The 65,876-nt window shown below is 43.7% G+C and overlaps 1 protein-coding gene across 2 annotated transcripts; it reads right to left on the bottom strand.

Annotated features, from left to right (window-relative positions):
- Positions 1-28,192: 28,192 nt before the first annotated feature.
- Positions 28,193-51,752, bottom strand: LOC138793397 (P2Y purinoceptor 2-like). Of its 2 annotated transcripts, XM_069971961.1 has the most exons (3): positions 51,621-51,752; positions 46,388-46,484; positions 28,193-30,767 (listed from the first exon to the last, which is right to left on the bottom strand). In XM_069971961.1, exon 3 carries the CDS (start codon positions 30,742-30,744, stop codon positions 29,686-29,688), a length of 1,059 nt encoding a protein of 352 aa, XP_069828062.1. In that variant the 5' UTR covers positions 30,745-30,767; positions 46,388-46,484; positions 51,621-51,752; the 3' UTR covers positions 28,193-29,685. The 2 variants fall into 2 exon arrangements, with proteins under 2 accessions (XP_069828062.1, XP_069828061.1); XM_069971960.1 differs by lacking the exon at positions 46,388-46,484.
- Between the last annotated feature and the right edge of the window lie 14,124 nt (positions 51,753-65,876).

Genomic DNA, 65,876 nt, shown 5'->3' with positions numbered 1-65,876 from the left:
AATTTCACAATAAAATCCACAACACAGCAGAATTATTGTAGATTTAAAAAAAAAAAAGTGTGTAAAAAGTGTTAAAAGAGCGGGTTCTCTGAAAAAATATATTAAAATTAGCGTGCTCTTACTGTAAAGAACCCTTCCGTTATGTTCAGGTTCCCATATCCTCAGTTCGTGGAATAAAAAAGTTCTATTTCTATAAGTGAATATCGCGGCCGGTTCATATCCTATGGCCGGAAATTTTGTTTTTAATAGATCTTTCCGAAATTAGAAATTGATTGATTGTCGTTTGACTATCGGCCAAAAAAGAAAGAATACCCCTACGGGAAAGGAAGGGACGTGCAGCCCCCCAGGCGGTTACTATATGAGGAATTCCAGCAAATTACAGAGAATCCCACATTTATCACCCAAACTCTTTTTTTTTTATATTTTGAGTTTGTTTATTTTAACGTCTCGTTCCATTGTTTTCCTCAGACGCTTCTGGTATCAAAGAGAAATCTACAGCGGTGTGATGGATGGGGGCATCAAATCGGGAAACCACACTAAATATAGCACCTTAGAAGTCATTGTATAAAAATATTACCAGAACTACTGATTTTTATCATGTGAAGATTTGTTTTGCATCACTGGGAAAAAATATAATACAGTGGTACCTCGGTTTAAAAGTGACGTAGATTAAGAGAGTTTTGCAGCTCACAGTTTTTCAAAATTGTGACTTGGTTTAAGAGCATTGCTTTGGTTTAAGAGCTCCCTGTACTGGGTGGGAGGGGGAGTGGGGGAGGGGCATGGTCTGCATAGCGGGGTCTACAGCCCTGTACTTTGACCCAGGAAGTCTCCCTCACCTTCCAAATCATAGCAGATCCACTTCAGGCTGGGGCTTGCATCAGGGGACAGGACTGTGGAGGTAATCTCTCCATAGCTGTAACCCCTATCTCCCTGGAAAGAGTGCTGCATGTATGTGCCCTGCAGATTTCTTCATGCTCCTTGCAGTCCCTGTCGGTCCTTGTGTTTCCCATCCTCTCCATACCTGATATAATGAGCCTGCATTTACACTCAGCTATACACACTGCTGCTATATTGTGCTTGCCCTCACACTCAGCTATACACACTGCTGCTATATTGTGCCTGCATTTAGCCATTCACGCTGCTGAAGTCTCTGTCACTGTCCTCCTGCACAGCTCTGTGATTCTCACTTCCTGATTGGTCCGTGCTGAACACACACCCCTTCTCCACTGCTGTCATGTGACCACACAGACCTCTGACAGCAGCCCTGCTTCTCTATTCTAGCCTGTTGTACTACACTACTGCATTATGGGGATCTGCAGCTCCATCCTGTATCTACAAACTGCTGCTGTGTTATCAGGTTTATGCAGTTACTATATATTATACTCCACATGCTGATTGCTATACTGTACAGTAACTTATAATATCACATATTCTGCTGACCCCCCCATATTCTGTTTCTCATTGTTTGTTTCATCTGTTCTACATGTTATTCAGAATGAACAATCATTATTTTTGGGGTGTGGAACCAATTGTCTGCATTTCACTAATTTCTTATGCAAACATTTGCTTTGGTGTAAGAGTGGATTTGGATTACAAATGAATTATGCTCGTAATCCAAGGAACCACTGTATTTGTTTTGCTTTGAATTTAGTTATGTTTAACTAAATTCTGCCCTCTAATGATAATGAGATGACTCTGCTGACCCCACCCTCTAATGATAATAAGATGAATTCTGACCCCGCCCTCTAATGATAATGAGATGACTCTGCTGACCCCACCCTCTAATGATAATAAGATGAATTCTGACCCCGCCCTCTAATGATAATGAGATGACTCTGCTGACCCCGCCCTCTAATGATAATGAGATCACTCCTCCGCCCTCTAATGATAATGAGATGACTCTGCTGATCTTGTCTCATTCTACATAGCAAACCTTATAAATGTACATCGGAAATCAGCGGCTGTCAGCCTAGTACTCTATTGCAGGGAGGGATTCAGCCAGTTCTTTCTGGTTCTCCTGAACTGTTTGTTAAAATAACAGTTGCTTCAGAGAACTGCAGAATCCCCAAACCGGTTCCCTTGTATAACTGCGCCTTCACAAGAATACAGCTAATACAGCTAACAAATCAGTGTCCGGCAGGTATAACAGAGCGTCCGGCAGGTATAATAGAGCGGTTGGTAGCGGGATTATACAGTCACACCCCCTGCATTCATTCCTAGATGTCAGGCCTGAGCGGCCGAGCCTAGAAGACAGCACAGGCACCGGGCAGGTGAGTATCTAATATTACTGTACTGAGAGGGCACTGTGTATTTTAGGGAATTAAAGAGGCGCATTATATTATAATTTATTAAGCGATCAGAGAGTATAATGACTAATTGACAATGGCAGAGTGTATTATAATTATTGTGGGGGGCACAGGGTATTATTGTTTGGGGGGCACAGTTTTTTTATGACTATTGAGAGGGGCATAGTATAATACTAGAATAATAACTACTGGAAAGGGCATAGTAGTGTTGCACGATGCACCGAAATATCGATACTACTATCGATATTCGGGGCAAAAAAAACGGTTTGGTACCAGGATTTCCTGGTATCGAAACTTTATATTAAGCTGCGCAATAGCGCAGCTTAACATAAAGTATAGTGCAGAGAACATGGCCGGCGGCTAGCTGAGCGCCGGCCATGTTCTGTGTGCTGCCCGCCCGGCTCACCAGCTCTTGCTCCGTGCTGCCCGGTCCATGGTGTCGTCGTTCCCCCGACTCACCAGCTTCTGCTGCCCGGTCTGTGAACAGGAGCGGGGCGCTGCAAAGTAGGTCAGAGTGGTTCAGCGTGCCACAATCCATGTGACACGGTCGGGGGTTAACTCACTACCCACTGGCCGACCTCTCCTTTGCAACCCGCCGGGTCCGCCCGGGTAGGGCTGCATGCCGCTGTCACCATGGGGCGGTATTCATACTGGGCTGTGTTCCGATGTGACTCCCGGCCCCCGCACACAAGCCGCATCTCCTCACTACTTGCTTCTCGTCACTGTACATCGCCTGCTCTGTACGGAGCGGCTCGGCTGCTGCTGACACTTGACAGCGGCATCTACACAGTTAAATAGCGCTGTCAAAAGTGTCAGCAGCATTCGAGCCGCTCCGTACACAGCAGGCGATGTACAGTGACAAGAAGCAAGTAGTGAGGAGGCTGCGGCTTGTGTGCGGGGGCCGGGAGTCACAGTGGAGGGGGAAGGGAGGGGGAGTGACGCCGGGACCAGGCAGCATGGAGCAGAAGAGGCTGAGCCAGGATGTGAAGGTTCTGCTCCACTACAGCTATTACTATCCCCAACATACTATACTAGCGCTATGGGTCAGCACTAGTATGGTATGTTGAGGGTAGTAGTTGTATAGCTGACACATAACACTAGTATAGTATGTTGGGGGTAGTAGTTGTATAGCTGACACATAACACTAGTATAGTATGTTGGGGGTAGTAGTTGTATAGCTGTGTGTCAGCCATACAACTACTATCCCCAATATATTATACTGTGCATCTGCCATACTATTACTCCCAACATACTATACTAGTGTTATGCCATACAACAAATTCCCCTAACATACTATACTGTGTCAGCCATACAACTATTACCCCCAACATACTATACTGTGTCAGCCATACAACTACTACCCCTAACATACTATACTAGTGCTGTGTGTCAGCCATACAACAAATACCCCCAACATACTATACTGTGTCAGCCATACAACTATTACCCCCAACATACTATACTGTGTCAGCCATACAACTATTACCCCCAACATACTATACTGTGTCAGCCATACAACTACTACCCCTAACATACTATACTAGTGCTATGTGTCAGCCATACAAGAAATACCCCCAACATACTATACTGTGTCAGCCATACAACTACTACCGCTATGTGTCAGCCATACAACTATTACCCCCAACATACTATACTAGTGCTATGTGTCAGCCATACAACTATTACCCCCAACATACTATACTAGTGATATGTGTCAGCCATACAACAAATACCCCCAACATACTATACTGTGTCAGCAATACAACTACTACCCCTAACATACTATACTAGTGCTATGTGTCAGCCATACAACTACTACCCCCAACATACTATACTAGTGCTATGTGTCAGCCATACAACAAATACCCCCAACATACTATACTGTGTCAGCAATACAACTACTACCCCTAACATACTATACTGTGTGTCAGCCATACAACTACTACCCTCTACATACTATATGGTGTGTCAGCCATACAACTACTACCCCAACATACTATGCTGTGAGTCAGCCATACTACTTCTACCCCCAACTACTATAATAAAAACAAAAAAGGGGGAAATATTGGCATCATAGCCTGTGTAAATGCATGTAATGCGTGTAAGTTGTAAATGAAAAGGAACATATATTGTACCTTTGTAATAGTACTGACCTGAAGAATATAGATGACATGTGAGGTATATTACATGGTGAACATTGTATATGCAGTCGGGGGAGTGGGGGTGGGGCACTTTATGGAATTATTATGGGCGGGTTATACGCTAAGTATCGAAATGGTATCGAGTATCAAAATAAAACAGTTGGTATTGGTATCGAACTCAAAATTCTGGTATCGTGACATCCCTAGGGCATAGTGTATATTAACTATTAGAGGGGTGCAGTGTATAATAACTATTAAGAGGGGCGCAGTGTATAATAACTATTGAGGGGGGCACAGTGTATAATAACTACTGAGAGGGGCACAGTGTATAATAACTACTGAGGAGGTAACAGAGTATAATAACTATTGAGGGGAGCACAGTGTATAGTAACTACTGAGAGGGGCACAGTGTATAGTAACTACTGAGAGGGGCACAGTGTATAGTAACTACTGAGAGGGGCACAGTGTATAATAACTAATGGGAGGGGCACAGTGTATAATAACTAATGGGAGGGGCACAGTGTATAATAACTGTTGAGAGGGGCACAGTGTATAGTAACTATTGAGGGGGGCACAGTGTATAATAACTATTGAGAGGGGCACAGTGTATAATAACTACTGAGGGGGAAACTGTATAAGAACTATTGAGAGGGGCATAGTGCATAGTAACTATTGGGAGGGGCGCAGTGTATAATAACTATTGAGGGGGCACAGTGTATAATAATTACTGAGAGGGCACAGTTTATAATAACTATTGAGAGGGGCAAAGTGTATAGTAACTATTGAGGGGGGCACAGTGTATAGTAACTACTGAGAGGGGCACAGTGTATAATAACTAATGGGAGGGGCACAGTGTATAATAACTATTGAGGGGGGCACAGTGTATAATAACTATTGAGAGGGGCACAGTGTATAATAACTACTGAGGGGGAAACTGTATAAGAACTATTGAGAGGGGCACAGTGTATAGTAACTATTGAGGGGGCACAATGTATGATAACTATTGAGGGGGCACAGTGTATAATAATTACTGAGATGGGCACAGTGTATAATAACTATTGAGAGGGGCAAAGTGTATAGTAACTATTGAGGGGGGCACAGTGTATAGTAACTACTGAGAGGGGCACAGTGTATAATAACTACTGAGAGGGGCAAAGTGTATAGTAACTATTGAGGGGGGCACAGTGTATAGTAACTACTGAGAGGGGCACAGTGTATAATAACTACTGAGAGGGGCACAGTGTATAATAACTATTGAAGGGGCACAGTGATTACTAACTATTGAAGAGGGCACAGTGTATAGTAACTATTGAGGGGGGCACAGTATATAATAACTATTGAGGGGGGCACAGTGTGTATTATAATTCATTTCAGGAGGCACAGTGTGTATTATAATTCATTTAAGGAGGCACAGTGTGTATTAGATGTACAGTCTGTTTTAATGTATTATCATTTTTATTTTATATCAATATAAGGCCCTCTATACAGGATAATTCCCCTGCCACTACCTGCTCTCTGGGGAGGGGACTATATAAGTCTATGGACACTGTTCCATCCATAAACTCCCATTCCTTTTAGATGCCATATAACACAATAACCCTGCTGACCTGTTTGGACTGACACTACGAAAAGGAAGAGCATGCCTCCAGGGAAGATGTTTTTTCTATTATATCCATGAGACATTCATAATAACAGATAATAAGAGGATTATAAGGTGTGTCCTGTCTTCTTAGATCTCATTGACTGTATAACAGTACAGTCACATGAGGTTACATGGTGACTGATCATTGTTATGTATGATTATTGATCATGCCTCCTGTTATGGTGCATTGCCCCGGGCTACGCATAGAGTAATGAGGCCACGCTTGTCGCTGACTATTCAGCATGATGTGGACTATATAATCTTTACTTCGCACACATTTCACACAAGTTTCCATAAGGAATTGATTTTTTAACAGATGTTAGGCTGCAAATTGTGCGGGTAATTGTTTAAGACTAAACAGTGCAATGCATTGTGGGTAATGAGCCGTGGGTAATATATAACGGAGACCTCTATACTGGTTCATTATAGGCTCTATTTCCTAAGAAGAGGAACAATTTAGTGAATCTCGTCTTATTAGGTTGCCCATATAATGCTGCCATATAGTGCACAGATATTATGGCTACATAGAACTCACAAATAGCCGCCATATAGTTTCCAAAAATTACCAATATCCAGATCATATGCCTTATAGAGACTACAGAATGTGGCAATGCACTGTGGATATAAGATCCCCACTTAAATAATACCGCCATATAGTTTCCACATAAAATCGCAATTCAGTTCCCATAAAATACCAAATTATACAGGAAAATAATACAGGGTCATTTTAGTTTGCTTCTTAACCTTGAGAGGAGGCCCATATGCACTACAACTAGCTCTGAAAATGTTATCAGTAGTTAAAGGGATACTCCGGAGGGAAGAAGATAAAAATCAGCTGGTGTCAGAAAGATAAACAGATTTGTAATTTACTTCTATTTAAAAACCTCCAGTTTTCCAGTACTTATCAGCTGCTGTATGTCCTGCAGGAAGCCGTGTATTCTCTCCAGTCTGACACAGTGTTCTCTGCTGCCACCTCTGTCCATGTCAGAAACTGTCCAGAGCAGCAGCAAATCTCCATAGAAAACCTCTCCTGCTCTGGGCAGTTCTTGATATGGACAGAGGTGGCAGCAGAGAGAACTGTGTCAGACTGTAAAGAATACACCACTTCCTACAGGACATACAGCAGCTGATAAGTACTGGAAGACGAGATTTTGAAATTATAATTTACAAATCTATTTTTCTCTGGAGTACCCCACCATTATCCCCTCCTCCACATCGATATTAGGATATAATCTAATAAGAGGATATTTTTATGGACGTGTCAGAACGAATCTGTCAGTATTTGTCCTGGTGAATGAGAACTACAGGAGCCGCCATACTGGATTAATTGTGTTTCCAGTTGTACATTTGTAGGAAATGTTATTTCATATTCCCAATGAAGCCGCCAATACAGAGCCTGGTGTCTATAATGGGATCATAGCGGGAGACACGGCTAATGATGTAAACACAAGATCATTAAAGGGGAGGCCCTCCAAGACCTCACTAATAACTGAGAAAGCTTCTGTGTACCAACATAGTATTACTATATGTGTCACCGCTGCAGTATTATAGTATTTATATCCTCGTATATAGGAGCAGTATTATAGTAGTTATATTCTTGTATATAGGAGCAGTGTTATAGTAGTTATATCCCTGTGTATAGCAGCAGTATTATAGTAGTTATATTCTTGTATATAGGGGCAGTATTATAGTAGTTATATTCTTGTATATAGGAGCAGTGTTATAGTAGTTATATTCTTGTATATAGGAGCAGTATTATAGTAGTTATATTCTTGTATATAGGGGCAGTATTATAGTAGTTATATTCTTGTATATAGGGGGCAGTATTATAGTAGTTATATTCTTGTATATAGGAGCAGTATTATAGTAGTTATATTCTTGTATATAGGAGCAGTATTATAGTAGTTATATTCCTGTATATAGGAGCAGTATTATAGTATTTATATCCTCGTATATAGGAGCAGTATTATAGTAGTTATATTCTTGTATATAGGAGCAGTATTATAGTAGTTATATTCTTGTATATAGGGGCAGGGCCGCTTTAACCAGAGGGCACATGGTGCACGTGCACCGGGCCCACTGGTTAAAGGGGCCCCCCCGAGCAGGCCGGCCGTTGCTATGTGCGACCAATGCGGTCGCACAGGGCTCCGGCCACCAGCCTGTCAGGGGGGAGCGCCATGGATGGGTAATCTACTTACCCCTCCATGGCGCCCCCTGCAGGGCCCCCCCCGGCGATCACCGCTGCCCCCGCCCGCTGCTGCTGCGGCTCTTCAGCGCTGCAGCAGCAGCGACACTGACAGAGAGAGAGCCATTGGCTCCCTCCCTGTCAGTCACTCTTGTGGCCGCACTTCCTGCGGTCACAAGAGGCCGCACTCTCCCTCTAGCGCCCGACGTCACTGGAGCGTCGGCGCGAGGGTAAGGGGAGTGCAGCCTCTTGTGACCGCAGGAAGTGCGGCCACAGGAGGGAAGAGAAGAGGAACGCGTGGACCCAGGTGAGTAACAGTGTTTGTTTTTTTCAATGTTATATGGGAGGGGGAGCTATATACTACGGGGGGGGGGGGGCACGGGGGAGCTATATACTACGGGGGGGGGGGGGGGCACGGGGGAGCTATATACTATGGGGGGGGGGGCACGGGGGAGCTATATAATAAGGGGGGGGGGGCACGGGGGAGCTATATACTACGGGGGGGGGCACAGGGGGCTATATACTATGGGGGGGCACAGGGGGCTATATACTATGGGGGAGGACGGGGCTATATACTATAGGGGAGGACAGGGGGCTATATACTATGGGGGAGCACAGGGGGCTATATACTATGTATACTATGGGGGAGCACAGGGGGCTATATACTATGGGGGAGCACAGGGGAGCTATATACTGTGGGGGAGCACAGGGAGCTATATACTATGGGGGAGCACTGGGGAGCTATATACTATGGGGGAGCACAGGGGGCTATATACTATGGGGGAGCACAGGGGAGCTATATACTATTGGGAAGCACAGGGGGCTATACACTATGGGGGAGCACAGGGGAGCTATATACTATGGGGGAGCACAGGGGAGCTATATACTATTGGGGAGCACAGGGGAGCTATATACTATTGGGAAGCACAGGGGGCTATATACTATTGGGGAGCACAGGGGAGCTATATACTATGGGGGAGCACAGGGGGCTATATACTATTGGGGGAGCACTGGGGAGCTATATACTATGGGGGAGCACAGGGGGCTATATACTATGGGGGAGCACAGGGGAGCTATATACTATGGGGGAGCACTGGGGAGCTATATACTATGGGGGAGCACAGGGGGCTATATACTATGGGGGAGCACAGGGGAGCTATATACTATGGGGGAGCACAGGGGACCTATATACTATGGGAGAGCACAGGGGACTATATACTACTGGGGAGCACAGGGGTCTATATACTATGGGGAGCACAGGGAATCTATATACTATGGGGGAGCACAGGGGGCTATATACTATGGGGGAGCACAGGGGGGCTATATACTATGGGGGAGCACAGGGGGCTATATACTATGGGGGAGCACAGGGGAGCTATATACTATGGGGGAGCACAGGGGAGCTATATACTACTGGGGAGCACAGGGGAGCTATATACTACTGGGGAGCACAGGGGAGCTATATACTACTGGGGAGCACAGGGGGCTATATACTACTGGGGAGCACAGGGGGCTATATACTACTGGGGAGCACAGAGGGGCTATATACTATGGGGGAGCACAGGGGAATATATACTATGGGGGAGCACTGGGGAGCTATATACTATTGGGGAGCACAGGGGACTATATACTATTGGGGAGCACAGGGGAGGTATATACTATTGGTGAGCACAGGGAGCTATATCATATTGAGGAGCACAGGGGTCTATATACTATGGGGGAGAGCACAGGGGGGCTATATATTATGGAGAGCACAGGGGGGCTATATACTATTGGGGAGAGCACAGGGGGCTATATACTATTGGGGGGAGCACAGGGGGGCTATATACTATTGGGGGAGAGCACAGGGGGGCTATATACTATTGTGGGAGAGCATAGGGGTCTATATACTATTGGAGAGCACAGGGGGACTATATACTATTGGGGGAGAGCACAGGGGGGCTATATACTATTGTGGGAGAGCACAGGGGGGCTATATACTATTGTGGGAGAGCACAGGGGGGCTATATACTACTGGGGAGAGTGCACAGGGGGGCTATATACTAATGGGGGAGCGCACAGGAGGGCTGTATATAACTGGAGGAGCACATGAGGGTCTATATACTACAGGGACACCTTAAAACTATGGAGGCACAGAGGGGTGTAACTATGTAGGAGTACAGAGGGGTGTAACTACTGTATAGGGGTACAAGGGACCTAACTACTGTATGTGTTGGAGCCTAAAATATTTGTCTGGCAGATTCTGGAGAGAAGATTCACAGCCAGGAGAAGACTTCAAGGTGGCCCAGGCTGGATGGAGAGAAAAAGAAAAGGTGACAGACTCTGATTGGAGAAAACGCCCCCGGTGAGTCACTGGATGTAACTGCACTCTGTTATAGGATTGTAGTGTTAGGGGTCATGATGTGGCGGTATTATGTAATGGTATCATTGGTGATATCTTTCTGTTTTGTTTAGTGCAGTTTTTATGTAATATGTAATCACTGTATAGTGGAAATAGTGTTATAAGGTAACTACTGTATGTATTGGGGCTCTTGATACAGTGTGGGGGCAAATTCAGTACATTATACAATGTGCGAAAGGGAAGGGGGGGCCCACTCTTGAGGGCTGTGCACTGGGCCCACCAATGTATTAAAACGGCTCTGTATAGGGGCAGTATTATAGTATTTATATCCTCTTATATAGGAGCAGTATTATAGTAGTTATATTCTTGTATATAGGAGCAGTGTTATAGTAGTTATATTCTTGTATATAGGAGCAGTATTATAGTAGTTATATTCTTGTATATAGGGGCAGTATTATAGTAGTTATATTCTTGTATATAGGGGGCAGTATTATAGTAGTTATATTCTTGTATATAGGAGCAGTATTATAGTAGTTATATTCTTGTATATAGGAGCAGTATTATAGTAGTTATATTCCTGTATATAGGAGCAGTATTATAGTATTTATATCCTCGTATATAGGAGCAGTATTATAGTAGTTATATTCTTGTATATAGGAGCAGTATTATAGTAGTTATATTCTTGTATATAGGGGCAGTATTATAGTAGTTATATTCTTGTATATAGGAGCAGTATTATAGTAGTTATATTCCTGTATATAGGAGCAGTATTATAGTAGTTATATTCCTGTATATAGGGGGAAGTATTATAGTAGTTATATTCCTGTATATAGGGGGCAGTGTTATAGTAGTTATATTCCTGTATATAGGAGCAGTATTATAGTAGTTATATTCCTGTATATAGGAGCAGTATTATAGTAGTTATATTCTTGTATATAGGAGCAGTATTATAGTAGTTATATTCTTGTATATAGGGGCAGTATTATAGTAGGTATATTCCTGTATATAGGGGGAAGTATTATAGTAGTTATATTCCTGTATATAGGGGGCAGTGTTATAGTAGTTATATTCCTGTATATAAGAGCAGTATTATAGTAGTTATATTCCTGTATATAGGAGCAGTATTATAGTTGTTATATTCTTGTATATAGGAGCAGTATTATAGTAGTTATATCCCTGTATATAGGAGCAGTATTATAGTAGTTATATTCTTGTATATAGGAGCAGTATTATAGTAGTTATATTCTTGTATATAGGAGAAGTATTATAGTAGTTATATTCCTGTATATAGGGGCAGTATTATAGTAGGTATATTCTTGTATATAGGAGCAGTATTATAGTAATTATATTGCTGTATGTAGGAACAGTATTATAGTAGTTATATTCTTGTATATAGGAGCAGTATTATAGTAGTTATATTCTTGTACTGTATATAGGAGCAGTATTATAGTAATTATATTGCTGTATGTAGGAACAGTATTATAGTAGTTATATTCTTGTACATACTGTAGGTGCAGCAGCAAAGCGAGCGCAAGCAGGGAAGGGGGGTCATAGAATGACCCTGCAACAGGCGCCGCCGGCGGAGAGGACCTGCACGTGGTACATGAGGCAATATGGTTTGATCAAATTATATACCAACTTCTGATGTTGGTTTTTAATGTAGCTGATAGCTTTCGTATCAACCATGGGTGCGATGTGCAACCATTTCTGTTCTCCAGGCTTGTACATATGTTAACTACAATAACTATGTCCAATCCTTGTTGTTGTACATAGGGGGCATTATTATAATAGTAATATAGTAGTCATAACACAATAATTACTGGGTGTTCAAACACAATAACAATGTTTTCTCCAGAACCCGCACTTTGCAGTGTGGTATCACACATAGTAAGCTCAGATACAGCTGTGAAGACACTATCACACATAACAGTTTAAATATAGTGTTCAGAAGATAAAACAGTATCACGGGTCACAGCTTAGATACAGTGGCTCAGTATTTCAGTGATGTGAGGTATGAATTACACACAGTCCATGAGCTTGTATAGCATATGATGCGTTACATTCTGATGAGCAACTGTCGCCATCTAGTGGGCAGATTCCACCAATACAACCTGAATACTCCTCATCCTGTAACATCAATGGTGTCCCCTTCGGTGTGGTGGACATGAATGTGACCCCTGGCCAGAGGCAAATTCCCATAGAAATCCTCTCCTGCTCTAGACAGTTCCTGACATGGACAGAGGTGGCAGCAGAGAGCACTGTGTCAGACTGGAGAGAATACACCACTTCCTGCAGGACATACAGCAGCTGATAAGTACTGGAAGACTTTTTAGGAGATTTTTTTATAGAAGTAAATTACATATCTGTATAAATTTATGACACCAGTTTATTTGAACACATTTTATTTCCTTGCGGAGTACCCCTTAAGAAAAAAATTAATTGCTTGTGAGGTTTTGTAGATGCAAATTTTGTAAACTTTTTGTGATCACAATGTTTTTTTAGAGACGGGCCATGTGACTCAAAATGTATGTTAGTGCTTTTAGTACAAATATGTAATTTGTAGTGCCATAATAGATTGATCACTAGGTGGCGCTGTCCGCCATGACTTTCAACGAAACTGTAATTGGATTCCACTTTTTCTGCAAATTGATATTTATTTGCTTTGTTGTTGAGTACTTATTAAGTCATCTATCTGTCTCCTATCTATCTATTATCTATCTATCTATCTATCTCCTATCTATCTATCTATCTATCTATCTATCTATCTATCTATCTATCTATCTATCTCCTATCTATCTATCTATCTATCTATCTATCTCCTATCTATCTCCTATCTATCTATCTATCTCCTATCTATCTCCTATCTATCTCCTATCTATCTATCTATCTCCTATCTATCTATCTATCTATCTATCTATCTATCTATCTATCTATCTCCTATCTATCTATCTATCTATCTATCTATCTATCTATCTATCTATCTATCTATCTATCTCCTATCTATCTCCTATCTATCTATCTCCTATCTATCTATCTATCTATCTATCTCCTATCTATCTATCTATCTATCTATCTATCTACCTACTTTCTATCTATCTATCTATCTATCTATCTATCTATCTATCTATCTATATACTATCTATCCATATATCCATGTATTTAGAAAAAGCCAAAAGTCTATCAATCTCATATTCACCTAATATCTATTCCGCTTAACCTAATGTAAGGGTCCTGCTGTTTTCATTGTAAATTTCACCTGAACATCGCATGCTACAAGCCCCCCCCCCCCCCCCCCCCCCCCCCCCCCCCCCCCCCCCCCCCCCCCCCCCTTTTTCTTTCTCTGTCTTCTTATAGGGTCATAGGGTTCTTGCATGGTTTGCCATATATGATAGTAAGCATGCATTACTGTGAATTTGATCTTACTGAAGCAATATCTGCAGTCTTGTTATACTATTTTTATAATTTTACTGTGTTCCCTATTTGTCTCTAGGACTATATATTTATATATATATTTTAGTCTACTTATCTGTAACTATCCATCTGTCTGCAATGTCTCTGTGCAATGTGGGGCATGTGACTTGTATATAGGTACATAGTGCTCTATATGTGCTCTCTCTAGTGTCTCACACTCATCTATGATGCTTTATACTGGTTTATGCTCATGTAACTGTAATGTACCATGTTCGGCTGTGACAGGAAGTGTCCAGGTCTAGCCTCTCTAAGGAGGAAATGTATTCAAGTGGGGACATAGACACTCACCTGAGAGTGGGTTTTAGTGGAGTGGGAAGATAGACACTCACCTGAGAGGAGATATAGTGGAGTGGGAAGATAGACACTCACCTGAGAGGAGATATAGTGGAGTGGGGTGGAGAGATATAGTGCGTTTACACAGACAGATTTATCTGATAGATTTTGAAAGCCAAAGCCAGTCTTTCCTTTATGACCTGTTCTCTGTTTATAGTCTGTTCCTGGCTTAAATCTCTCTGTGTTAACGCACCAATAGACACTCACCTGAGAGGAGATATAGTGATGTGGGGAGAAAGGCACTCACCTCAGAGAAGGTATAGTAGAGTGAGGTGGAGAGATAGACACTCACCTAAGAGGAGGTATAGTGGAATGGGGAGATAGACACCTGAGAGGAGGTATAGTGGAATGGGGAGATAGACACCTGAGAGGAGGTATAGTGGAGTGGGGTGGGGAAATAGACACTCTCCTAAGTGGAGATATAGTGGAGTGAAGTGGAGCTGGAACTAGGCTCTCTGCTAAAAGGAGATGTAGTAGAGCTGTGCAGTGGGGAGCTATGCTCTCTCCTGAGAGGAGGTATAGGGGAGCTGTCCAGTTGAGAGGTAGGCTCTCTGCTGAGAGGAGATGTAGTAGAGCTGTGCAGTGAAGTGCTAGGCTCTCTCCTGAGAGGAGATGTAGTAGAGCTGTGCAGTGGGGGCTATGCTCTCTCCTGAGAGGAGATGTAGCAGAGCTGTGCAGTGGGGGGCTATGCTCTCTCCTGAGAGGAGATGTAGTAGAGCTGTGCAGTGGGGGCTATGCTCTCTCCTGAGAGGAGATGTAGTAGAGCTGTGCAGTGGGGAGCTATGCTCTCTCCTGAGAGGAGATGTAGTAGAGCTGTGCAGTGGGGGGCTATGCTCTCTCCTGAGAGGAGATGTAGTAGAGCTGTGCAGTGGGGGGCTATGCTCTCTCCTGAGAGGAGATGTAGTAGAGCTGTGCAGTGGGGGGCTATGCTCTCTCCTGAGAGGAGATGTAGTAGAGCTGTGCAGTGGGGGCTATGCTCTCTCCTGAGAGGAGATGTAGTAGAGCTGTGCAGTGGGGGGCTATGCTCTCTCCTGAGAGGAGATGTAGCAGAGCTGTGCAGTGGGGAGCTATGCTCTCTCCTGAGAGGAGATGTAGTAGAGCTGTGCAGTGGGGGGCTATGCTCTCTGCTGAGGGGAGATGTAGTAGAGCTGTGCAGTGGGGAGCTATGCTCTCTCCTGAGAGGAGATGTAGCAGAGCTGTGCAGTGGGGGGCTATGCTCTCTGCTGAGGGGAGGTGGAGTGGAGCTGTGGAGCTCTTTCCTTAGATGAGGTGGAGTGGGGCACTAGGCTCTCTGCTGAGCGGACTGTCAGAGTAGGATAGTTAAGCACATCTGTGCTCCTGCTAAGTGCTTAGGGTAACACTTATTCCCACTAAGATTTCCATCCAAGACGTCTCATACCTTTCTCTGTATCTGTATATACCACACATACACTACGGCAGCTGCTGCTTGCTGCAGTAGAATTATACATAATGGGGGAATTCACCTGCACATTTTATATCTTTCCCTTTATCAGGAGTCATCGGGGTCAGAGGTCATCAGATACTTGCTTGGTTAGGCCTGCATTACTGTAAGTGCGATGCTGGTGAGTCAATATTTGCACTACTGAGTTGGGTACACAGGGAAGCAAATCACCTCTCACAGTCTCAGTGATGGGGAATCCAGGCAGGTGCTAATAGTGTCACCGCGGCGTATACTCCCCATCAGGCCCGGACTGGTAATCTGGCAAGGCGGGCAAATGCCCGCTGGGCTGGCCAGATAACCAGCCCGGGGGCCGCACAATGGAAAAAAAAATAAATTAAAAAATCACCGCTGCGGCCCGCTCCTGACGTGCTCCTCCAATCCAATCAATGTGGGGCCGATGCGGCCGGCCGCATCGGCCCCTCGTTGATTGCAGGAGCACGTCAGGAGCGGGCCAGCCGGGTCGAGGTGAGCGGGCTGTGGTTGCGGGAGGGGGCTGCAGTGGCGTGTCTCCGCCGCGCCTGATCCCCCCCCCCACCAAGTGCCGAGGGCCGCAGACGTGCCGCGCGCAGGCACGTCTGCAGCCACCTCCACCAGGCCCCCAGCGGTGACGTCACTTCCCTGACGCGCCGCTGAGGACCTGGAGAAGAGAGAGGAGAGCCGCCGCCGCCGTGGACCGAAGATCCAGCCGAGGAAGAAGCTGCTGGGGATCGAGGTGAGGTCAGAATGTTTGTTTTTTTTTTAACCCCTTCATATGTGGCCATATGGGGGGGGGGGCTATTCTATATGGGAGGGGGATGCAGGGGGGCTATTCTATATAGGAGGGGGATGCAGGGGGGCTATTCTATATAGGAGGGGGATGCAGGGGGCTATTCTATATGGGAGGGGGATGCAGGGGGGCTATTCTATATGGGAGGGGGATGCAGGGGGGCTATTCTATATGGGAGGGGGATGCAGGGGGGCTATTCTATATGGGGGGGGGATGCAGGGGGGCTATTCTATATGGGAGGGGGATGCAGGGGGGCTATTCTATATGGGGGGATGCAGGGGGGGCTATTCTATATAGGAGGGGGATGCAGGGGGCTATTCTATATGGGGGGATGCAGGGGGCTATTCTATATAGGAGGGGGATGCAGGGGGCTATTCTATATAGGAGGGGGATGCAGGGGGCTATTCTATATAGGAGGGGGATGCAGGGGGGCTATTCTATATGGGAGGGCATGCAGGGGGGCTATTCTATATGGGAGGGGGATGCAGGGGGGCTATTCTATATGGGAGGGGGATGCAGGGGGGCTATTCTATATGGGAGGGGGATGCAGGGGGGCTATTCTATATGGGAGGGGGATGCAGGGGGGCTATTCTATATGGGAGGGGGATGCAGGGGGGCTATTCTATATGGGAGGGGGATGCAGGGGGGCTATTCTATATGGGAGGGGGATGCAGGGGGGCTATTCTATATGGGAGGGGGATGCAGGGGGGCTATTCTATATGGGAGGGGGATGCAGGGGGGGCTATTCTATATGGGAGGGGGATGCAGGGGGGCTATTCTATATGGGAGGGGGATGCAGGGGGGGCTATTCTATATAGGAGGGGGATGCAGGGGGCTATTCTATATGGGGGGATGCAGGGGGGGCTATTCTATATAGGAGGGGGATGCAGGGGGCTATTCTATATAGGAGGGGGATGCAGGGGGCTATTCTATATAGGAGGGGGATGCAGGGGGCTATTCTATATGGGGGGATGCAGGGGGGGGCTATTCTATATAGGAGGGGGATGCAGGGGGCTATTCTATATGGGGGGATGCAGGGGGGGGCTATTCTATATAGGAGGGGGATGCAGGGGGGGGGGCTATTCTATATAGGAGGGGGATGCAGGGGGGGGCTATTCTATATAGGAGGGGGATGCAGGGGGCTATTCTATATAGGAGGGGGATGCAGGGGGCTATTCTATATAGGAGGGGGATGCAGGGGGCTATTCTATATGGGAGGAGAATGCAGGGGGCTATTCTATATTGGGGGATGCAGGGGGGCTATTCTATATTGGGGGGATGCAGGGGGGCTATTCTATATGGGAGGAGGATGCAGGGGGCTATTCTATATTGGGGGGATGCAGGGGGGCTATTCTATATGGGAGGAGGATGCAGGGGGCTATTCTATATTGGGGGGATGCAGGGGGCTATTCTATATTGGGGATTCAGGGGGGCTATTCTATATAGGGGGATGCAGGGGGGGCTATTCTATATGGCGTGATGCACGGGGGGGGCTATTCTATATGGGGGAATGTACAGGTGGTGCTATTTTATATGGGGGGATTGCCAATTCTTTGAGAAAGCTGATGAGATATCAGCGAAACATGTAAGGTTATAGGCAGATAGTGATTTTTAACCGAGCTGTATGGTGTAGATTGGGTCCACTGTGCGTATACAAAATCGCACTGCTGAGCGTACTGGCTTCAGCCCCCTATGAGGGAATCAGTATCCAGCTTAGACTGTATCACTAACTATAGGCAGCCATTGTTAGAGGTTAGAGAGATGAGTGTGTCTTGCTTATCACTCATCACTAAGGTAAAGTAAAAGTCGATAGAACGTAAGTTCATTAGTCCAAGCACCAACGGCCGAGGTGCTATCTGTGTTAACCGCTATTTTTGCCTATAGTGATCTGTCATGTATATGTGGATGAAATATACGTAACCGCAGAAGATATCACACACCACAGCTATTTTAAACTCCTTCACTATTTAGATTGAGCACAAAAATTGTTTTTCATTGTAATTTTTAACTACAAATGATTAAAGGTTTTCACCGCCGGTCAGTGGGCATTCTGTACATTTATGTTTAGAGACTTTTATACCTGTCCTCTTTGTGAATTGCAGCTCAAGAACATTCATGATGTGCATGGGCACATAAGGTTCTCGGAAAGTTGTGCTCGGTCTATGGTTACATAATGTGTGGAATTGGGCGGTTTGGGGGGAGGGAGGGAAGTGTGGGGGTTGGGGGGGGGGAGGGAGGGGGGGATTGGAGGGTATGCCCTCTGGGGGTTTTTTGTGAACCTTTGTATTGTGAAAAAGTTTTTTTTTTCTTTCAATAAAAATTATTCTGATTCAAAAAAACAAATGATTAAAGGTTAATTTTTAGTCCGCAGGATATTTATAGGCATAAGGGCATTGTGCCCAATATAACATATAAGAAGTGCCTCCTGACTGGGCCGGGATCATCCCTCCCCATTTTATATGGGGGGATGTACAGGAGGGGGCTATTCTATATGAGGGGATGCGGGGGGGGGCTATTCTATATGGCGGGATGCAGGGGGGCTATTCTATATGGCGGGATGCAGGGGGGGGGCTATTCTATATGGTGGGATGCAGGGGGGGCTATTCTATATGGGGGATGCAGGGGGGGCTATTCTATATGGGGGATGCAGGGGGGGCTATTCTATATGGGGGAATGTACAGGGTAGGCTATTTTATATGGGGGGATGTACAGGAGGGGGGGCTATTCTATATGAGAGGATGCAGGGGGCTATTCTTTATGAGGGGATGCAGGGGGGCTATTCTTTATGAGGGGATGCAGGGGGGCTATTCTATATGGGGGATGTACAGCAGGGGGGCTATTCTATATGGAGGGATGTACAGCAGGGGGGGCTATTCTATATGGAGGGATGTATAGATGAGGATGTTGCTGGAGCATGAGGTCTAAAATGTCTGTCTGTCAGATCCCGTGGAGAGGAGTCCTGGCCAGAGAAGCCTTCATGATGGCCGGAGCCAGATGGAGAAGAAAAGGAAAAGTGGACGTCTCTTCATGCAGAGAAGACGCCTACTGTGAGTGACAGGATGTAATTGCACTATATCACTAAAGGTCCGTTTACACAGAAAGATTATCTGACAGATTATTTGCCAAAGATTTGAAGCCAAAGCCAGGAATGGATTTAAAAAGAGGAAAAATCTCAGGCTTTCCTTTATGACCTGATGTCTGTTTATAGTCTGTTTCTGGCTTTGGCTTCAAATCTTTGGCAGATAATCTTTCTGTTTAAATAGACCCTTATAAGGTCTTCAGAACCTTTATACAGCTGGGATCTACCTCAGTATCAGGGGTGTCAAACCTGTCCCTCCAGGTGTTGCAAAACTACAATTCCCATCATGCTTTAGCTGTCTAGGCATGATGGGATCTGTAGTTTTGTAACAGCTGGAGGGCCGGAGTGTGACACCTGTGTTCTATGGTCACTGTTCTGGGAGAATATTGGTCTTTATATAGTGGCTGTTATTTGGTGCCAGTATAGTGGTATTATCCAGTCACCGTATGCTGAGGGTAGTGGGCATGGTGTGATGGTATTACTCGTATTATTGGTAATATTAGTGTTTTATATAGTGGATTGTATTCAGTCACAGTATAGCGGTATTAGTCATTATGTGGTGGTAATGGCAATGCTCATGGTGTGGTGATATTATTTGTTACTTATATACTGGTAGTATTGGAATATTGGTGGGTTTGCTTAATAACAGTATAGCAGTAAGGTGTATAGTGTGGTGATAATATTTGCTTCCTGGTGTTATTAACTATGACAGTATTATCATGCACAGAAAATTCTTACCTACATTACCATTATATATACTAAAATTTGTCCTGGGGCCCTACTTATACGATAGATAGATAGATAGATAGATATCCAGTAGGAAATATCTATCTAGCAGCTTATTATGTAGCTTTGATTACACATGAGATCACAACCATTAAAACCTTACTACTTATACCGCCATTATATGATGTGCAGACATAGTCAGGATAAAAGGGATTTTAAAAATATAGTAACTTTTCTCCAAAAACAGCACCACCCTGTCCTCAGACTGTGTATGGTTATTACAACTTGGCTTCATTCACTTTAATGAAACTGAGCTGCAATACCTCACACAAACTGAAGAAGAGTGTGGCGCTGTTTCTGGGAGAAGGTGGCCATGTTTTTCTCCTTTAAAGAGAATCTAGGTCTAGGGCTGTAGATCTCAGCAGACAGGTGTGAGGGAGATATCACTGACAGGATCTTTAGTCCAGTGTAAACTTATATAATTGTCCTTTTCATTTCCAACTAAAGTTTCACAACAGCAGCTGCAGCAGCACTAACCTATATGTCCATCAGTCAGAGCAGGCAGGGGCGGGGCAGAAGGTGCTGCTGTGGCTCCACCTCTGTGACACTTCAGCTGGTAATGAAAAGAATGATTATAGAGGTTTACACTGGACTAAAGGTCCAGTCCCTGATCTGTACGCTGGGATCTACAGCTGTGTACCTGGTATAGACACCACAGGTTCCCTTTAAGGGAACATTCATACCTAATCCAATGCGGATTTGATGCTTCTGATTTAATCAGTTGAAATGATTGCATAAATATGCTGCATCAAATCCACAGCAGATTATGTTATAACATTATTTTTAGGTGCTGATGGTGGGGTTCACATGTTTAAGGGAGTAGTGGGGACACGGCAAAATGAAGCAGAATTTGCTACAGCGCATATTTTACACGGCTATCCATGATATGGTATGTGGGCTGCTGGGGTCTGATTGCCAGGGCTGATTTTAAGTCCCAGTCCGGCCCTGCTCCCCATATCCATGCAAAACACCATGCTGCCGAGATACCGAGGGTACAGGGGAGATACCACTACCCCGAAGGTTACATATACATCAGCAACTCACAGTATGAACACTACTGCTTTATGGTTATAGGATCATCCAGGGGTTATACATGCTATAGTATTCATCTCATTATCATTAGAGGGCGGGGTCAGCAGTCATCTCATTATCATTAGAGGGCGGAGTCAGCAGTCATCTCATTATCATTAGAGGGCGGGGTCAGCAGTCATCTCATTATCATTAGAGGGCGGGGTCAGCAGTCATCTCATTATCATTAGAGGGCGGAGTCAGCAGAGTCATTATTATTAGAGGGCGGGGTCAGAAGTCATCTCATTATCATTAGAGGGCGGGGTCAGCAGTCATCTCATTATCATTAGAGGGCGGGATCAGGAGAGTCATCTCATTATCATTAGAGGGCGGGGTCAGCAGTCATCTCATTATCATTAGAGGGCAGGGTCAGCAGTCATCTCATTATCATTAGAGGGCGGGGTCAGCAGTCATCTCATTATCATTAGAGGGCGGGGTCAGCAGTCATCTCATTATCATTAGAGGGTGGAGTCAGCAGAGTCATTATTATTAGAGGGCGGGGTCAGAAGTCATCTCATTATCATTAGAGGGCGGGGTCAGCAGTCATCTCATTATCATTAGAGGGCGGGATCAGGAGAGTCATCTCATTATCATTAGAGGGCGGGGTCAGCAGTCATCTCATTATCATTAGAGGGCGGGGTCAGCAGTCATCTCATTATCATTAGAGTGCGGGGTCAGCAGTCATCACATTATCATTAGAGGGCGGGGTCAGCAGAGTGATCTCATTATCATTAGAGGGTGGGGTCAGCAGTCATCTCATTATCATTAGAGGGAGGGGTCAGCAGAGTGATCTCATTATCATTAGAGGGCAGGGTCAGCAGTCATCTCATTATCATTATTTGGAGGGGTCAGCAAAGTAATCTCATTATCATTAGAGGGCGGGGTCAGCAGTCATCTCATTATCATTAGAGGGCGGGGTCAGCAGAGTCATCTCATTATCATTAGGGGTCGGGGTCAGCAGAGTCATCTCATTGTCACTGAAGGGAGGAGTCAGCAGTCATCTCATTATCATTAGAGGGCGGGGTCAGGAGAGTCATCTCATTATCATTAGAGGGCGGGGTCAGGAGAGACATCTCATTATCACTGAAAGGAGGAGTCAGCAGTCATCTCATTATCATTAGAGGGCGGAGTCACCAGAGTCAACACATTATCATTAGAGGGAGGGGTCAGTAGAGTCATCTCATTATCATTAGAGGGCGGGGTCAGGAGAGACATCTCATTATCACTGAAAGGAGGAGTCAGCAGTCATCTCATTATCATTAGAGGGCGGAGTCACCAGAGTCAACACATTATCATTAGAGGGAGGGGTCAGTAGAGTCATCTCATTATCATTAGAGGGAGGGGTCAGCAGTCATCTCATTATCATTAGAGGGAGGGGTCAGCAGTGTCATCTCATTATCATTAGAGGGAGGGGTCAGCAGAGTTATCTCATTATCATTAGAGGGCGGGGTCAGCAGTCATCTAATTATCATTAGAGGGCGGGGTCAGCAGTCATCTCATTATCATTAGAGGGCGGGGTCAGGAGAGTCATCTCATTATCATTAGAGGGCGGGGTCAGCAGAGTCATCTCATTATCATTAGAGGGCGGGGTCAGGAGAGACATCTCATTATCACTGAAGGGAGGAGTCAGCAGTCATTTTATTATCATTAGAGGGCGGGGTCAGCAGTCATCACATTATCATTAGAGGGAGGGGTCAGTAGTCATCTCATTATCATTAGAGGGCGGGATCAGCAGAGTCATCTCATTATCATTAGAGGGCGGGGTCAGCAGAGTCATCTCATTATCATTAGAGGGCGGGGTCAGACGAGTCATCTTATTACCATTTTATTGTTATAATTAGTGCTTGTTGTTATAGAAGCCCTCCGCAGTGTCAGGCATTCGGTGGCCGCTTATCTCCTTCCTCTTGTTACCTTTATGTGGGACAATATAGCTATAGGAAGCTGTTTGGACATATCATGGGTCGGACTGTCAATGCTATTTATGTTTCTTTTACTTACTTTATCCCTTTAGGGTGGAGTTCTCCTTTAGTTTCTTCTGGAACCCGGTCATGCTCCAGTTAAACCCACTGGCCGTCACCTCCGTTGTTTATCTCTGGGAAGCGCTGTCGACATTTACAATACATCACGGCTGGACTTTACACACTTTGTATATGATCGGCTGATAGCGGCGTTTCCTCCCTGTTATACTGCTAGCTCAGGTGATAGGCTGGGAGGTTGCAGTATAGCAACGAAATACACAATATGGTCTCTGAAAACCCACCGCCACCCCTGTTGCTCCAACTTTAAGGTGCCCATACACCTGATACTAAAGTCGGCTGAACCACCAGTGGGTTTGGCTGCCAGTATAAGGTGTATGGGGCCTCTCGAATTACCATTGACTGATGATGTCAGCAGAGAGATGGATTGGGAGTGATTGATGTCTGCCACCTGACCCCTTTATTCTGGGAGCGATAAGCCGGTGTCAGAGCCGTCCAGCTATGGCTTATCCCTCCCCATATAGAACACATAAACATCCCAAAATGGAATGAAGCATGTCATGTATGCACGGACAGTGCTCCCACTAATCTCTATGGGGCTTCCAAACATTGCCAGAGGATGAGCTTTGCAATCCTCCGAATCATAGGTAATGAATGTCCGAACAAGGGCAGCGAGCTTAGGTCATTGCTGGGGACGTCACCTGGCTCAGTGTCTGGTATTGTTCTATCGTTCTTCATGGTCCTGGAGAACAGAGAGGATTACCTCCTGCATCAGCCAATCACAGAGCAGCTTGGACAACCATACCAGGTTGTGAATTTAGAGACATTTCTAAGTTGTAAAATTCCCTAATAGTTACTTATGATCTGACTTTTCATTTCCTGCAGAGTCTCGATGGAACGCAATGCTTCGACAATATTGGACTATTTTTGCCGTTCAGTGAGTCACGTCTTCCCGGTGTGATACAATGGTCTTCCTCCTGTGTACACACAACCTTTACTCCCTGTAACAGGGGATTTTTACCTTTTGGGTCCTTCCTGTGTTCAGTTCACGAATACAATGAGGCTCATGTATGAGCAGGAAGATGCAGAAAGTGAGTCAACAAATATGGCGGCCATAACCCATCACCCCGTCATCTGCCCCAACAACATTAAAGGATGCGGCTAGGTATTTACAACATGGTGTCACCAAACCGCCAACTTTGCTTTCATACAGTTTCTTGTAGGGTCTAACTAACACCGACCATATATATTAGGTCAAAGTTGGCTTTACTTTTGTCTGGGCATTTTGAAAATCCGGCAGCTGGCAGGGTCCGGGGGGAGTTTGATAACAAGTACATGCTTACTTCACCCCGTGCCCGTGGTGAGCGGTGGGACTGGCCTTGGGACCCCTGCCAGGCTCCGGGAACTCCAAGGTGTACACACCTCCAAGATGCCCGCTCAGCCAATCAGGGGCAGGACGCCACTCCAGTCACTGATTGGAAGAGCAGCCAGTCCAGCAGCTGGGACAGTCATTTTCCTCCAACATCACAACTTGGGGGAAAGTGACATCCGGTGGGGGTCCCGAGGTCGGTCCCGCTACTCACCGCAGAAACGGGGAGAGGTAAGTGTATCAAATTTCTCCCTCCCCCTGCCGGCTGCTGGATTTTCAAAATGCCTGGAAATCTCCTTTAAACTTTGGTGGGAGCAGCCATCGATCTAATGTCTTTAGCTTACCTGACAGTCCTCCTTTCCTTTCACCATGCTGATGCTTTTTTCATGTGGGAAATAAGTCTAAATTGCCTAAAGATGCCTATACACCATGTTGGCCAAACTTGTCCAGCCAATAGTTATCTCTCCCAAATGGAGGAAAAGTTGGCATAGCCCGATGTTCATATGTTCTCTATGAGGAAGGGTAAGTTGCTGCCATACTGGTGTGGTGCCGGCTTATCCCACTGAAAACAAAAGGGTCGGACAGTGAAAATTTATCACCACTGTCCCTTATATCCACCAAAATCCTCTGTTTTTGGAGAGTCAGGAGGCCAAGATACATCCTCCACCGGTGGCTGGTTCTCCCCATTGCATATATTTTGCCATTGTTCTTGTAGTTTGCAGATAGGTTAATTTACTTCTTTGCCAAAACCTCTGGACATCTAAGGCATCAGTTTTGGTTTTAGACTAATGCTGATGTGATCGGAGGTTTTATCCGATTTTTATATGAACTAAATGAAAGGAAGAAATCAGAATCCTATATATCATCTTGATGTTACCATTCATGGCATCCATTGGCCCCATAAAACATTTCGGTAAACCCGATAGCGCTCCTCATAAATCCCTGCAGAGTACAGTACATTATGATCCAGCCTGATACCTGTATTACCTGTTATTTGGCATCTTATTATTTCCTTGGAAGCCACTGAAGTTTACTATTAGGCAATAGCCGCTCCTAAATTGTGTCTTTTTTTTTTTTTTTCATAATAAGGGAGCGAAGAGGCCAAAATATATCTTATAAAATTCTCCCGGAAGTCTATCTGGCCCTGGGAACTACCATTTTTAGGGAGGTTATAGTCTCTTGTATTTTGACCTCAGTAAAGTCACCATCCATGAGTTCACATTGGTCAGAGACTAGATGGGTAGATGGATATGGGATAGGGATTGTTAGGCATGGGCTTGGGTATACGTCATCTGAGAACTATATAAATGTCTGTAGAATGATGTTTCACCATTGGACCAAATTCACCTCATTTTCTAATGTATTTCGATTGAGAGACCTACTAAGGTTCATACCTCTCATGGTCAAGGAGTCTTGGACCAATGACTTGGCTACCATGTCTTAGAGCCTCACCAGTCGAAAGTTTTTATTCGAGCACTATTCTCCTCTTAGCTTTGGGATCTTAAAATCTTTAAAGAGTCCACTTCCAGTCCACATTTAGCCCTAAAATCTTTGGAGTCAAGAAGGGAGCTTAGAACTGGACATATTCTAGTGATTGGATGGGGCAAGTGGTCCCATAGCAAAGACCCAAAAAGTAGAGAATAGGAGCCCTGTTAAGGCTCACACCTCTCATGGGCCTCTTCTAGGGTCACACCAGTCAAGTCCAAAGATTTCATTGATGAGTTCCTTCACCAATTACAATCAAGGGTCCTATTCCAATACATGTGTAGCTTTCAGTATTAACTTGGTGGTCTCCATATTGAAGAGAAGTCGAAAAAGTCCATGTACTTTAGACACTTATGGGGATATATATGAACCCATGGGAGATTTGCAGATTCATCCCTACACCCGTCTTCATAAATGTTTGGGAAACACTTGGAGACAAAGCAATCTGTAAATAATAAGGCTAAAAGGCATAGAGAAGGGGATGAAGAAGCTTCCGTACAGAATGGGAACCCTACTATATAACTCATGGAGTACCAGCTTTGGGTCAATTGACCCGTTTAACCTCTATAGCAACTGCTGGGATGGATTCCATAGTGTGTATATATATATATATATATATATATATATATATATATATATATATATATATATATATATATTTATTTAATGCAAAGCAGTAATCAGATATGATAGGGCTTGAGTTTCATCCTACATAGAATTTCTGTAAAGGAAGTATAACAATACAAATAACAATACAATATTGATTGTATCATCACAATGCAAAGCTGTAAACTATCAGTGTAATAGTATACTAAGACCATCAAAGCAAAAAGTCAAAGGAAGCAAAAACGTGAGGCCGGTAAAGGGGAAATTCCCAGAACTCTATCTTTCGGATAAGCCACTTATTTTCCATTTGGGGAGGTGGTCCGACACGCAAAACCTCTTAGAATGAAGCAGAATGAAGGTGTAGTGAGGCTCCCGGAAGGACCACATCCCTTTCATTGTTTCCTAGGTAGAGCACCATACATATGATACTACAGATTATGGAAACCTCCCGCCTACACATTACTGTATTGTGTCCGCAATCTGTCAAAAAACATCCACCATTGATCCACATTGATCCAGAAAAATCTGGAGACATGCATGTGTCCATAAAAATCAATGGATCCTATATTGTACCCAAGCGCAGACAGTATGGACCGGAAAACAACAATGTGCAAGGGGCCAAAATGTAGCCGTAGCTCTATCGGTATGGCACTGTGTCTGGGTAGTCAACGAAGGATATTGTAGAACTGGCAAACCAATGTTTTCATGGACTAGGACCTCCAACATGCACTGGGGTAAAGGGGTAAAGAATTGTTCCCCTTTGACCTTTAGCATGGAGATGTCCAGACTTAGCATGTTCGGCCCACACACAAAAATGTTTGGCATGGCCAAGCGTTTCTGTGTTCTCTATGGGGGGGGGGGGGGGGTAAGCCGCAGCCGGTCAGTTTTAGCCACAGCTTATCTCTCCCAAAACATAGGGATCGGGCATGATTTTCTGTCATGCCCAACCACTATCTGACACAGGCGACGCGTTACAGCACTGGGTCCCCTCTCCAATTGAAAGGAGTCCAATCTGCTGTTAAACCTCGCCTAGGTGCCATCGTCCACCTATGAAATGAAGCAATTGTAAAGCAGAAATAAGACACAGACAAGTTTTATACAGGTACATATCATATAGAGGAGAGTGTTAGCGAAACAGAAAAATGTCTACAATTTGTACAAGTTATGAACAGAAAGTTCTAGAAAACAGCAAAATCCACTTTATTGTATACTACATGTTGGGTTGTAATAGAATAATTCAATAGTGTCTGCTAGTAAGTAGTATAGTACATGCTATATTTACAGAGTAGCTGCGGGTATACAGAATAATGACATAAAACCTTCCGCCACGGTTATCTGTGGACCAATTATGAGCCAAATCTAGGCTTATATAAAATACAGTATATGATGACAGTATATGTACATTGCCTATACGCTACTTTCATAGTCCACTATTGTGGGACCAATAGGGTAATGTTTTTCTTGAGTAGAGACATGTACACAGTTATAGGACACTGGGAATTCTGGGAAGAAGGATATGGAAAGCTGATCTGTAGACGCCTTTTGAAGGTATCCTTTTCTTCAAGTCAATGTCATAGCCTATGATCCTCAAATTCCCAGTGGAGCATGAATAGCCCATAATTTGAAGCCAGCCAGCACCCTGAAACAGCTGTCTACACATGGCCTCGTCTTCTAAATAGTTGCCTGGCTTGGCTTAAGTCCCCAGTCATGTTGTAAGGCTTCTAAACCGACTTGTAGTGAAAACCACCTCCAGCAGGTGGCATCGGAGAGCTATTTTGTATATTTTTTTAACCACCTCTCAATAATTTCAGTGCATTTACAGCCGCCCATTTGGCAGCTTTAGAAACCTACACCAGCTTTGAGCTGGACACGATCATGCTTTTGAGCAATTTTTTTTTATTTTATTTCTAAGTACACTATATAGCCCTATGTCTTTCACATGTGCCATAAGGAGGAGACATAAATTTGTCTAGCTTTTCATACGCTAAAACTTCTTCAGCCATTGAGGGCCTTAATTCGACAACTTTGATAACAAAGGTAAACAATGTTCTACCTGCTCCACTGACCCGGATGTGTGACTATAAACAATAGCCATGACTAGGGCATGGAGCTTACACTTAAGTTTTGGAATCATATTCCAGATTTGTATTTTTCTAATGATACTTGGATCTGTAGTTTAGGTGTAAGTTGTCCTGGTTCCAGAACCAGAACCCTGCTTTGTGCTGACTCCAAAACTTGTCTATAGATAGAGGTTACCTAAGTCATAGGTATCTACCTATAGGTGGCACTGGAGAGCCTGTCCTCAGTCATGTGGATGAGAACTATTTTTCATTCCTCAAGACAAAATATAAAGTTCAGACAGACTTCGGTCAAGTTCAACTACTCCAACTCGCATCAGGTTTTTCTGCTAATAACCTAAAAAACACAAGACCATCACATTCAATTACTTTCACAAAGTAAGTTCCCTTATGGAGGACATAATCAGTCATGTCCAATCACTTTCGACAAACGGATCCATCATTCCCAATCACTTATTCCAGGAGACAATGATAGTCCTGAACATTGACATCTAATATGGCCTCCTTGGGCAAGACTGTTCCATGAACTGATGGAACTAAGCCAAGGATTTCTCCTCAAAGTGTAAGGTCTTCATCAGGTAGTCTATGGAGTCACATTCTGGTGATTAATGTCGGACATGGACTGGAGGTCGAGACATTGTCACCCGCATTTCCATTCGTAACGGTACTCCAATTATTTTCTTGTACATAACTTGTAAATTTTTTTTTTATTTTTGTGAGTCCATTTCTGGAAGCAATACTTCTTCGAACAGTTTGACCGGCCAAAAAGTACAAGATTGGGTCAAAGCAGCTGTTGGCGCTGGCCAGTGGCCTCATGACTTTGTAGGCTAAGTTAATGGCATTAAGGGTATCACAGTCCAGGTCTAGCTTTCTAAAGTAATAATAAAGGGTCCGGTTCACATGAAAGGGTAAAAAGCAAATGGTAAAGACGAACGATACAATAATGATCATTTTTATGGACTTCACCTTGGAACTGGAGGTCTCTGGAGAAGCTGCCGATGGCCTTAGAAGAGTTCGGACCATCATGATGTAGCACACAATAATAATAACGAATGGGACACAGAAGAGTAAGGCCAAGTTCACTGAGCTGTATACCACAAAATCATCAAATAAATCTGCGCTAGATGTGTCGTGACAAATTGTGTTATCCCCATTGGCGCTGGTGGTCACAAAGTACAATATAGGAGACTGGAAGGCCACTACTACCACCCAGACAATGACGGACACAATCCGGGCATTTCGAATTTTTAGCCAACCCAGTGACTTCATAGGGTAACAGATGCCAAGGAATCGGTGAACACTGATACAAAGCAGGAAGAAGATGCTACAGTACAAGTTGGTGTAGAATAAAAATTTGACAATCTTGCACAAAGCCACTCCAAACGGCCAGTTGTCACCTTGAGAGTAATAGTATACCAGGAGGGGTAGAGAGATGACGTACAACGTGTCCGAGATGGCTAAGTTGAACATGTAGGTGGTGGACGCATTCCAAGGTTTGATCCGGAAAAGAAACATGTAAAGAGACAAAACGTTGAGTACGAGGCCGATGCAGAACACAATCCCGTAAGACACCGGCAGCAGGACATACTTGAAATCCTCATCGAATTTACACCTGTAGGTAGAATTTTCTTGTATGTCGGAATTATTCATGGTTCTTTCAAGTGCTTGCTCTTCTACAATAAAAAGAAAAATGAAGGATGAGTTTAAATAAAGACGTAATATAACAGAAAACAAGTAAATAATAAAATTATTAGGCATCACGATTGATTGTCAAAGTCCTATCAAAATTGGAGGCCTTGGCCAACAATTGTCTAATAAGTATTTTTCTTTCCCCTGTAATTTGCCTTCATGGAAGGGGCACATTAATAATTGGCGAGCCAGTCAACTTTGCGAGGGCCAAGTGTGTATTACTCAGCAGATGTTGTTTTATTATGAAGGGGCATGCTTGATTCTTTTGTTTTCTAAGGAGATAAGGCGCCATTGTCTTAATGGAGCCTAATGGAACTCCTTCCAACCCTATAGGCTTGATGGAGATAGCCAAGTTCTATGTTTGTTATAGTCATGAGACCCCTTTTATTCTACCAGGGGAACACAGGACCCCCATTCTTGTGATCCATGTCTATACATGGGACTAGGAGCCCTGTGATAGATCTCTGACAGCTCTCAGAATTTCACAACTTTACAACTGAACACAAATTTCACAACTTTACAAGTCGAGAAGAACTCTACTCAGATAACAGAGCTTTTACTACAGTAAAACAATATTTTTCTAACCTATATCTCTGCACAAAACCTGATGACATCAGGATCTCGCTATCAGATGTGGCAGAGATAAGAAGTGAACTCCGAGACTATACGGGCCCTTTACTGCCACATGTATGGGACCATTATCCTTATGGAAAATCTTAGTGGGGGTATTCATTAACAGGGTTGCTTGACATTATATAAGAGACCCTCTCCCTAGTAATTTATGGAAGATTTAGGATTGGTCAGTCATCAACCGAAAAAGTCAAAAAGAGGCCTCTGTCCCTTTAGCTCTTAAAGGGTATGTCCACTTTCTTTTTACTTACATTTTTTTTGTTTGATGTCCCTATACTGTACAGATGTAATGTACTAGACTAGGGTCAGCCGTGACTAATACACATGCTTCTCAGGAACTGCTCCTTCATTGTCCAGATTATTGAACGAAATACACAACCAAACCCAGGAAATGTCAGATACAAGTGGATTCCCAAGGTGTCTGTAGCGTCACCACTTCCTTCGCTGTTTATTTCGATCTTATAATGGACTCAGTTTCCTGTTTTCGGGCTGAAGTTTATAAGCTGTTGTAGTTACTGGCTGGAAAGGAACCCAATATCTTTGGTTGGGGTATACTTTTCTTGTATCTTATCTAAATCTGACAATTTCATATGATTGAACCCCCCATCCCCAGTTCCACCAATTCTACATAATAGCATATAAGCACAAACCAGAGTGCCTTAATGGTAGTGCCAACCATGATGCTCAAATAATAGTGACATCTACAGTACCTTCATAAAAGTGTCAGCCAGTGCCCTCCTAACAGTGCCAGCCACAGAGACCCCATAACAGTGCCAGCCACAGGGTCCTCATAACAGTGCCACCATAGTGTCCTTATAACAACGCCCACATAATAGTAATACCCACAGCCCCCATAACAGTGATAGTCACAGTGTACTCCTACGGTCACATCCCATGTCCAGTCTTTGATCCTTTGTTCAGGACAGATTCTCATCCTCTGGACTTTACGCGGCGATCCCCAATGACTGATCAGAGATCCGAGATCCTACACATACGAAGGATCGGGAGGTTTATTAGAAAGCTGTAGACGTTTTCTTTCTAGACTGATTTTTTACCTAAAAAGCTGACGCCTGGGCCTGCCCTATACAGAGACAGTGTCAGATGTTCCAGAATGTTCATCAGCGGGAGGAATTCAGGGACAGCTGCGTGCGATTGTAGAGGGATTACACAAACCAGCGACCAGGACCGGGGCGGCTGCTACACGGTGACTCGCTGGTGCTGCTGGTGCCTAATGCTCGCTAACTTTCCACCATTCACATGAAACTTTATAGCCATATAATCACCCCGGGCTCACATCTGTTCCTCCGCACACAAATAAATAATTCAGCAGATGTCTATTCCTCTCCTGTTTACAAAGGCGGGAGACTTGTGTTGACCATATGCGATAAAACTCTGGGTGATCCCGGACGTGCCCCATTTTTTATTTTTTTAACACCTTAAGAAAACTCATATACACAGTCCTCCAGACACCTACGCAGCCCTGGATAACGCTAAGATGGTGATGATGTTTCTTCTCTTCCTCTATCCAAGAATCATGTGGAAACCAAGAGCAAACTGCTGTTGACTGATCTTTTCAATGTACCAATTATTGTACCATAGTCCATTTTACACATTTTATCTTCTTCTATGCACCAAAACAACAATGCAAACCCCATAAACCACCTTGTGATGCAGATACTCTGCTTGTAAAATGAGATCCCAATCTGGCAAGACCTTGTCCTTGACCCGTCCTGCAGGCATGAGCGCAGTTATGCGAGGTATTCGGCTTGTAAATGCAAGTACAATGGCCGATGGGGAGGTGGCGATGCCCAGATCAGGTCTACGTAACCAATATATTCACCTACAGACCCACACAGGCTCCTATTTTTGTACTTTTTAACGACACACATAAGGGGGAATTTTATCAAACAGGTGTAAAGTATGATGGGCTTAGTTGCTCCTAGCAACCAATCAGATTACACCTTTCATTGAATCTGTGAGGAATGAAAAGTGGAATCTAATTGGTTGCTAGGGGCAACTAAGACAATTCTACTTTAGAAGGTTTTATTTTTACGCCATTTGCCCTGTGATAAAACGGACATGTTATCTATGTTCCTCAAGTCAGTACGATAAGGATTAACAATAAATAAATGTGTTTATTCTGATGCCTACAATAGGGGAGATTTATCAAACATTGTGCAGAGGGATAGTGAGGATGTTGCCCATAGCAACCAATCAGAACGCTTCTTTAATTTTTAAAAAGGCCTTTGTAAACTGAAAGCTGAAATCTCATTGGTTGCTATGGGCAACTGCTCCACTGTTCATCTGCACAATGGGGAGATTTATCAAACATGGTGTAAAGTGAAACTGGCTCAGTTGCCCCTAGCAACCAATCAGATTCCACCTTTCATTTTCCAAAGAGTCTGTGAGGAATGAAAGGTGGAATCTGATTGGTTGCTAGGGGCAACTGAACCAGTTTCACTTTACACCATGTTTGATAAATCTCCCCCAAGTTTGTTAAATGTCCCCAATTGATTTAATTTTTTCGTCTATGGGGCTAAGTGAGGCATTATGTTTTGCGCCATGATCAGTAGATTTTTATCGGTAGCTTTCTTGCAGATAAGAGACTTTTTGATCACTTAATATTTACATTTTTCTGAATGTCATGTGACCAAAAGATCATTTTGCACTTACGGGAGATTAGGAATGGAATAACATAATAGTTCAGGTGATTCTGCACACAGCGATAGCAAATATGTTAAGATATATATATTTTTTACTTAAACTTTTAATATTTATTTATTTACACTAATTTGCAGTCCCTCCAGGGGACTCCTATGAGCAATACCATGATTGCTCATAGGGATCAATGCCGTACATATGCACTGCATTGATTTATGTAATCTGTGTTCTATTGCTAGGGGCTGCTGAAGGCAGATCACTGAGCTGAGACCAGCATCAAAGGCTAGTAAGAATAACAGATCAGCCAGCTTCCCGCCATCATATTGCGGATAGCCAATCCCCCCAACTAGACCTCCACTGAAGACTTTTTGACTGCATTTCTGACAGCAACATTTAAATTGTTAAATGGCCGATCTGTGTCATGTAAAGATATTATTGAACTGAACCTCATATTTAAAGAAACTTAAATGAATAAATAAAAAAAATGCAAAAATAGTCCTGACCCCTATCACAACTCAAAACAAAAACATCACAAAAACCATAAAAAGACCCAGTACACCCAATAAAAACTAAACATAAGGAGTATAAAAAAGTCATATACAGTTTGTAGAAATAGGAGTAAAGGCCACATTAGACGGCTGTGACTGCTTAGAAAGTAAGCACTGGTTTTATTGATTGGTTTTCGTTTACTAAGCCTATAAACGTGCGGCCAGGTCTGCAGAAATGATTGCCGCACATCCCCTATAACACAAGGAGTTATTTAATACTGTTTAAAGGGGTACTCTGGAGAAAATCTTTTCCTTTTCAACTGGTTTCAGAAAGTTATATTGATTTGTAATTAACTCCTATTTAAAAATCTCAAGTCTTCCGATACTTATCAGCTGCTGTTTGTCCTGCAGGAAGTGGTATATTCTTTCCAATCTGACACAGTGCTCTCTGCTGCCACCTTTGTCCATGTCAGGAACTGTCCAGAGGAGGAGAGGTTTTCTATGGGGATTTGTTGCTGCTCTGGACAGTTCCTGACATGGACAGAGGTGGCAGCAGAGAGCACTGTGTCAGACTGGAGAGAATACACTACTTCCTGCAGGACATACAGCAGCTGTTAAGTACTGGTTGATTTTAGATTTTTAAATAGAAGTAAATTATAAATCTATATAACTTTATAAAATTAGTCGGAGTACCCCTTTAAACATGTCAGTATTGAGCGATCAGCCATGTTTGCAAGTTCATCAGTTGGTCGCTGTCGCTATTACACGGGGGGATAATGGTAATGACCATACACCTTATACTTTTTTTGTCCGTACCTACTGCTCACTGGGGGTTCGGCTGATAGTATGAGGTGTATGGGGCACTCCCAACTGCCCAACCCCTTTATTCTGGGAGAGATAAGTCACAGCTCGGGCCCCCTGGCAGTGGCTTTGTTTGGTCATTAGTTATTAAAGTTGTATGGCCTCCTTTAGTCCAGTTCCTTGGTGTAAGCCCATCGTTAAGTGATCATGTAGTCGAACTAAGGATCAGCTGACGGCTCGTTAAAGCAAAGGGGCGATGGTCTGTGCAGCCCTGGCCTAACGATTACCGAGCCATGTTATGGGCTTAGTAACCGATCACCGATCAATAAGATCAGCACATAAAGTCTCAACGGCTAAACCTACCAAACGATCTGTCCATGAGGTGAATAAAAACCAAGAGTGAATAATAACAAAGGTAAAAGGTCAAGCGAATAAAATCTAAATCTATGTACAGATGTATTCCATAAGACAATAAAATCTAGAGTATATAGAGTTACACCCGCGGGGGCCGTTTGGGGTATATCACGTACACTCATCAAACCAATATTAGTCCTTATAGTATAATCCAATAAGGCGACTTAAAAGGGTAAAGGGTAAATACAATAAACTAGATAAAGATCAGCTCATATACCAGGTGTAAAAGAAACAGCCAACATATACATACTATGTTGAACTTAAAGGGGTACTCAGGGTGCAGATTTTTTTTTTAAATATCAACTTACAGATTTGTAAATTACTTCTATTAAAAAAAAAATCTCCAGTCTTCTTTTACTTATCAGCTGCTGTATGTCCTGCAGGAAGTGGTGTATTCTTTCCAGTCTGACACAGTGCTCTTTGCTGCCACCTCTGTCCATGTCAGGAACTGTCCAGAGCAGGAGAGGTTTTCTATGGGGATTTTCTGCTGATAGGTACTGGAAGACTGGAGATTTTTTTTTAAATAGAAGTAAATTACAATATACTGTAAACACACAATAAGTATAGAAGAGATTAGTTTGATCATTGAGCTTTTACATTTGAGGTTAATCCAGTAAGTGTTAGTGGAGTCTGGAGGAAATAAGACAGAAAAAATAAGAAGTCACCGGCTTTAACATTACAAATGAGCCATTAAGCTAAGCATATTACCTATGGGGCCACATGAAGTACCATGAACATCCATTGCGTATCAATTATTTAACGTTGCTGAAAGCTTTTATTTTTCCCAGACTACACTAACACTTACTGGACTAACCTCAAATATAAAATAGAAATGATGACACTAACCTCCTCTATACTAAGTGTGGCCAAACGGACTGAATAAACAAACATTTACAACATAAAAATTATGAGAATGAAGAGTGATTACAGCATGGAGCCTTGTGCTGAACAATGCCACAGGTGGAGGAGAAGGCAGTGAATACAGCAGAAGCTGCAAACTTGGTATATGGAGAGATAGTCTGATGTGTAGAGCATGGTCTGCAGCAGTAAACAGGACAGAAAAGCTATGATGGAGCTTAGGGAAAGCAATGCATTCTGGGAAAGTAGGAAGTGGTGACAGTATATGGTAGGGGAGAGGATTACATACAAACAAATGTGATTTGTGAACTAAGGCGAGAAGGTAAGCAATACAATATGACTTTGGAGTACCCCTTTAAGTCTTAAGGTGACCAACCAAAAAATATACAAAAATAATTGTGATTGCAACCGGAATCTACATGGACGTATAGGGTTAATGGCAATGACCTCAGCATCAACCAAATAACAACGTACACAGCAAGCGTCAATGTCATCCAGGTATAAAAACATCCCTGGTATGGCCCCGGTGGTGTCTGGAGATGGCTGCGGGCTGCTGGCGTGAGAGAAGATATATTAATAGCCAAGTCTAAGACTTCTGGAGAATAATGATAGAATTATCGAAATTCCGTCCTGAATGAAATGTCGCCATCAGGACGCCATGTGTGTAATTAGAGAGAGTGGAGGGGGGGGGGGTGAGAACCCGCCATAGGGCAGTGAGACCCGCCATGTTCTCATGTGACATTAGGACTTCACAAGCTACTTGGGTGCAAGAAACAGGACTGGGGGGGGGGGGGGGGGGGGGGGTGACTTATTTACAGTTAAAGGAGTATTCCCATCCGACAAAGTGATCCATAGGATGGGGGCCACTAGCTTATCACAGGGGATCTGACCACTGGGGTACCCTGACATTAGAATGAATGGGAGACTGGGGTCCCGTACTGAGATCATGGGGGGAAGCTCCAATAGAGGATGAATGGAGCTCCATTCTAATGCGAGACTGGGGTCCCCATTCTCAAGATCATTCATAGAGAAGACAAGGAGCTCCATTCAGATGAAAGACTGGGCAGGGCACCAGTGTTTGACCTTTAACCTCTAACGCTCCAAGCACTAGTCGAGTGTGTGGGTAAGTGGCCCCATTCACACCACGTTTGGCTGTATGCTCAGAATACCATAGAGAGACATGAGTACGCTATGCCTGGTCTATGGTAGTTATGGTAATCCCCGACCCCTGGGGCCCCTAACAGTGCCCTTGACCCTATGACTTAAGTGTTGACTCCAATTGTTGTTACTTTAAAGCAACCCAGGAGTCGCTAACCCAGATTTTTCCACTATACGTCAGCAGTCATGAGGATTGAACCACATACAGATCACCTCTTACCTCACAGTCTCACTTTACTTCCTTTTATCTTATTCCCCGTTTTCTCCCCAGTCTCTTTCCCTCACCGTCTCTTCTTCGTATTTTCTTTTTCCTCCTCTCACCCTATACTCTTACCCGATATCATAGCTGTGTACTTAGTTTCCTATTTAATCGACAAGGTGACATAAGGAACACAACGTCACCGCACTATTGTTCCATCTTCCCCTGATCAGGACAATTGCGACATAGAACAAAGTTTCATCCTATATGCCTCACTTAAAGGAATAGTTCACCCCCAAAAAACATTCTTTCAAATCAACTGGTGCCAAAGATTTGTAATTTACTTCTATTACCAAATCTCCAGTCTTCCAGTACTTATCAGCTGCTTTATGTCCTGCAGGAAGTGGCGTACTCTTCCCAGTCTGACACAGTGCTCTCTGCTGCCACCTCTGTCCATGTCAGGAACTGTCCAGAGTAGCAGCAAATCCTCATAGAAAGCCTCTCCTGCCCTCTGGACTGGGGAGAATACACCTCTTCCTGCAGGACATACAGCAGCTGATAAGTACTGAAAGACTGAAGATCCTTCATAGAAGTAAATTACAAACCTCTGGCACTTTATTGCATCAGTTGATTTGAAAGAATGTTTTTTTTGGGTGAACAACCCCTTTAACTTCCGTCATTGGCCCGAGAAGCATTGGAGCATCCCCTTGGGCTGTATCATTTCATGTCATCATCACAAGCCCAATAGCTCCCCCTACTGACCGCTGTTAACCCTAGGCAATGTCATCACTGGCTGGCGACCGGAACTTTCCTCCATTTGTTCTACAGATGTGATGGAGGATGTAGCCCACCTTCATAAACTAGTAGCCAGTGTGGTATCCATTTCCTGGTACTGTGCATGGTCAGGGGTCCTAAAGGGGTCTTACTCCACTGTCCACCACCTCTAGACAAACCACACTATGACTGGTCCATGTTCCATAGACTTACCAACAACAGCAGCAGCTCTGTTACAGTGTGATAGGATATAGCGGCACTATCTGTAGGTGGCAATGTATATAGACTCCCGCCGTCTTCCTACACCTTCTCAGACTGTTTACATAGCTGACAAGTCATCGATCTCCTACAAGCAAATGGAGTTCACGGTCAATCTGAACGAAAAACCATAAAACGGTCTGTGCAGATTAGGGGGCGGCCATAGTCAGCCGACATGTCTGTTCCGGGTGAGGACACGTCTGGAGAGCTTTACATTGTGGATTTACTGTAAGAGCCCACGTGACTGGAGACAATGGCGTCACCGCCAACACAAATATTGTGACTGAACCGATCAGGAACGGCCATTCCCATCTTAGACGGGTCGCAGATCTTCATGTACTTTATCTAATATTGTAGGGAGATGAGGTCGATAAACTAAAGGAAGGTGTATGGGGGCAGTTCTCGCTCATACGGTTTTGGGGGGGCACTTATTGTTCCATATAATTAGGAAATCCTGATCAATCAGTCCTCAACGTCAATGATTTCCTATAAGAAGGTCACCGGACTAGAGCAAGCGGCTGGGCCTCTATGGCGGCCCCTCACTGTTCAGGTTCTTGTTGCTCTATTCACACAAATAGACGTAATAACCACAACAAAAAGATATTCCACAACAGAGACAGCGCCGCATGACACCGGGGAGGACGCGGCAACACATGTGATGTCATGTGACGGTATGAGGTCAAACAACCATGTCTATCCGCATACTATTACTTATCCAGATATATATATGTATATATTTATATATATTCCAAAGCTGCACTCACTATTCTGCTGGTGGGGTCACTGTGTACATACATTACTGATCCTGAGTTACATCCTGTATTATACCCCAGAGCTGCACTCACTATTCTGCTGGTGGGGTCACTGTATACATACATTACTGATCCTGAGTTACATCCTGTATTATACCCCAGAGCTGCACTCACTATTCTGCTGGTGGGGTCACTGTGTACATACATTACTGATCCTGAGTTACATCCTGTATTATACCCCAGAGCTGCACTCACCATTCTGCCCTGATTGCTGTATATCCTGTGGGTACATGCTATGTATAGTAGATGTATAGTACCGCCCTGTGTTGAGCCCTGGTGTCCTGCGTTCACATTTCCACTGATATCAATGAGAAAGTAAACAGTGAATGATACATTATATACAGCAGAGTATATAGACAAGGAGCTGATACTACAGCCAGACACAATACATGCAGCCTGATCACTGCGCCCCTGAGCAAATATACTAAAGATAACTCCAGTCTGCTCCACCTTCCCTTACATGTCTGGAGCAGAAAAATCCACTTATTTCTGCCTTTCTGTGAGTGATTGATGGGACGTCAGGCAACATACCATATATACAGTATATATATATATATATATATATATATATATATATATATATATATCAAAAAAGCACGAAAATATATTTAAAAAAACAATGTCACGTCTGCAGGACTTCTCCTGTGCTGCACCCATTCTGCAGAAGTCACTGCCCCAGGCTTTATCCTGTTTATGGCCCATACTATAGTATATAGCCTGTATACCGGTCACTCCATCCTGTGCTCAGTTACCCATGATACATCACTCAGTCTTATATCAGTGTTAGCTCTATGTGATAACACATTATACGTGAACGGGCCCCTTTAAGAGAATAATTTTAGGGGAAGTTTGTAATTCTCAGGGCTCAAAGAACAATGTCCCCTCCGCAGGACGAAGAGGAAGTGATACCTGATCCACAATACTGGATGTGGGAACAAGGGGTTTAATTCTGACTGTGTACAGTATCATAAAGGATGTATTCATCTCAGAGGAAGAATAGAGAGGTCTCCTATACAGCCGATTAGTGAGAACCAGAAGGAGAAGGAAGGGAGGGAATAGATAGCGGATAGATACAGTATCATCACACATATCATATCATGCTGTGAGAGAGAGAGAGAGAATGAATAGATAGACAGCCTGCCGGCACAGAGAGGCCTAACTACTATATGGGGGCACAAAGTTACCTAACTACTATATGGGGGCACAAAGTTACCTAACTACTATATGGGGGCACAAAGTTACCTAACTACTATATGGGGGCACAGAGGTACCTAACTACTATATGGATGGAGCAAAGAATATAAAATGTCCTCTGACAGATTCTGCAGAGATGGAAAAGAAAAAGTAAAGTGAGATAAGACGCCCCCTGTAGTCACTGGATATAAGTCCCTGCCATCATGTGTATGGTCTGTGGAGCCTGTGTAGAACTGGTATCTACCAATATATGGTGACTGTTTAGGGGGATAGTGGTCTCAGTATAGGGTTTATTCACCTATGGGGGTGAGGTCATTGTGTGGCGGTATTATTGTAGTGGGGATCACTAAGGCTTTATCTCCCTAGAGCCCAGAGAATGCAGCCGGCCCTGGACGCTCTCATTTGCTTGGCCACCAATATCGTGTCGCAGCCCTACAGACACTTATCACCTGTCCTGTGCAGCCGTGTTATGTTTTCATTATAGGATAATCCCTTTAAGACCTGACTTCTAATTTTAACCAGTCTCTCATCGTCCTCCCGTCGCCTGGGGTCACTGTACGGTATAGCAGAGCCGATGTGTGACATAAACTGTTCCTTGTCTGCTCAGTAAATTCCATCAGGAGATCAGATAGTCAGAGGGCGAGCAGTGACGTCTGGTGGGTGACGTCCGGCTGTCCCTCCGGTCACTGACCTTCCTGGATGGCAGAGTCACACAGGACCGCACTCTTCTCACCTGATCTACAGGATCTCTGGGAAATTCCTCTAATCTAAAATGACCAGTGATGTTCTGCGTTTTATGTAAAAAAAAAAAATGGATTAAAAACAGATGTAAAAACGGGCAAAAAACAATGGATCAAAAAACACATCCAAATGCACCTGTTTTTTTTTGTTGTTTTAACCGCACACCACGGTTTTGTGTATACTAAAAAAAGGATGTATTTTGATCCGTTTTTTTATAATGGAAGTCAGTGGAAAAATGGATGCACACAAATGCACCTGTTTTTTCGTCCTTTTTTTTTTTTTTGCAAAAAAAAAAAACGATGAGAAAAACAGACTGCAAAAACGTTTTTGCACCAGCCTTAAAGGAAAAGAATGAGTATTTCCTAACACCAACACAGTGATCCTGGTCTCAGCATGCCAGCCCAGTGATGGTGCCCGCTCCCTCCCGGAGAGACACCACATGTCATCCAGGACACGTGGCCTCAGAGCGCTGTCAGCAAAGCCATTACATGCAGAGGATATGGCGGTATTATACTTGTCGTTACTTGTCCTCAGGAATGTATGACGGGTAATAAAAGCTCCAGAGAGTAAAGTCCTGAGAGACCAGAGATCTCCTGTTCCTGTGCTCACAATGGGGACAGGGCTGATTCTCTTATACAGCCCCTTGAAATCTCTGTTTAGAGGGGGGTCCCCTCTTATACATAGCAAAGCTCTCATATAAAGAAGTCCTGCACTCCTATGTACTATGTAATGTCAGTTATTGGACAGAGTTCTGCAACTTTGTAACTTTTTTGCCTTCTTCAGGATCTCTGCTTGCTGTTGGTGAATGGAACCACTCATTACATCTACATGCAGGGCACCTACAGTATACAGAGTGACCCCTGACACTGGTGACCCCTGACATTGGTGGATCCAGTGTAATCTTGTACATTCTGCTCGTCCTGATACATTGTATCACACAGGGACAGGAGGGAGAGTTCACATTCTGGCAGAAGTAGTCACTGTGAGTTATATAGAAGCCTGGGAAGTAGAACATGGCCACATCTCAGGGAACTAGGCCGATAGAAGGATCACTCAGCTTTACCAGATGTCTGAAGGCTAATGTCATGGAGGAGTATGAGAGCCAATCAGGCGCTGGGAAAAGCTGAGTGATACTTAAGTGATACTTAAAAAAAAAAAAGAAGTAAAGGGGTATGCCAGATAATTTTTTCCCCAAATCAATTTTTATCAGAAAGTTATATAGATTATTAATAGAGTGAACCTATTAAATGAGTGAACCTGGAGCAGCTGGAGTCGATCCGAACCAGAACTTTCGGCATGTGATTAGCGGTGGCTGCTGAAGTTGGATAAAGCCCTAAGGCTATGTGGAAATCATGGATATAGTCATTGGCTGTATCCATGTTTTCCAGACAACCTTAGAGCTTTATCCAAGTTCAGCAGCCCCAGCTAATCAAATGCCGAATGTTCGCTCATCTCTAATTGTTAATTATTTCTATTTAAAAATCTCCAGACTTCCTGTACTTATCAGCTGCTGCTTGTCCTGCAGTAGGTGGTGTATTCTTTCCAGTCTGACACAGTGCTCTCTGCTGCCACCTCTGTCCATGTCAGGAACTGTCCAGAGCAGGAGAGGTTTTCTTTGGGGAGTTGCTGCTGCTCTGGACAGTTCCTGACATGGACAGAGGTGGCAGCAGAGAGCACTGTGTCAGACTGGAAAGAATACACCACTTCCTCCAGGGCATACAGCAGCTGATAAGTACTGGAAGACTGAAGATTTTTTAATAGAAGTAATTTACACATCTGTATAACTTTCTGACACCAGTTGATTTGAGGAAACAAAAAATATATATCCAGAGTACCCCTTTAAGACATGTAAAAACGTGTGATCTCCTGGGTCTGGCTGCTTACCATGCTTAGAGCTAGCTGCATAGCGGAGAGAGTGGTCTGATCAAAACCTTTCAGGTGTCAAAAGTTTTTTAAAGTGACAGTAACACATTTAAGATGGCTTTTAAGTGGAGTAATAATACTCATTAACCTGGGTGACTCTCGCACTCCGATCCACAGATCATAAAGTTGCTTGATTTAAGGTGGAAATGTTCCATCACCCCGAGGCTGACGTCTCCTTTAAATTGGACGTAATTGGCAAATTACCCTTCATAAACCCATTATATCGTTGCTCTGTGACGGTAATTTATAATTACCGCCGCTTCCTATCTGCGCAGGAGGTAATCTCCGCTTCTTGTCCTTAGACATCCGTTCCAGAATCCCATTAACCATAAGGGCTGACAGGTGTGCGGTGCGGCCACCAATGGGTGTGATAGGTAAATGGGGCTCTTATCGATAAGCCTGGCACTGGGGTGTAGGCAACAGATGGTAGAGACAGAGCTATGAGCGAGGAGGATGCAGCTGGCTGATGTCACTGAGATAGAGGAGGAAGGCATTAAAGGTGATCAGCGTCGCCATTAGAGGGAACCTGTCACATTGTCCGATCTGTGATCAGCATGTTATAGAGCAGAACGAGCCGAGCAGATTGATATATATATATGTGGGGAACATTTAAGCAGAACTAGAAATTTATTCATTGAAACCTTTCTGGCCTTAAGAGTCCAGTGGGCGGTGCTATGGTAATCCCTGGACTCCTAACAGGAAGAGGTTTCAATGAAAAAGTACAAGTTTTACTGAAACTTTTCCCACAAATATATATATATATATCAATCTGTTCAGCTGATCCTGATCTATAACATGCTAGCTGCGCTATATACAAGATAGGTTCCCTTTAAAGCCGTACATTGATAGCTACAATAATCCAATGGGGAAGCACTATGTCTCCCAGCATGCCTCACAATATTTCAGTTGAATTTTCTAATTAGTGCTGTTTGACCTCCAGGCCCCATAAAGGGGTTGTTCACCAAAAATAAAAATAAAAATCAACTGGTGCCAGAAAGTGCCAAAGATGTGTAATTTAATTCTATAAAAAAAAAACCTCTTAAACCTTCCAGTACTTTTCAGATGCTGTATGTCCTGCAGGAGGTAGTCTGGGGAGAAATTTTCTATGGGGATTTGCTGCTGCTCTGGGCAATTCCTGACACAGACAGAGGTGGCAGCAGAGAGCACTGTGTCAGACTGGAAAGAGTACACCACTTCCTGCAGGACATACAGCAGCTGATAAGTACTGGAAGACTGGAGATTTTTTTTAATAGAAGTAAATTACAAATATCTGGCACAGTTGATTGGAAAGAAAAACATTTTTGGTGAACAACCCCTTTAAGGGAATAGGGGGACAATAAGGGGACGAGCAAACCCTTGACCTCTTGTTGTGAGCAGTTAGGAGGGCCCGTACATCTACAATATGGAGCCCCTCTTCTCTGGTTAAACTGAGCAGATCAGAAGCAGGAAAAGGCCCCATGTCCCATACGTCCCATTCATCTGCTGACTCATTAGTACGGCACTCTCCATCTCTACTACTCCCACAGCTGGGAGGATAGTGTATAAAACACATGTTGGGGGTTGGAAGTCTGAGGTCGGTTCCATCACACGGGTTGTTCTGGAGAAATCATTTACTTTCAATGTTTTCCCAGCTTGAGTTTTTTTTTTTTACTTTTTATTGGATGTAAGATGAAACATCTACTAAGTCTTAACCCTAAGAAACACTGTATTATGTCTAGTGCTGCTCCTCAGGGGCGGGGCATAATACAGGAAAGAGAACTCCTTATATCATGCTCCGCCTCTGCAGATCCCAAATTTAGTATGACCACATTTTTTGGGTTGGGTATGATGGGTTATAACGTAGAACTCCAGTGCTCGATAACACCCTGTCCTGTTCTAGACTTAAAAGCTTTAATATATAAATAATATAATTTTTTTTGGATTTAGGATTTATTTACTGTAATGCATTGTGGGCAATGTAGTTTTTTTTCCTTTATATTTACGGTACAGCAAAGCTCCCATCTATGTATCAGTGTACATACACAAAATGAGCAGGGAGGAAAAAAGCAACCTGAGATCTAACAGAAAGCCAGCAGAAGTATGAATACAGCTCTGGAAGTGGCTGAAACATGATTAATCACTATAATATGTAGGTTTAGACTGAATAACATTGGGAAAGGAAGGTGAGACATTCCCTCAGACCTCAGACGTACCGCAAGTTTTACCGAGCAAAATAAATCACAACAAAATAAAATAATCCGCCTCACTGTACACAATAGTCAGCGGCGGTTTATACTCACTAATCCCGACTAAGTAAAGCAAAAAAAAACCTCTTCCCACAAGAGCGGAGTGAATTATTTTGGCTGCACATTCCAGGAGGATGAATCACGAAAACTCATCTCAGTCATTAGATACAGAGCTGAGGAAATTATAGTCAGTGTGATCCATGGCAGTGGTCCAGCTGGAAGCAGTGCATTGTGGGTGTCTCCCTGCACCCCACCCCTTGTAATTGTAATGTCCTTGGGAGGGGGACTGGAAGGTCAGACAATCCTTAAAACATTGTTGGGAATGAGCTGGGTCATAGCACCCTCAACAAAAAAAAAACACGCCATAGCAGCTACATAAATGTAACCGCTATACTGCATACCCCTTTAAAATCAGTAAAAAAAATTAAAAAAAATTGGAGTATTGAGATAAAGTGACATCCTCCTCACCTTTAAGGAGTCTGTAGTCCTGGTTCCCTGTAAGTGTTCTGAAACCTCCTCAGTCACTGTTATACTTGACATTTAAGAAGGGAGGAGGGGGATGCAGCTGCAGAAAGAAGCAGTAAGAGGTATCTAATTGGCTGAGCACAGCATTAGCATCACATAGGTAACCCCAGCCCTCATGTAGCAGTAGTGTTATCTAATATACATCCGCAGTGCCGCAGGGGGGTTATTTCTGTACGGTGTGAGAAAGGTAAAAAGAACAATCACATAGGAGAATGCAGAGCGGAACTTGATAAACCGGTGTCCCTGCTCTCCCTCACTACCAAACAGCTAATGTTACTGCAGGTCACTGGGGACGCTATGTATCTTCATAATTCGTCACTAAATATATCCGCAACAAGAAATTCTCCCATCATCCAGAAAAGAGCAAACAGTCGTCATACAGAAGTCATCACTAACTGAAACAACGGCCACTGGTAACAACAGGAGACTAAAAATAGATATAGTATAGTACATAGGGGGTAGTAATATAGTAGTTATATTCCTGTATATAGGAGCAGTATTATAGTAGTTATATTCCTGTATATAGGAGCAGTATTATAGTAGTTATATTCTTGTATATAGGAGCAGTATTATAGTAGTTATACTCCTGTATATAGGGGGCAGTATTATAGTAGTTATATTCTTGTATATAGGAGCAGTATTATAGTAGTTATATTCTTGTATATAGGAGCAATATTATAGTGGTTATATTCTTGTATATAGGAGCAGTATTATAGTAGTTATATTCCTGTATATAGGAGCAGTATTATAGTAGTTATATTCTTGTATATAGGAGCAATATTATAGTGGTTATATTCTTGTATATAGGAGCAATATTATAGTGGTTATATTCTTGTATATAGGAGCAGTATTATAGTAGTTATAAAAGGAGCCATGGAAAGGAAGGGGGAAGGTGCTGTTCAGGTGCGTTCTGGTAGCAACAATTGTTTCGCTCTCACTGACGCTCCATCCCACCCGGACGAATCGCCAGTGAGCGCAAAACAATTGTTACTATTGCTATTGAGTGCTATTATAGTAGTTATATTCTTGTACATAAAGAGCTATATCTAGTATGTATTCATCTCCTTTTCTTCTTTCGTTACACAGTACAATACTCAGTGGTAAGTATTAGTGATTTAGGATCGTATTAGATATCAGATAGCATAAGATGACAGCTGGTATGTGCGTTCATCTCCAGCTATACCTGCCCTGATTGTTCTGCATATAGTAACTATGTACACTATAGTTATGTTACACAGCCTGTAAGACATGAGAGCTGATGGAGGAGCTGTATGTGCTGCCTACAAGTGATGATCAGCTGATCAGTGACTGACTGCTTATTCATCCTCTGGTCACTGGGCCGGTTACATTGGGCAATAATTCAGCCATTGGTCACTTATCGCCTGTGTAAAGAGCCTAAACTGACTGTCATATTAATCTATGGAGGGATAAAGAAGCCAATGAGAGTTGCTCAGAAGTCCCATTAGAGAAACCAGGGATTCTCTAATTTTTATGGACAATATTTGGGTCATTTTGAGATGAAAAGAAATAGTCAGAGAAACATAGATCGATGCTAAGGGAGATCAGTGACATCACCGCAGCGGGTTCACATCCCTCTAGGAGGCGCCAATGATTAAATGTCAACTACACCGAGTCATCAACCAAAGATAGATGGATGGGTACGGAAGAGAGAGATGATAGATGATAGATGATAGATAGGAGATAGATAGATAGATAGATAGATAGATAGATAGATAGATAGATAGATAGGTAGGAGATAGATAGATAGGAGATAGATAGATAGATAGATAGGAGATAGATAGGAGATAGATAGATAGGAGAGACATAGATAGATAGATAGATAGATAGATAGATAGATAGATAGGAGATAGATAGGAGATAGATAGATAGGAGATAGATAGAAGATAGATAGATAGATAGATAGATAGATAGATAGATAGATAGATAGATAGATAGATAGATAGACAGGAGATAGATAGATAGATAGATAGATAGATAGATAGATAGATAGAAGATAGATAGATAGATAGATAGATAGATAGATAGATAGATAGATAGACAGGAGATAGATAGATAGATAGATAGATAGGAGATGGATAGATAGGAGATAGATAGATAGATAGATAGATAGATAGATAGATAGATAGATAGATAGATAGATAGGAGATAGATAGGAGATAGATAGATAGATAGATAGGAGATAGATAGATAGATAGATAGATAGATAGATAGATAGATAGATAGATAGGAGATAGATAGGAGATAGATAGATAGATAGATAGATAGATAGATAGATAGATAGATTGATAGATAGGAGATAGATAGATAGATAATAGATAGATAGGAGATAGATAGATAGATAGATAGATAGATAGATAGATAGATAGATAGATAGGAGATAGATAGATAGATAGATAGATAGGAGATAGATAGGAGATAGATAGATAGGTAGATAGATAGATAATAGATAGATAGATAGGAGATAGATAGATAGGAGATAGATAGATAGATAGATAGATAGATAGATAGATGATAGATAGATAGATAGATAGATAGATAGATAGATAGATAGATAGATTGATAGGAGATAGATAGATAGATAGGAGATAGATAGATAGATAGATAGATAGATAGATAGATAGATAGAAGATAGATAGGAGATAAAAGATTGTATAAATGTACTGTAATGTTATATATATATATATTCCTTGGATTATCCAGTATTCTCAATGACCCCCGGTGGCTCCAGTAGTTACAGTAACAGGAGGTGACACTATATACAGAGCAGCAGGTGATATTCATGGAGGACACAGCAGGATATATTATGTATACAGCGGCCATTGTGCCCGTACATCTTCCCCAGGTTTGGGATTACCATACTGATCTCCACCATTCACATTATATTGTCCCCAAACAAACATTGTCCCCAGTTTGCAGCCACTTGTTGTTATGCCGTCCACAGGATGAGCGATAGCATTGTACAGGTATATGCTGGTTTATGTGTACAAAACCCTAAGAGTGCGGGTGCTGGGGTCACTTCCCCATGCAGGTCATCTATTATTGTGCGGTTCAGTCAGTGTCTTGTCATCAATTGGTTATTTAAAGTCGCCTTTTACCACAATACAAGTTATATACTGTACACCTCTACATAAGTCCTGCCAATAACAATATATAAAACCGCCATTCTGTACATAAATAATACTACGCTACAATTGCCATGTGATACTGCTGTACTGTACATGCACAATATTACTATGCAACGTCCACCTGACAATGTACCATACATAAATTATTCTACAAAACTGCCATACTTTACATAAATAATGGCACAAGTAAGGCACAAATGACACAGATGCCACCCCGAACATAAAAACACCATTGTAGAATGTAATCCCCCTGTTATACGCTGGATACTTTATCATTACTATTACTATAAAATGTCCACATAATGCTGCCAAACAGTTCATAAATATTATAACTATAGAAAGCACATAACACAACGATATTGCACATACATAATAGTGCTATACACTGACACTGCCATCCTGTACGTAAATAATAGCGCTATACTATGTCCATATAATCCTAATATATTGTACATAAATTATACTACTATACAATGCACACATAACAAAACTATACTCTATAAAATTAAAAAATAATAGTGGTATACAGTGCCCACATAACACATCACAACAATACTGTACATAAATAATAGCACTATACAACACACATAACACAACAATACTGTATATGAATATTAGTGTTATACAATGCTTTAATAACACAACTATGCTGTACATAAATAACACCCCTAGACAATATCCACAAACCACAACTATACTGTACATAAATAATACTGCTATATAATGCTGGCATGGCACTGTTATCCTATACATGAAAATATAATTGTGAAATTTCCATTTTTTGCTGTTATATGGTTCATAAAACATAATAGTGCAATACTGTACATATACTTATACCACTATATCATACCCATATAATACTGCCATACTGTACACGTACATATAATATACCACTATATCATACCCATATAATACTGCCATACTGTACATATACATATATTATATCACTATATCATACCCATATAATACTGCCATACTGTACATATACATATATTATATCACTATATCATACCCATATAATACTGCCATACTGTACATATACATATATTATACCACTATATCATACCGATGTAATACTGCCATACTGTACATATACATATATTATACCACTATATCATACCCATATAATACTGCCATACTGTACATATACATATATTATATCACTATATCATACCCATATAATCCTGCCATACTGTACACGTACATATAATATACCACTATATCATACCCATATAATACTGTCATACTGTACATAAACATATATTATACCACTATATCATACCCATATAATACTGCCATACTGTATAAAAATCATACTAATTTACAATGCCAGGGTAATACTGCCATACTGTACATATTATACAATACAATGTATAAAATGCCCAAATACCACCGCCATGCAGTTCATAATACTGTCATATACTGTGCCCATTACATTATTATACAGTGATGTAAAAGTACTATATAGTGTCCATGTAATAACACAGTTAGAAAGTGGGGAGGGAATAAAGAGGGGATAGGGGGGGGTCCTAAGATGCAAGTGCAAACCCCTAAACCCTGAGCATTCGCCCGTATAGTCCATGGTACAGTCCTTGGTCGCCTTTTCCCACAGTTGTAGAGTGTAAGCTCACGTGAACACTATTTCCTGAATGTCTCACATTGATCTCATACAAGGTGTATAAAGGCGCAGACAGAGATTTACTCCCAGTAAACCGCTAAATCCTCTGACCCTTCACCCGGGAAATGGTTACGACTCACCGAGTGGACTACAAGTCTCAGCAAGTCCTGCCCATACAGTTTATAATCAGATTATGGCGCAAATTTTGGGGTTCATAAATAAAAAAACGTCAGTAAAGTGTAAATGTGGCTTCATGTCACTATAGAGCGGTAGAAGACATACACACCTGACAGTCACTGACTTCTTAAAGGAGCTGAAAAAAATCCAAAGCATGTCATAACAATAAAAGACGGGCACACACCTCCAGCCTATGCTCTATGAGACCCCCCAATACACACAGGGCACAGGTTACCTTAGTTTGGGACTCTCTGCACAGACCTCAGCAGTCTACATGTCTTCCCTGAGAAATGTGACTGAGCCCTGGATACAAAGTCTAGAGGAGAAGCCCAGACTGACAGCTCATGGCCGGCCCAGGCTCGTCCCCCTCCACTCACTGGGGCTGAATAACTACTAGTAATATGCTGTGGGTGGGAGGAAAGAAGCTGGGAGTGACTGGGTGAGACTCACTAATAACCGGGCAGGCAACAAACGTGCACAGCGCTGAGTATACTAACATCACAAACAGCTCACAGATAGGTAGCCGGGGGCAAAGTTATCCAAAACCAAAGTTACAAACTCATGTCATTTCAAGATAACACTAACATGCTCACACGCTTCACTACAGGATGACAAGAAAATACTATAAGATTAATGAGGGAAACGTGGTGTTATATTCCAATAGTTATATATTAAGCATTTAGTACAACCGATAAGTATAATAATATAACTACTATAATGCTGCTCCTATATACAAGAATATAACTACTATAATACTGCCCCTATATACAAGAATATAACTACTATAATACTGCCCCTATATACAGGAATATAACTACTATAATACTGCTCCCTATATACAAGAATATAACTACTATAATACTGCTCCTATATACAAGAATATAACTACTATAATACTGCTCCTATATACAAGAATGTAACTACTATAATACTGCTACTATATACAGGAATATAACTACTATAATACTGCCCCTATATACAAGAATATAAGTACTATAATACTGCTCCTATATACAATAATATAACTACTATAATACTACTCCTATATACAGGTATATAACTACTATAATACTGCCCCTATATACAGGAATATAACTACTATAATACTGCTCCTATATACAGGAATATAACTACTATAATACTGCTCTTATATACAGGAATATAACTACTATAATACTGCCCCCTATATACAGGAATATAACTACTATAATACTGCCCCCTATATACAGGAATATAACTACTATTATACTGCTCCTATATACAAGAATATAACTACTATAATACTGATCCCTATGTAAAAGAATGTAACTACAGAACTGGGCTACAGAGACCTGCAGTACCATGTACAACCACTAGAGGTGTATATTTGGTGTAGCATGTGGCTTTTACTTCCAGGAAAAAGATGCAGAACAATAGAAATGTAATTTACTGGACAAAGGGAAGAAAATAAACAAAGGTCAGTGATAAAGTTGTCACCTCTTCCTCATTGTGATTGTTTGAACATTTACCTATCTATGGGCTGTGACCCCTCAGGCTAATTACATTAAAGGGATTGGGACTTGTATTGATAGGGAAAGTCTGGGACAGGTAACCTCAGACAAAGCATTTATTGTTACACAGTTTTGACACCAGTCAAATGACCCCACTGACTTTGGAGTTTTTTTGGATTCAAACTTCAACTTCAAAAACTTTGGTCAACTGGCCCCTTTAAATCTTTGCACTTAATTATGATGTCATCGTCTCAATTCGCCAAAATATTTTGGTGCTCTAGGCAGATAAAGCAAATGGTAATCCCCCCACCCACAGCAAAAATAATACCATCAAATATCATATATATATATATTATTTTACCAAATCCAATATACCAACCAAAACCAAAATTACAAATAATACCAGTATACATAATACTGCCACACAGTGACATAATAAAACCACCATATTGTTACTGGAAAGAAATCAGTACATCAGGCCCAACCTCACCAATAATACCACTGCACAAGGTAAAAATAGTACCGCCAGAGCATGACCACATAGCATAACAACATGGTATCCCTGTAATGTTACTAAACAAGACACCCTATACAATACCATATAGCAGTGGATACATTGGATCCAGTGCCCCACTGTAGGTAGTTATGTGCCACCAATAGGTAGATATGTGCCACTAGTAAGTAGAGATGTACCACCAGTAGGTAGAGATGTACCACCAGTAGGTAGAGATGTACCACAAGTAGGTAGATATGTGCCACCAGTAGGTAGACATGTGCCACCAGTAGGTAGACATGTGCCACCAGTAGGTAGAGATGTACCACCAGTAGGTAGAGATGTAACACCAGTAGGCAGAGATGTACCACAAGTAGGTAGATATGTGCCACCAGTAGGTAGACATGTGCCACCAGTAGGTAGATATGTACCATCAGTAGGTAGATATGTGCCACCAGTAGGTAGATATGTACCATCAGTAGGTAGTTATGTACCACCAGTAGGTAGATATGTGCACATGTGCCACCAGTAGGTAGATATGTACCACCAGTAGATAGTTATGTGCCACCAGTAGGTAGACATGTGCCACTAGTAGGTAGTTATGTGCCACCAGTAGGTAGATATGTGCCACCAGTAGGTAGATATGTGCCACCAGTAGGTAGTTATGTGCCACCAGTAGGTAGATATGTGTCACCAGTAGGTAGATGGATGGCACCAGTAGGTATTTATGTGCCACCAGTAAGTAGTTATGTGCCACCAGTAGCTAGATATGTGTCACCAGTAGGTAGTTATGTGCCACCAGTAGGTAGAAATGTACCACCAGTAGGTAGATATGTGTCACCAGTAGGTGGATGGATGACACTAGTAGGTAGATATGTGCCACCAGTAGGTATATATGTGTCACCAGTAGGTATATATGTGTCACCAGTAGGTAGATATATGTCACCAGTAGGCAGACAGATACATTGGGTGCCCGGGAAGGTTAGAGCGAAGGTCCCGTCCCCGCCAGATGTACAGGAGGGGAGGGGGAGGGGTAAGAGCGGCGCCCCATAGAAACGAATGGGGAAAATCTCCACACTGCACACACAGGTGATATAATTAGTGCTGAAGCTGACCAGCAGAAACGGCAGTTGGAAGCCTTAGCAATCAATAGGATTACTTTTTTCATTTTCACAGGGAGCTGGAATCTGATTGGTTGCTAGGGCCAGATGCCTCACAAGATCCACAGAAATAAATACAGTAAGGTTGCCTTCACACCTACCGGATCCGCAGCGGATTTTACACTGCGAATTCACAGCGAAATCTGCTGCGGATCCAGTGTCATTCAACCCTATGACACTACACTACATACTTGCAGCGAGATTGACATCCCGCTGTGAGTATGTAAATTAACCCCCTTGGCGGCCGGAGCATAACTTACACTGACAGAGGCCGCCATCATCCCGCCCGCACAGACCGCTGTTAGATCGTGCAGGCTCCCTCCAGTGTGTTCAGCGCTGTGCTGCTGCTGCTGGGCACGGCTCTCTCCTCACGGCTCTGGACGCTGCACACACCGCTCCAGTTTACTTTCGGGGGGACGTCCAGAGCCGTGAGGAGAGAGTCGTGCCCAGCAGCAGCACAGCGCTGAACACACTGGAGGGGAGCCTGCACCATCTAACAGTGGCCTGTGCGGGCGGGATGATGGCGGCCTCTGTCAGTGTAAGTTACGCTCCGGCTGCCAAGGGGTTTAATTTACATACTCGCAGCGGGATGTCAATCCTGCTGTGAGTATGTAGTATCATAGGGTATAATGACACTGGATCCGCAGCGGATTTCACTACGAATTCGCAACGTCAAATCCGCTGCGGATCTGGTAGGTGTGAAGGCACCCTAACAGTGTACAGTGTATATACAGTGTATACAGTAAGGGGCTTACCTGCTGGGTGGTGGTGTTGGGGAATGTATACAGTAAGGGAGTGTTAGGGAATGTATACAGCATGGGGGCTACCTGGGGGGGGGGAGGATACAGCATGGGGGCTACTTGAAGGGGGGAGTGTATACAGCATGGGGGCTACCTGGGGGGGGGATACAGCATGGGGGCTACTTGAAGGGGGGAGTGTATACAGCATGGGGGCTACCTGCAGGGTGGGAGTATATACAGTATGGGGGCTTCCTGCAGGGGGGGAGTGTATACAGCATGGGGGCTACCTGAAGGGGGGAGTGTATACAGTATGGGTGCTATCTACAAGGGGGGCAGTGTATACAGTACGGGGGCTACCTGCTGGGGGGGTGTATACAATATGGGGGCAACCTGCAGGGGGGAGTGTATACAATATGGGGGCAACCTGAAAGAAGGGGGGAAGTGTATACAGTATGGGGGCTACCTGCAAGGGGGGGAGTGTATACAGTATGGGGGCTACCTGCAGGGGGGAGTGTATACAGTATGGGGGCTACCTGCAGGGGGGAGCGTATACAATATGGGGGCAACCTGAAAGGGGGGAAGTGTATACAGTATGGGGGCTACCTGCAAGGGGAGGAGTGTATACAGTATGGGGGCTACCTGCGGGTTAGAGTGTATACAGTATAGGGACTACCTGCAAGGGGGGTGTATTGAGTATGGGGGCTACCTGCAAGTGGGGGAATGTATAGAGCAGGGGTCCTCAACTGGCCGAACCCGGACCGCGGAGGCCAGCTGTCCGGACCCCTGGTCAGACCTCCTAACCGCCCCGGATCCGGTCCGTCCCGCTCCCCACCGCACTGCCTCCTGCCCCATAGGCGTACTGTCCTTAGATGTCAGTACGCCTGTGGGGCTGGGGGCAGTGTCGGTCCGGCCCCCGGCTGATACGCGCTCTCTGGGGATGTCCCGGGGATTCCCCAGCAGAGCGCGCACCACAGACCTCAGTGTACGCTGCCGGCCTGTCCTTCCCGGAAGTGCAGGCCGGCGGCGTACGCTGAGATCACTGATGCGCGTTCTGCTGGGGAATCCCCGGGACATCCCCAGAGAGCGCGTATCAGCCGGGGGCCGGACCGACGGGAAGAGAAGAAGACAGCCGCAGCGGGGAACGAGGTGCTAGGTGAGTTGTTTTTGTTATTTTTTTTTTCTGTCTGGGGGGCATCTACAAGGGGAGAGCGCACAGGTGGACTATATACTACAGGGGGGACCTCATAGGGGGCTATATACTACTGAGGGGGCTATATACTACTGTAGGGAGCGCACAGGGGGCTATATACTACAGGGGGGACCTCACAGGGGGCTATATACTACTGAGGAGGCTATATACTACTGGGGGGAGCGCACAGGGGGCTATATACTACAGGGGGGACCTCACAGGGGGCTATATACTACTGAGGGGGCTATATACTACTGGGGGGAGCGCACAGGGGGCTATATACTACAGGGGGGACCTCACAGGGGGCTATATACTACTGAGGGGGCTATATACTACTGGGGGGAGCGCACAGGGGGCTATATACTACAGGGGGGACCTCACAGGGGGCTATATACTACTGAGGGGGCTATATACTACTGGGGGGAGCGCACAGGGGGCTATATACTACAGGGGGGACCTCACAGGGGGCTATATACTACTGAGGGGGCTATATACTACTGGGGGGAGCGCACAGGGGGTTATATACTACAGGGGGAAAGCACAAGGGGGGCTATATACTACTGGGGGGGACCTCACATGGGGCTATATACTACTGGGGGGAGAGCACAGGGGCGCTATATACTACTGGGGGGAGCTCACAGGGGGCTATATACTACAGGGGGACAGCGGGGAGCTCACAGGGGGCTATATACTACAGGGGGACAGCGCACGGGGAGGGGCTATATACTACAGGGGGAGCTCACAGGGGGCTATATACTACAGGGGGGAGCTCACAGGGGGGCTATATACTACTTGGGGGGAGCTCACGGGGGCTATATACTACTGGGGGGAGCTCACAGGGGGGCTATATACTACAGGGGGAGAGCACAGGGGGGCTATATACTACTGGGGGGAGCTCACAGGGGGCTATATACTACTGGGGGACAGCGCACAGGGGGCTATATACTACAGGGGGAGAGCGCACAGGGGGGCTATATACTACTGGGGGGAGCTCACAGGGGGCTATATTCTACAGGGGGAGAGCACACGGGGAGGCTATATACTACTGGGGGGAGCTCACAGGGGGGCTATATACTACTGGGGGAGCAACAGGGGGCTATATACTACTGAGGGAGAGCGCACAGGGGGGGCTATACACTACTGGGGGAGCAACAGGGGGGGCTATATACTACCAGGGCAGTCACCCCCTTTGTACCTAATATCAAAGGCCTGGTGAGAGAGAAAAAAATGCCAGTTTTCCAGCTAATAAGCAGCAATTCTGTATATAAATAGTTGAACGTTTGTGACAAAGTAACAAAACACGTTTCCTACTGATGTTCAGCTCGGACCTTCACCTGACAATAGACCCTGGTAAGTGGACCTTCACTAAAAGTTGTTGAGTACCCTTGGTATAGAGTATGGGGGCCACCCACAGTGGTGGGGGTGTATACAGTATGGGGGCTACCTTAGGGGGGAGTGTATACAACATGGGGGCTACCTACAGGGAGGGAGTGTATACAGTATAGGAGTACCTGCAAGGGGGGGAGTGTATACAGTACAGGGGCTACCTGCAGGGGGGGGGGGTGTATACAGTATTAGAAACTTTGAAACCTCTTCTGTGTTGTCCTCACCAAGGATGAAAGGTAGTGCCGAAGAGGGCCAGATTATGATGATGCATGACTGTGTATGTACTAATTATTATAAGCTGCAGGTTTTCTGCACACACACCTTACTTATGGTCTGCAGTCGGTGTGTGTGGGGGGGACCCTAAACTACACACTACAGGTATGCAGGACCTCCACCAACTATACACTGCAGATATACAGGACCTCCACCAACTATATACTACAGGTATACAGGACCTCTACTAACACTGTCAATGTTGTATATAACCAGGCTCAGCATAACACTACCAATGTTGTACATAACAAGGCTGTATATAACACTGCCAATGTTGTATATAACCAGGCTCAGTATAACACTGTTAATGTTGTATACTAGGTTGTATACTGTATAACACTGCCAATGTTGCATATAACCAGGCTGTATACTGTATAACACTGCCAATGTTGCATATAACCAGGCTGTCTATTACACGGAGAATGTTACATATAACCAGGCTGTATATAACACTGACAATGTTGTATATAACCAGGCTCTGTATATAAAACTGACAATGTTGTATATAACCAGGCTCTGTATACAGTCTGATCACATGATGACATTTCAGTTTGGCTATTAGGTATTTAGGATGTTTAATGTTTTTAGTTTATTTCTAACCTACACTTTACATAAACAGTGCAGAACTGTCGGGGTATATAGTGTATGTAGGGGTATATAGGGCTCCTGGCAATTTCCCCTTAAACAAAAAAAAACACAAGGGCATAGATTTGCCTCCTGGGCGACCTTGGAACAAATCTAATTAACACACTGACACTTTATACCCGGGCAACGGTGGGTATATTTTCTAGTGTATATATATATATATATATGTCCAATAATTGTCAGGAACTTACCTGACCGCGCTCCAGCGCCGTCCTCGTCCGCTGGAGAGCAGCGCCGCCTGGGGCGCCGTGGGCTCCGATGACGTGCGGCGGCTCGCCTGAGCGTTATACGCTCAGCTGAGCAGAGTTAGGCTCAAGCCGAGTGGCAGACGCCGCTGCCACCCGGCTTGCAGCCTGCTCATGTGTGTATAGTCAGGACTCAGGAGTCCGGACCAATCACACTCTGGTCTGGGCTCCTGGTCCTATATTTAAAGAGACAGCGGTCATTTTCTGATTGCTGGCTATTAGGTTAACTCCCTGGTCCCAGCTCCCCAGTCTCTATTTCTATTAACCCCTTCCTATTCCCGCTGACTGTTTTGCCATGTTCTGACCTCCTGCCTGACCTTCGACTATCCGATCGCCTTCTGATTTTGTGCTGCGCTGCCCGTTGGTTTTGACTTGGCCTGGTTGTTATCCTATATTGTGTTTGTCTGTCTGTCTCGGTTTTGTGTTCTTCGTGGTTGTCCACGGCCGCCTGGGGCCAATCGAGGCAAGTAAATAGGGACAGTGGGGTGGGTTTAGACCTAGGGCCCACTGTCTTGTCCTGTTCGTGTCTTCCAGTCCTGACAATAATAATGCCTTATTATAACATAGTCCAACAGAAAAAAGATTTTTGCCAGCTCACCTGTCCTGTGATAGCCCAGCTTGCACGGATCCACTCCAATGGTGAGTGTTGAAAGATCAATGAAGAAAACAAATGATCCAGCAGGCTTTGATGTAATTTCTTAATACTTTCCCTTTCATTCGCAAAAAATCACCATGTGGTACATAAAAACACAAGCCCCCAGCACAAAAACACCGACACGTTTCTAGTGCGGTTTTTGCACTCTTACTCTTGGCTGCACTCCGCACTCGAAACGCGTCGGTGTTTTTGTGCTTAGGGGCTTGTGTCTTTATGTACCACGTGATGATTTTTTGCAAATAAAAGAGAAAGTATTGAGAAAAACCTGCTGGTTCATTTGTTTTCTTCATATTATAACATAGGTCATCAGCACAGTATAGGATTATATCAGTATAGCGTTCTATTCTGTTCCTATATTGTAACACTAAAGTATGTAACAGTATATAGCAGTGTAATAAAAGTATTACAGAATAATTACAATATAGTAGTAGTTTTATTATAACACACCATTATTCTAACAGGATATTATTATTATAGCAGTACAATATAACAGTATAGTTTTATATTATTATAACGCTCTATTATTCTAACAGTACATAATATTAATATTATTACGCTGTATTGTTTCAAAAATGTACTATAATATTATGATAATGCTCTGTTATTCTACCATAACTTTATACTATTATGTTATTATAACGCCTTATTATTCTGCTATAACAGTATACTATATTATTTTTTTATAACGCTCTATTATTCTACTATAACAGTATGCTATATTATTATTATAACACTTTATTATTCTATTATAACAGTATACTATATTATTATAACGCTCTATTCTTCTATTATAATAGTACGCTATTATCTTATTATAACGCTCTATTATTCTATTATAACAGTCCACTATTATCTTATTATAACACTCTATTATTCTATTATAACAGTATACTATAATAGTATAACACTATTATAACAGTATTATATAATATTATTATAATGCTCTATTATTCTATTATAAGGCCGGGTTCACACTACATAAAAACACGTCTGTAATTCCTAACAACGGCTGTAATTGCGTAAACAATGTGAACATAGCCTAACAGTATACTAAAATATTATAACGCTCTATTATAACAGTATACTATAATATTTATATGCTCTGTTAGTCTGTTATAACAGTATTCTATAATAATATAACACTCTATTATAACAGTATACTATAATAATATAACACTCTATTATAACAGTATAATATTATAACGCTCTATTATTCTATTATAACTTTATACTATTATGTTATTATAACGCTCTATTATTCTCTTATACCAGTATACTATTTCAGCTGTTATCAGGGTACACAGTGGTATTTGCTGTTACCCACCAATCAGTCCCCGATCAGTAAGTCAATACTGATACCCTGAGATGACTCAGATGCGGAGTCAGGTTCTCACTTTGATCTGACTGGTCGCAGTTTATGTCCCGGATAACATTGTATGGAATTGGCTGCAGACTGTTGGCCAAAAGGGCGATAACGTTATATAGCAATGAAAATGTATACAGCTGTCTATCAAAGAGGGGGAGAAGACTGATCTCCTCTATGTATGTCCCCTGTACCCAGCTGAGAGGTTGTTACAACGGCTGTGGTTGCTGAGTTTAAAGGGGTACTCTGGCAAAAGAAAAATGAAATCAACTTGTTTTTAAAAAGTTATATAGATTTGTAATTTACTTCCAGTACTTATCAGCTGCTGTATGTCCTGCAGGAAGGAGTGTATTCTTTCTAGTCTGACACAGTGCTCTCTGCTGCCACCTCTGTCCATGTCAGGAACTGTCCAGAGCAGGAGAGGTTTTCTATGGGGATTTGCTACTGCTCTGGACAGTTCCTGACATGGACAGAGGTGGCAGCAGAGAGCACTGTGTCAGACTGGAAAGAATACACCACTTCCTGCAGGACATACATCAGCTGATAAGTACTGGAAGACTGGAGAGAATACACCCCTTCCTGTAGGACATACAGCAGCTGATAAGTACTGGAAGACTGGGGATGATTCACCACTTCCTGCAGGACATACAGAAGCTGATAAGAACTAGAAGAGTGGAGATTTTTAAATAGAAGTAAACTACAAATCTATATAACTTTCTGACACCAGCTGATTTTAAATTAAAAAAAATTCCCTGGAGTACCCCTTTAATTGTCTGCACTTATGGGCTATGTTCACACATCAGGATTTTGCAGTCGTCTTTTTGGACATCCATCATTTGTTAATGACAGATGCAAATAGTGATCATGACTATACACTGTAGCCAACCCTATGGCGTCCTTAGAACAAAGGGACCACAGCACTAACCCTGTTCAGCCCCTTTAAGCTCCGCCTCTCCATCACTCTCTGGTTTGCTATCACCTGTGATGGGGGACCTGAATCCCGGGAGTGGTGGGGGTTCCATAGCTAGGACCCCTACCGACTTTAATGTTATGGTGTCTCCCAGCATTCGGGGTCCCTCCTTATACATATAATCTCTCCCTCTTTAGGTGAGATAAGAGCGGCTCGGGGTTATTTTGGCGGATGGCGGCGCGCTTGTCGTGTATTTATCGAGTCTCTGTTATCGCAGGGTAAATATTGCAGCAGTAACATGGTCACTGTGAGAATCTCTCGCTCCTGCCAAGTACAACAAGCAGCGCCAGGAATCCCATACACGGGGATGTTACCAGTGCCCGGAGAGTTCATGGGATATCAGAGACACATGATAACAAATGCTGTGACAATATAATTGACGGGTATCTATATAATGACTGACTGTGACATCAGAACCCATGTGTAATATAACAATGAGCCATAGGGGATTAGAGAGTACCAGCAGCTCTCTGCCATATCTTATTCCCTAACACCTCCTTCTTGCTCCTCTTCTTCACTACTCCTTCCTCTAGCTCCTGTCTTTCTCAGACCTCCCTCTCTGGCTCCTCCACCTCTCTAGCTCTCCTCTTTCTCACCTCTTCTGCTAAGGCTCCTCCCCTTTCTAGCTCCTCTCTTTCTAAGCCCCTCCTGCCTGGTCCTTCCACCTCTCTAGCTCCTCTCTTTCTCATCTCCTCCCCCCTAGCTCCCCTCTTTCTCATCTCCTCCCCCCCTAGCTCCTCTCTTTCTCAGACCCTCCTCCCTGGTTCCTCACTTCTCTAGCTCCTCTCTTTCTAAGCCCCTCCTCGATGGCTACTTCCCCCCCTCTCTATCTCTTCCTTTTCTCAGTCCCTCCTCCCTGGCACCTCCCCCTCTCTAGCTCCTCTCTTTCTCAGCCCCTTCTCCCTGGATCCTCCCCCTCTCTGGCTCCTCTCTTTCTAAGCCCCTCCTCCCTGGCCCCTCCCCCTCTCTAGCTCCTCTCTTTCTAAGCCCCTCCTCGATGGCTCCTTCCCCTCTCTATCTCTTCACTTTCTCAACCCCTCCTTCCTGGCTCCTTCCCTTGTCTAGCTTCTCTCTTTCTCATCTCCTCCTCCATAGCTCCTGTCTTTCACAGCCTGTTTTTCCTGGCTCCTCCCCCTCTCTAGCTCCTCTCTTTCTCAGCCCCTTCTCCCTGGATACTCCCCCTCTCTGGCTCCTCTCTTTCTAAGCCCCTTCTCCCTAGTCCCTCCACCTCTCTAGCTCCACACTTTCTCGTCTCCTCCTCCCTGGCCCCTCCCCCTCTCTAGCTCCACACTTTCTCGTCTCCTCCTCCCTGGCCCCTCCCCCTCTCTAGCTCCTCTCTTTCTAAGCCCCTCCTCGATGGCTCCTAACCCTCTCTATCTCTTCTCAACCCCTCCTTCCTGGCTCCTCCCTCTCTCTAGCTCCTCGCTTTTTCAGCCCCTTCTTACTGGCCCCTTCTCCTCTCTTTTGTATCTCTTCCTCCCTGGTCCCTCCCCATCTCTAGCTCCTCTCTTTCTCATCTCCTCCTCCCTAGTTCCTCTCTTTCTCATCCCCTCCTCCCCCTCTCTAGCGCCTCTCTTCCTAAGCCTCTCTCCTCCCCCTTTCTATCTCCTCACTTACTCATCTCCTCCTCCCTGGCCCCTCCCCCTCTCTAGCTGCTCTCTTTCTCATCTCCTTTTCCCTTGTTGCTCCTTTTTTTCCTCCTCACCCAAACAACTTCCCCCCCTTCACTTTTTCTTCCGTAACACTTCTACTTGGCCCCGCCTTCATCTTTTCTTCTTTCCCTGCTCTTCTCCTCCTCCTTCTCCCTTTTACCCCACTGCTCTTCCCCTCCTGGCATCTAATTCTTTTCTTTCTCTCCTATCTGATTCATTCCCTTTCTCTATTCCTCCCTGGCTCCTCCTGGACAGCTCTACACCCTCCTCCTTTTCTTCTTCTCCTCCTCCTCCTCCTTATTTATGGATACTTCTCTCTTCATGTTACCCAACAACCCCTCCACTCTGCTTCTCCTTCTTATCTCAGTGGTTGTGGATATCTGGAGACTGCTGGTGCTTTGCAGGCCCCTGGGCGGACCAGTTGCCAGGTTGTGGCTAGTCTCCCCAAGGACCTAAACTAGAGACTTGCTAAGGGTCTGGATTCTCTGGTCTGAGGCCTGGGATTTCTAAGGGAGCGTGGATATTCTGTGGAGAATAGAAAATAGAAAATAGCCTGGCATCTGGAATCTCTTTTAGGTTTGGGGTCTGGATTTTCAATGGTGTCTAGTCTGGGGTCAGAATTCTTTATCAGCTCTATTCTGGGGTCTGGATTTTCCATTCGATTTGGGTTCTCTTTTAGGTTTGGTGTCTGGATTCTCTTCTAGGTCTGGGGTCTGAATTATTTAGGTCTGGGGACTGGATTCTCTTTCTGGCCTAATGCAGGGTTCCAGCTTAAGGCCCTATGTGGTACTCGGCCGGTGATGCTAACGTTGCACACAGGCGTATTGTTGGTACCTACTTTGTAGTGTGTGGCCGGTTGGTGTCCCCAAGATGGTCAGTTACGCGCCAGGCTTGTGTGGGTCTCTTGGGCTCTTGTCACGGTAGTCCTGAGTGGCAATTGACCCACCCAGATTATAAGCACCCCCCCCCCCCCACAGAAAGGGGAAAAAAACCAAGGTGTGCAGTTAGTATGTATGGGTGCTGGTGCGTATAAAGGAAGATGGAGTCCCAGAGATATATAAAACAGGACAACTTTACTGTGCAGTCTCTCAGTAGTACAACACACTTTATTAGAATAGATAAATATTCACATAGACTTTAGTGCTTAACTCAGTTGTGCTTGAGGAGGGGCTTGAAGTAGTAGAAGAGAGGAAGTTGTAGCGGTGCTTGGAAAGTTGAGAGTAGAGGAGAAGAGTTTGTTGAGGGAATCCAAACCCAGTGTAGCAATGTACTCTTCCGGAACTTTAAAAAAATATACTGTAGTGAGAAGCTTACTTGTACACGTGTTTAGACTGTGTCAGACCACCTCGTGCCCTACAGTGACCCGTCTCAATAGAGTGATACAAGCCAAGGTCATGGTAATCTGGGTTAAGCTTAGTTTCGGTGGTGTCCCAGCTACCTGCACTGCGAGATAGGATACGTAGACCTTCCTTTGGTAGCTTTGTCCTATCCAGGCTAGTTCCTCTGGTTCTTAGGATACTGCCCTGCACTTTTTAGACTGGTTCATGGCGTGGGTCAGGATGTTCCTAGACTCTTCTCCCTTTAAGTGTTTACTACTGCATAGTAGATATAGTAGGAATACTGGAAGAACTGGTTTTCTCTAGCTGCATCTGTGCACAGTGGTGTCTTAGACTATATTCTATCTGGACTAAACTGTTCACTTCCTCCAACACGGAGCTAAACTAAACTCCTCCTACAGGGGTGAGTTTGTGTGTAGAGCAGGGATAGGTAGAAGAAGGGAGAGCATCTCCTATTGGCTGGCACAGAACACATGGAAAAACAATAACAATAACAATAACCCATTCCTAACCTCAGCTGTGCATATAAGAACATAAACATATAAGAGATACTGACATCTAGTGGTGAAACTGTAAACTCCTCCATCACCACTTAACCTGGAGTGAGAACTTTGCAACAGATGCCTAAGGCACTCAATAGTGAGACACCACACCTATTACATGAAGCGATTTTCGGCCTTATTCGGCCGATATATGCTGCTACGGACGATAATCGTCTCGTGTAATAGAAGACAACGATCGGCCATTGTCTGTCGTTGTCTTTCTACATGTTAAAAGACAAACGACTAAGAAACTTTCCATGGTCCTGTTCTATGGTGTGGAGGGGTAATTGTCCAATCATCCATCTCTTCCCGATGGTGCAATCTTTGGCTGTCTGCTATGTGGCGGTATAT

This window comes from Dendropsophus ebraccatus, chromosome 5 (assembly GCF_027789765.1).
Source record: "Dendropsophus ebraccatus isolate aDenEbr1 chromosome 5, aDenEbr1.pat, whole genome shotgun sequence".
Taxonomy (NCBI): domain Eukaryota; kingdom Metazoa; phylum Chordata; class Amphibia; order Anura; family Hylidae; genus Dendropsophus; species Dendropsophus ebraccatus.
This window is presented reverse-complemented; position numbering and strand designations above follow the sequence as displayed.

Excerpts from the sequence above, each read along its gene's own strand:
- LOC138793397 (XM_069971961.1), bottom strand. The coding sequence starts at position 30,744 with ATGAATAATTCCGACATACAAGAAAATTCTACCTACAGGTGTAAATTC.